Below are 72,089 nucleotides of genomic sequence, written 5' to 3'. Positions count from 1 at the left end.
AGATTTTCTAATAGTTGTCTGCTGATTATTCCAGGAGTCAAGTATAAAAAGTGGTGAGGACACCTTTGGCTGTTTTACATCAACGATCTGGAACACTTTGCAAATAGAGCAATGCCAGGATAACACTAGAACATTATTATTTATATTAAAAAAACTCCTACAATTTTGTAATTTAGAGTGTTTGTACCTACATTTTAGTTCTACCCTTAATAAAGTGGATATGCATAGAGTTAATACTCTTAAATGAATCTGCAGCCTTAATTGATCTTTTCTCTGTTTTCTTTTCCCAGTACCACTTGACCAACGTCCTGTGCAGCCGCCTCTAATGACTGAATGAAAGCAGATAACCCCAACCTCCCACGAGCTCCCCCCACACCCCCAACCCGCAATGAATCCTTGAAGATGAAGCCTAAAAACCAATAAGGAACAACTTGAGAAGATTTCTATTAAGTAGAATGGCTACTTAGAGCTAGGTGGTCATGTGCACCAACTTGAACCTCTGCACATTTTTTATTTCTTTCTTCCACCTTAACTTTATTCTTATTCTGAACTTTTTTTCTGTCCACCCTGGCTATTTGAACTTGTCATCGGGCCATTATTTAGAATCTTAAACAATTCTAAATTTAAGAACTCGTTTTCTGTTAAATGTCTATGTAAGTGTCCATCCATCCATTTTCCAACCTGCTTACAATATGAAGAGTCACTTACATTAACACATTTAAAATTTCAAAATTACAAAAGTGTACACAAATAACGTTAATGATATGTAAATTGCAGAAAACGTTGCTATTATAAATCCATCCATTTTCCAACCCGCTGAATCCGAACACAGGGTCACGGGGGTCTGCTGGAGCCAATCCCAGGGCACAAGGCAGGAACCAAACCTGGGCAGGGTGCCAACCCACCGCAGGACACACACACACACCAATCACACACTAGGGCCAATTTAGAATCGCCAATCCACCTAACCTGCATGTCTTTGGGAGGAAACCCACGCAGACACTGGGAGAACATGCAAACTCCACGGAGGGAGGACCCCGGGAAGCAAACCCAGGTGTCCTAACAGCGAGGCAGCAGTGCTACCACCGCGCCACCCTCTATGTAAGTGTGCATTATTAATTTGTTCTTTACTATTTATGCATATCTAATTTTAATATGTTTTTCTTTACTTCTTTTGACATCTTGTGGAGTAATTTAAATGCATTATTTGTATGAAAATGGGCGATAGAAATAAATGTTTTTTGCAAACTTCAAAGCTGTTGACTCATTTTTTTTTTTCTGGGATAAAAATAATGCTAAGAAGACTAAAACCCGGTGTGAGTTATGGGTTGTGTGTACTGTCTGTCCATTTCTCTGCAAGTGGTGAACCTCTTAAACCAGAACTTGTAACCTCCATCCACACCATCCAAGCTGCTGAACCTCATGAGAGCAGAGGGCAGACCAGGACTGTGGGAGGTCGTCCTGTTCTGGTGTCCCACTGTTGTGGTGGTCAGTATGGGTCTGTCTGAATCTTTCATGATTTTCAAATAAAGTTGTAGTGTTTACATAGTGTGCATAATTTGTACTGTTTTTAGCTTCTGTTTTTTGTTTAATTGTATCAGTGTGTTTGTCTTTGTTCATTGTGCTTTTTGTGTTTCCTGTGTCTTTATTCTCTTATTTTGAAGGTTTCTTTGCAGTTTTGTTTGTCTGTTCTTGTGCTCTGTTAATATGTGTAAGTTATGTCTGATGTTCTTAATCTGTGTTTTCTATTCGCTGTTGCTAGGTAGGTTTCCTGGGTGGGTGTGATGTTCTCGTGTTTTTATTCCAGTATGGGTGATGGTGGAGATTGCAGATGCCTTTTTCAGCATCTGTGCACTTGTTAGTGTTTTGAGTGTCCATGTTGTGGAAGTGAATTTTCGTGAATGAATCTTTTGTTAGCGAAAGTTTGTGTTCAATAGCTTTCAGTATAAGGGAACACTCACTGGGTTCCATTCCCTCGTATTGTATAAATGTCAATGTCCTCTGTCAGTTTGTGTAGTAGTATATAGTCCTCGATGGATGGTGTCATGGTGGGTTTGTTGCTGTGTCTGAGATGTCCGTGGTTCTGTGAGTCGCAAGACTCTGGGTTATTTTCTGTTTGTGTCTCTAAGTTAGCAACAATGTCCTTTTTATTTGTTTGATTCTTGTTTGTGGCTTGAGGTTATGTGTTAGCAGAATTTGTCTCTAAACTGTGATTTGTATGTTCTCTCTGTGTAATGAGTTGTTTCCAATTCTGGAATTGTATAATATGTATCCATGATGATCTTCTTAGATCTTTTTGTCTGTTTCTTGCGCTGCTTCATCTTACCTGCTTTGGTAGTTTGGGGTTTGGAGCGACCCCTGGATCAGCTATAGCAGCTTTGGTCTGGTGGTCCAAACTACCACTGCTTGGCCATTGCAGTTGCCATATTTGAGCTAGCTTTCCAAATTTGGAGCTCTATGTACGGGTCTATAAGTAGTTGATCCCCTTCTGAGTTTGTAAGTTTGCTCACTTACAAAGAAATAAACTCTATAATTTTTATGATAGTTTTATTTTAATGGAGGGAGACAGAATCTTCTTCTTCTTCTTCTTCCTCTTTTGGCTGCTCCCGTTAGGGGTCGCCACAGCGGATCATGTTCCACAAATTGATATCAACCAAAAATCCAGAAAAAACACATTACATAAGTTATAAATGGATTTGCATGTCATTGAGAGAAATAAGTATTTGATCCCCTACAACCCAGCCAGAAATCTGGCTCCTACAAATTGGCTGTATGCCCATGTGGCACACAGGTTACAATCAATCAATCAATCAATCAATTACAGATTCTCCTGATCTCAACTAGTTATGTGTAACTAATAAGTATACAAGTTTAATATGTCACTGTGCTCTGTACAAAGAATTATAAATCCACTCACATGTACAGCAAATGTACAACACAAGGCCAGATTTAGCACATAGGGGCTCATCGTTTAGAACTGCTAGGCAAGAATTAGAAGACAAGAAAGGGACAACTGCAAAAAGTACTATTTCTGTGTGTCAGAGTCAGCATGACATTGGTTCTTCTTTTCCTTGTTTGGAATGGCATGATTTACCTAAGTAGGGGTCTGCACATGGAGAAAGGGTATAAAACCTTGGAACATTGCCCAGCACACTTTTGAAGCCGACAGACGGATGGGAGATCATGAAAATCCTTCCAACGCAGCAACGAAAATGGCAGACTTTACACATCGGGCTCCCACTCCTGTGATAGTCTTATCACGGCTTCCTCATCTGTTATGCTGCATAAAACGTCATTAAAGAAAGCTAAGTTATTTCTCCTATGTGATTTCTTACCGTCGTATCACTAAGGGAGGGGTATCACCTTTTAATGTTATATCTATATAGTTTCGGATTATGTACCATGCCACAATTACAAAAGAACTTATTCCAACAAGGGAGCTAGCGCCCCCTGCTAGATTCAGTGTATAATCAGTTTCTTCCATTACAACCTCTCCATCACCATGGGCAAAACCAAAGAGCTACCAAAGGATGTCCGGCACAAAATTGTAGACCTGCAAAAAGCTGGAATGGGCTACAAGACCTTCAGCAAGAAGCTGGGTTAGAAGGTGACAAACGTTGGTACGATTATTTGGAAATGGGAGAAATATAAAATGACCATTAATCGCCCTCGGTCTGGAGCTCCATGCAAGATCCTGCCTTATGGGGTGAGGATGATCATGAGAACGGTTCCCCCCATTGGTAACACACTATGATGTAATGGATTGAAATCAAATGTTCATTGCCAAACTTATGTTGAGGGGCCTGTACATGTGCCTTCTTGAGCAAGGGAACCTTGTGGGCACGGCAAGATTCCAGTCTATTAAAAAGAAAAAAACACCTATATCTATACATATAAAGGAGAGTTGGGATCTGAGAGACTGTATTTGTGTGTTTGTGGAGGGATTGAGAGTTAAGGCTGGTGGGGGAGTCACGTGATCATCTCCCCTCCCATTCACCTCATTTCATTCACTTCATTTCGCTCCAAGCTGAGCCGAGCTGAGCTGACACGGTCTTACCGGTCTTTTTCCTTAGTGTTTAGTCCTCTCTCTCTCATTTACTGATTTACTGTTTACTAGACGCAGTACTTACTGAATAGTATTTTTTCCTTTAGTGTTTCTTAGCGTTTAGTAGACGCGGTGTGCCGGTGTTCCCAGAGGTGTTGCGGTTTACTGTTAGTTTCTACTTTGTTTTTGTACTTTAGTGTTTAGTACACTTTTACTTGATCCCATTTACTGTTGTTTTTTACTGTTGTTCCCGGCAGTGTTGCTGTTTTTCCTGTTTCTATTTTTTATGTACTGTAGCATGTTCACGAATTAGTCATAGAGAAAATTTATATATTTTGGCTCCAGGAGGACAAACCAAAAATGTTGTATATAAATAAGCTCTATAAGTCGCATGTAGATACATAATTATTCCAACTACAGCGACTACAGCAAAGCGCACGAGGTCTGCTAGTAAATATAGTAAACGTATGTTTTAACAGCAAAAAGCTGTAATGCAATTAATGATTTAAAATGATTAAAACCTATAGATGTACATATATTTATATTTAAGCAGCATTTAATTGCCAACATCATTATATTGTGTGAGAAACTATATCTATATATGTTAAAGGAATGGTGAAAACTCCTTTTTTAATTAAGCCTTGTTTTAGATAGGCACATTACAGAAAAAACTAAACAATATGACAGCCGTAAATTATGAGCTTTTATTTTCTTTTCTGCCATGTGTACTATGCATAAATATTTTTGTACATATTAAAAGTATATTGTGGCCTGTAGAGGATGCTCCTGCAACCCAAACCCTACACAGACAGATGCAGGACACAAGTCAGCACACAGTTTTATTTATTTTGCCAGCGGCATTCCTGCCATGCAGGACTCTACTGATCCCACAGCTTCCCCTGGTGGCATCCACGGAACCCAACAGGGCTGCAGCAAACTCCAATGCCCAGAGTGCCCTTCGGGAATCTGTGGAGCCACAACAACCCAAGGGGCCTGCCCTCTAGTGTTCCTGGAGAGATAATGGCCTGAGCTCACTCTCTTACCCATTCCTTTCAACACATAGGCAAGGGTTCCAGCTGTCCACCACAATGTACAGGGTGAGCCAAAATTAAGTACTGTACCACATTTCTCAAGGTCATTGCATGAGGTAGAGGCAGTCGAGCAGCAGAGATGCAAAGTGGCTGACGCATAGTGAAGCAAGCAGGGGGCGAAGCCCCTAATAACTATTAAAACATGTTATTGTGATATTTTAAAAATCCTCTCTTTCATATATATATACAATATATACTAGCAAAATACCCACCCTTCGCAGTGGCGAAGTACTGCCTTAAAATTTTTATTAAGAAGAAAATTAAACCTTTTGAAACTGAGGGAAAATATACCAATAATTATTTGTTAAGGATCTCTTTGTATACCACATTGTGAGTTCGGCCCTCCGGTTGTATATGACCAAGCTGTGCGCTGAGCTTACTCTTGAGCATGCAACGTATAGTTGGCCATGTGAACAGTAATCTTGTTTCAAATCTCACAGCTTGGATTGCTGCTGTCATAATCGGTTTGAGTTTCATTGTTTGTTTCAATTACGACATTATTTGTAGGACTTGTGTTGAAGTGACATTCGGCATCTGTCAATCGATGTAAGCATACAACCGGTTTCATCGATAACTTCACATCCAGCTTTTGAGAGTTTAAACATTCATAAACATTAAAGTGTCCACTACTGAAATCGTCACCTGTGAATCTAAGATGTTTAAGAGGCATTGGCGGTTGTCGAAAGGTGTAAAATATTTGGCCATTTCGGTACACTTGAAAGCGACAACCAAACAATTCAGCGGCAGCCATCAACTCACATGCAGAACCATAGGTGAAGGGCTTAAGGATTTCACTCTTCTAGTGCTCCTGTGTAGTATAATTATCTCCTGTACCGTCATCAGTCCACACCTTGAACCTGTCCCAGTCATTCAATACATAAGACACAGTTTTCCTCCAGATATCAAGAGTGAGCCTGATATGGCCGTGCAATATGTAACAAAGAGAATGGAAAAGGTAGGTGCCATCTCCGGGCATGGAAACTACTCGGTAAGTGACAGTTCTTGATCGATGGTGATCACCTCGATAGACATGTTAATAGGGGTATGGTTGGAACGATAAAGGAAATGGGTACCTGAACAATGTAAAGTAAGTCTAAAATACCTACACAATAACTATAATCGTAATAAACGAACAATAAAACAGCGGAGAAGCCGTGGATTAAATAAAAAGTCTGTAGTTATCAGCAGGGAGACGTAAATCCCGTGGCGAAGCAAGGAAGGGAATGTAGAGACCGGAGCGACGGACGGCCCTATATAGGGAGGCAGCCAACAACGAGGGAGGCAGCCAACAACGTGGGAGGCGTTGGGATGGGGGACCCAACGCCACCTCACATGGTGACTGAGCTGCTGGCTATGGACGTATATATGTACGTAAGTAGGATTCAGTTAGCGTTGGGAACCCGCGTACCAAATTCCTTGAAGATGGGCCCATAAGTAACAAAGACCGTTGGAAAGTTCAATGTGGCGACCGACAGTGGCATCATACCACCGAAATAAGTACGTACATTGGTTTCAGTTAGCGCAAGAAAGCTGCCTACCAAATTTCGTGAAGATGGGGCTATAAATAAGAAAGTTCAACATGGTGGACGTTGTCGACTGTTATGACCATTATGCGTGCAATGTCGAAATGAAACCTGCTTAACTTCTGTAAGTAAGCTGTAAGGAATGAGCCTGCCAAATTTCAGCCTTCTACCTACATGGGAAGTTGGAGAATTAGTAACACTGGAAAGTTTAATATGGCGGCCGACAGTGGCGTCATAACACCAAAATAAGTATGTACATCGGTTTCGGTTAGCGCAGGGAAGCCGCCTACCAAATTTTGTGAAGATGGGGCCATAAATAAGAAAGTTCAAAATGGTCGATGTTGTCGACCGTTATGACCGTTACGCGTAGAATTTCGAAAACAAAACCTCCTTAACTTTTGTAAGTATGCTGTAAGGAATGAGCCTGCCAAATTTCAGCCTTCTACCTACACAGGAAGTTGGAGAATTAGTGATGAGTGAGTGAGTGAGTGAGTGAGTGAGTGAGTGAGTGAGTGAGTGAGTGAGTGAGTCAGTCAGTCAGTCAGTCAGTCAGTCAGTCAGTCAGTGATGGCTTTGCCTTTTATTAGTATACTAGCAAAATACCCGCGCTTCGCAGCGGAGAATTAGTGTGTTAAAGAAGTAATGAAAAAGAAAAGGAAGCATTTTAATAATAACGTAACATCATTGACATTGTCATTGTCATGAGTGTTGGTGTCATATATATATATATACACACACATACATACACACACATATATACAGTATATATACATATACATATACATCCACATATATATGTATATATGAATACATATGTATATATATGTGTGTGTGTGTATATATATATATATATATATATATATATATATATATATATATATATATACAGTGGTGTGAAAAACTATTTGCCCCCTTCCTGATTTCTTATTCTTTTGCTTGTTTGTCACACAAAATGTTTCTGATCATCAAACACATTTAACCATTAGTCAAATATAACACAAGTAAACACAAAATGCAGTTTTTAAATGATGGTTTTATTATTTAGGGAGAAAAAATCCAAACCTACATGGTCCTGTGTGAAAAGTAATTGCCCCTTGTTAAAAAATAACCTAACTGTGGTGTATCACACCTGAGTTCAATTTCGTAGCCACCCCAGGCCTGATTACTGCCACACCTGTTTCAATCAAGAAATCACTTAAATAGGAGCTGCCTGACACAGAGAAGTAGACCAAAAGCACCTCAAAAGCTAGACATCATGCCAAGATCCAAAGAAATTCAGGAACAAATGAGAACAGAAGTAATTGAGATCTATCAGTCTGGTAAAGGTTATAAAGCCATTTCTAAAGCTTTGAGACTCCAGCGATCCACAGTGAGAGCCATTATCCACAAATGGCAAAAACATGGAACAGTGGTGAACCTTCCCAGGAGTGGCCGGCCGACCAAAATTACCCCAAGAGCGCAGAGACGACACATCCGAGAGGTCACAAAAGACCCCAGGATAACATCTAAAGAACTGCAGGCCTCACTTGCCTCAATTAAGGTCAGTGTTCACGACTCCACCATAAGAAAGAGACTGGGCAACAACGGCCTGCATGGCAGATTTCCAAGACGCAAACCACTGTTAAGCAAAAGAACATTAGGGCTCGTCTCAATTTTGCTAAGAAACATCTCAATGATTGCCAAGACTTTTGGGAAAATACCTTGTGGACTGATGAGACAAAAGTTGAACTTTTTGGAAGGCAAATGTCCCGTTACATCTGGCGTAAAAGGAACACAGCATTTCAGAAAAGAACATCATACCAACAGTAAAATATGGTGGTGGTAGTGTGATGGTCTGGGGTTGTTTTGCTGCTTCAGGACCTGGAAGGCTTGCTGTGATAGATGGAACCATAAATTCTACTGTCTACCAAAAAATCCTGAAGGAGAATGTCCGGCCATCTGTTCGTCAACTCAAGCTGAAGCGATCTTGGGTGCTGCAACAGGACAATGACCCAAAACACACCAGCAAATCCAACTCTGAATGGCTGAAGAAAAACAAAATGAAGACTTTGGAGTGGCCTAGTCAAAGTCCTGACCTGAATCCAATTGAGATGCTATGGCATGACCTTAAAAAGGCGGTTCATGCTAGAAAACCCTCAACTAAAGCTGAATTACAACAATTCTGCAAAGATGAGTGGGCCAGAATTCCTCCAGAGCGCTGTAAAAGACTCATTGCAAGTTATCGCAAACACTTGATTGCAGTTATTGTTGCTAAGGGTGGCCCAACCAGTTATTAGGTTCAGGGGGCAATTACTTTTTCACACAGGGCCATGTAGGTTTGGATTTTTTCTCCCTAAATAATAAAACCATCATTTAAAAACTGCATTTTGTGTTTACTTGTGTTATATTTGACTAATGGTTAAATGTGTTTGTTGATCAGAAACATTTTGTGTGACAAACATGCAAAAGAATAAGAAATCAGGAAGGGGGCAAATAGTTTTTCACACCACTGTATATAAGGAGTGAGACTCGATTAAAAGAATTAATCTAATTAATTGGAGGCTTTGTAATTAATTAATCTTGATTCATCGCATGTAATTGCACATGTAAATTTGCCCCAAAGCGCAAATGTTTTTTTTAATTTAAAAGGGTTTTAGTGGGCAACAGAATCAAATAATAGACATGGACATGAATATTGTAAACTCAAGCTCTTTTTAATTTCTGAAAAAAAAAATGCATTTAAACTCATTTCAATTCAAATCAGAATCATCATCCGTGGCTAAAATTGGGCAAACTTAAAAGTGAAGTGTTATTCTAAGTAATTTAAGTACATGTTCAGAATGGTATTGTCTTTAAATAATAATAAGAAAAATTTCAACATAAAGTGCAGTTTTTCATCTTAAAATAATAAGGCAGAAACATAAAAGTTAATTTGACCAGCTTCACCTTTAAACTCTGAGTAACCTTAGCCAACATTATTTTGTACATTAGCCTAAAACAGTGTGATCATTGAACATTTTGTAATTAGATGTAATTAGAAATACTAATGGTCACGGAAGTCCAATGATCCCCAGTAAGAGCCACAAAGTCCGCTTTCTGTAATGCATCTAATTTTGCTTGCTTTTCAGTGTCATAAAGCTGTTGAATTTTACTTGAAATAGTCTCTCGACACGGCAGTTGAAAAGTTGGATCACCTGACGCTAACTGTAGCACATTTTCTAACCCCCTATCTTCCACCACTGTTAGTGGTTTACAGTCCAAAGCAATCCATTTTGTGAAAGAATTTGTAAGTTTGACCGATGTCGACTTACTAATTTTGGTCCTGAAGCCAGTCATTTCATCAGTTTTGGGCTGCCGACACCTTTTGTTGGTACTCAAACTCGTACTGCTAGTGCTAACAGCATACACAGTTTCTGTGTTCGCTGTAACATGTTTTGCATTTAGATGGTACCATAGGGTTGAAGTGCCTCGGTGTTATGCAAACTCCTTTTTGCACAGTTTGCACAAAACCACGCTTTTATCAAGGCTTCCGTCAGGTAGTCTTTTGAAATGAAATTTTCCTCCAATCAATCCTAGCAACGTGCTTTCTTCCGACTCTTACATTTTTGTAGCTCTGATGTGTGCATCAATGTAATCGGTGTACCAGGAAATCATGCATTGAGAGAAGTTCCCCTTTGCTTGGAATGCAAACTGTGATTAAATGCATTATTTTTTAACGCGTTATGGAGCATATGCAGCGAAGCTTCTCAGCTGTTCTTGTGCTAAGAAAAGGAAATATTTTAAAAATAACGTAACACGATTGTCAATGTAACCTTTTGTAATTAGTGCCTGGAGGATTCAGAGTGTGGAGAAACTCTAGAGACAGCGTGTGTATTAACTTGTGGATTTTTCTGTGAGTATTTGGTGTCAGCGTGACAAAGTTGCTTCCGCAAGACCGCATTAGCTGCGGAGTTCAGCTAAATGAGGTGAATGGGAGGGGAGATGATGCCGTGACTCCACCACCTGCCTCAACTGTCAATCCCCCACAAACACAGTCTCTCAGAATTTGCATAAGCACAGCCCTTCACCAGCAATTTTAACTTAGTTACAAAGTGATCAAAACTCTCGTTTCTACCCTGTGTCCTCTCATTAAACTTGTATCCCGCATTAGCCGTGGGCATGACAAACGCCAGCGGCAGCCTGTCTATGAATTTAATTTAAACTTTAGGTTTACACCGTGCTTTGTTTCCGCAGTAGCTGTACTCATGAATATGCTTGTATGTGTCACTGTGCATGACAAACAGCAGTGGAAGCGTGTCTATAAGCTTAATTTAAACTTATGGTTTACACCGTGCTTTGTTTCCGCAGTAGCTGCACTTATGAATATTGTTGTATGTGTGACCTCGCTTCTTATTGTTTCGCTGCCTTCTCAATTGTATAATGTGTGTTTTCTTCAGCGCTTTTTGGAGCTCTTCCTTGTTTTCTATGTACTGCGCTCACAGTCAATTCACGTGATTACGTGTGAGGCGTGATGATGTCACACGAAACTCCGCCCCTACGGCCATCGAGCTCAACTCCATTACAGTATATGGAGAAAAATAGGTTCCAGTTATGACCATTACGTGTAGAATTTCGAAATGAAACCTGCCCAACTTTTGTAAGTAAGCTGTAAGGAATGAGCCTGCCAAATTTCAGCCTTCCACCTACACAGGAAGTTGGAGAATTAGTGATGAGTGAGTGAGTGAGTGAGTGAGGGGTGGCGCAGTGGTAGCGCTGCTGCCTCGCAGTTAGGAGACCCGGGTTCGCTTCCCGGTCCTCCCTCGTGGAGTTTGCATGTTCTCCCCGTGTCTGCGTGGGTTTCCTCCCACAATCCAAAGACATGCAGGTTAGGTGGATTGGTGATTCTAAATTGGCCCTAGTGTGTGCTTGGTGTGTGGGTGTGTTTGTGTGTGTCCTGCGGTGGGTTGGCACCCTGCCCAGGATTGGTTCCTGCCTTGTGCCCTGTGTTGGCTGGGATTGGCTCCAGCAGACCCCCGTGACCCTGTTCGGATTCAGCGGGTTAGACAATGGATGGATGGATGGATAGATATTATATATATATATATAAATAATCCTCTTTAATAAAACCCCTTTGTGCGTCCACGTGTCCGTGTGTGTCTTCTGGTGAAGTGCGCATGTGCGGGGCCACACAGCACGTGTTCAGTCTCTTCCTTTGCATTCCCTGTGCAGAGAGAGAGACAGACACACACAAAGAGACAGAAGACAGACACACACGCACACGCGAGACAAACAGACACACAGGCATGCGCACTCAACACACACACACACACAGACAATTTCTGTTAAAAAATGACAACTTCAGGGTGTGTCCAGACCATTGAACAGTAGATGTAAAATTGTAAATAAAATATATAAAAAATCAGATAAAAAAACTCCCACATACACATCCACTCAAAGGTTTTAGAACACCTGTTTTTTCAGCTTTTATGGAAATGCATACAGTTTAATGTCCTAATATAGGGTGTTCCTGATCTAATTACGCAATTTTCATTACACTGTAACTTAAGTTTATTACATAAAGAATTCACAAAAAAAATATTTTTGTTGCCGATAGATGGCAGCACCTGCCCTGCATTCCAAAATGGTGGGGAGACGATTGTCAGTTGAACAGTGGGTGCGATGTGTTCGCCTTTTCATAATTGCATAATTAGATATGGACCACCCTGTATTTAGTGAAATTAAGGCATAGAACAAATAAACAATAGAAAATAAAAAAATACAAAGAATCAATAAGTGTACAAAATTTTATTCAAAATTTGGATTCATCAAAGTCGTAGGCCACCTTTTGCTGATAGAGCAGCCAAACTGTGGTAACCCTTTTGATTCAGAATGCCAGTCACCAACTCCACCTCCGGCAAAAGAACCCCAGACCATGGCACTTCCTCCTCCTTCATGTTTGACAGTTGGCATCACACACTGAGGAACCATCCTTTCACCAACTCAATGGCATACAAACTCCCTGTGTGAAGAACTGAAGATTTCAAATTTTGATTCATTGGTCCATTAGATTTTCTCTTAGTCTGCAGTAGTCGACTTTTAGTATTTCAAGGCCCAATTTTCTCCTTTAAGGAATGGCTTTTTTACTGCCAGTCGCCTTGACAAACCTGCAGCACAAAGTCTCCTCTTCACGGTAGAGACTGAGACTTGCTCTTCTTGACCACTGTTGAGCTGTGCTTGAAGCCGGTATGCTGTGAGGTGTGTACCACACAAGCTGGTGCCCCTCAGAAACTTGTCTTCTGATTAGGTTTTAACTTTGGGTCTGCCAGATCTCTTCCTATCAAAGTTTCTTCCAGTTTCCAGTCCACTCACTGACACTTTTTTTTGGCTGTTTCTCTAAATGAAGGCCTACACTTCTAAGGGTACTAATGCTCCGTCTCATTTCATTTGTTAATTGCCATTTTCCTCCCATTACCACTGGAATTTACAATTCTCTACAGTGCATTATTGTCCAAGCAGCACTTCAGAGCAGGAGTGCCCAATACGTCAATTGCGATCTTTTAACATTTTTAAATGTTAGTCTATCATATATCCTCCCTGTGGCATTTGCCAATTGATTGACATACAGGGCGGCCAATTTTCTTCTAACACACTGGTCATCCCACACGCACAATCAAATGCACAAGCTACTTCACGATCAAAGTCCGTTTGTCTGATCTGTCGATCTATTATTGCTATTCCAAAAAAGGAAAATGTGGAAAGGCACTTTCGAACTGTTCATAAAAACTATGAAACGGACTTCCTTCTGAAAAGCGATCTGAGAAAGAGAACTAAAAATTGCAGTGAAATCGGACAGCCGTCATTTTTCACTCGGCTGAATTCAAAAGCAAAGGCAGACACACAGAAGCATCGTTCCGGGTGAGTCACTCGATCGTTAAGCATAAGAAGTCCTTCCAAGATGGAGAGATGATAAAAGAGGCCTTCGCTGAGACAGATGGCTATGGAGAAATTCCTGCTGAGATTTCAATACCCCTGCCGGAGAAAAGCGAATTTCTCCTTGTCATTAAACATGCAGAATACAAGCAACTTATTAACGATCAATGGCCGCTAGACTTGGCATCCGACCAATAAGTTGAATGAGCTTAATGTACAGCTACAAGGAAAAGAGAAAACCAATACGGTCAATATGATTAGCTCAGTTAATGCTTTCAAATGAAAAATGCAACATTTGTCCTCAAAGCTGCAACACCTTGATTTGGGGAACATCCAAAACCTCGCGTCAGAGCTGGAGACGCAATGGAAGGCGTGTGAGCAACTTGACAGCATTCGCTACACAGAGCAGATCGAAAATTGTCTGTCTTACTTAATCTAATGGAAAAAAAGTAACGAATCAAGTGTTGCCCAATGTAGCGGAGTAAGAGTAGCATTTCTTCTTCACAAATGTACTGAAGTAAAAGTATATATATATATATCATTTTTAATGTAGGTAGATCATTATCACCTGGCCATTTTAAAAAGTACCTCGCAAACCGAAATAGTGTGGAAAGCTTCGGAGGGTGAAGTAACACAAGCTTTCGGTCTTAAAAAAAAAAGAGTTGGAAGAGGCTAAGTATTCGTGTCATAAAACACGGTCTACGGTCCGTGTCCGCTAGTATTTCATAGCCGCACATCGCTCAAGGTACCCCAGAACCCAGATAAAGTACAAAGTCTCTTGAAATCAAAGTCACCAATGTTTATTGCAAAAAAATGATAAACTAGTATTTGTGGGTGAGATAAAGTACAAGATCAACAAAAAATAAAATGTAACAATCAAGCAGACCAAAATAGTCATATCCAAAAAACAGGATGAATTCAATAAATTGCTGAAAACATTCATATAGAAGTCCAATTGTAGGTAAGGGCTCATAAACAACTGCACATAGTCCAAAGCTGATACACAAAAAAAAATCAAAAATCATAAAAGGTAGAATAATTGGTCCAATGGTTATGTAGCAGCCAAAACCTCTATCTACCCAAGTGATGAAACTCTCCCCAAAATCTAGGAGACTTGCTGGCTTAAAAAGTTTGTAAAAATACCTTTTAACACAAGCTTGAGCATGGGGAAAAAATGAACCTTTGCAATACACGCAATAGCAACACCTATCCTCAACACTCCCCTCTTTACGAATGGCACCGAGACCTTTTAAGTATTTTCTTCCCAGTCGCTTAAACCCAATCGGGTCCTACCATTCAGATAGAGGGGGAGGAATATCCCCTTATCCTAGCTTTATTCCCACATATATCTCATACTTCCCTGGGGATTATATCTAAACTCTTAAACAAGACATAAAATACATGAACGAGTGGAGTAAAACGATTACCATCCCCATACTGTGATTGTTTTCGCCCTTTCCTGTTTCGTTCCTCCTGTTGCAAAATCAGCTGCTTGCTGGCTTTTAGCAGCATAAAGGGAATACTGCCCATCAACTGACCACCAACACGGTTAGTGCACATAAGAAGGCGGCTCCGCCAAGCCGATAAGCAAAGGCATTATCTACAATCAAAAATCTGATAGTTACCGGAATGATGTGCTAACATTAAGTGTCTTATGGGGAATCTTCACTTTACGAATCTTTCGGCACTGCACCGGTCAACTCTTTACTACTGTACTTAATATGACTAAATAGCGGCTGCTGGTTCTTCCGGCTCCCCACACCGACAAAAGACCCGGCGACGGTTCTACTGCTGTCACAAATCAATAGAAGTTGGGACATCAGGACAAATTGCTTCAACTTTCAAGGCTAAACTTATTCCCTGAAGAAGGCCTATTTGTAAAATTCTGGAATTTCCTTACCACCGACCCACCCCCTCAAGTTTTTGCGAACCTCAACATTAAATTTAAACCTATGGCAGTTTATGGCTTACCTTTTCACCATTTCAGGTCATTCATTGCATTTCAACGGATTAAACTGGAGAAAAACTGGAAACACTGAAGTGTTTAACATGTTTGACCGGAAGTGTGAATAAAATCCATAACAGATCATAGACCACCCCAAAGCTCTTCAGTTACTGTATGATTAGGTTCAGATAGACGGCCATAATGGCAAATACAAGGACAGCAGCCTTGTCAGATTACAGTCTGGCACACATTGATTATCTAGCAATATTTTCTCATACCTAGATACATTTGCAATTACACAGAAAACAACTTTCTTGTGCCTCAAGTGATATGAGCAATATTCACTGTAAAAGCTTTTAAGGTGCTAAGCTTGTCTTCTGATAAGTCACGATTGTTACTATTTATATGGAAAATAAAAAAAACAATACAAATTTGCATAGGGGAAAGTTTTATTCATCTATAAACTTAAGTCAAAGCCATCAGTGCAGAAAGTTTGGTTGAACTGAAATTAGACCAGGCGCTTCTCTTAGAATCACGCTCAACTTCATCACATTCCATACTAGTCTCTAAACCCAGAGGAGATACCAAATTTAGAAGAGGATCTTCAGAGGCACGGCCAAAAAGGGCTAACAGCAGTGCAACACCATAACCAGTGGCTCGCTCCCCCTGTGGACAAAGACCAACGTAATATCTTGTAATAAAGGAGGATATGTTCTCAGGTCAACAAACTGCTTTATACAACAATACTCACAGCATGAACTGGAGAAGCTATGTCCACATGAACCCAGACACCTGGCCAGTCAAAGCCAATGTGGGAGGCAATAAAGAGAGCGGCACAGGAGCTCTGTGCATTCTCACGGTCCTGTAAATGGCAGATAAAAGGCCTGATCACAACTAAGGAACCACAACCTACTATGTCACAAACATCTAAGTGCTGATCTCAAACACACGCTGAAGTCAAGATTACTTTTACTTTATTGTGGAGGTAGAAAACTAAACATAACAGAACAAAATGTATTGATTAATTTAAACAGAGCATTCAATTTATTTTTTATTTCATCCATACTCTAGGAGAGTAAAAGAGAAACTGACTATCTTTCCACTTCACCTGTTGTAATACTATGGATTTCATGTATCATAAATCAAGTTACAAAACACCCATCGATCTCATGTCTTCATCAAATTTGTTAAAAATGTGTTCTTTTTTTTAGCATATCACCGTGCAAGTGTCATTATGTGACTGATCAAGCATGTCCAAATAACCAGTCTCCAGTACAAAGACAAGATCAGTAAGAAAGAAAAACAAAACACCCAACAACAAATCACAATTTATGCTGACCTAATTCCTGCATTTCACATGACATTTGGACTAAAAACACTTAGAATTCCTTTGTAAACTTAGAAATAAAACACCCTTTCAGAGCACAGAATGGAAAGGAATTAACATTTGATGCATTATTTAAAAAAAACACACACCAACAACAACATCTTTAAGGCAGTGATCACCTAACACATGCACATTGTTGGTGGTTCTCTCTTCTGCAACAGCACATTAATCTTTTTCGTAAATTGACATTATGTCCCTGACAGGGACAGAAACAAATAACATTGTATTAGTTTTTGGTCTATACCAAGATCTGTACAAAATCATGACTGGAATTTGCATATCTAATATTTGTTGTTTTTAAAGAACCAATTCTGTGCCATACAAGCCATTTTAAAAAGGAAACCTACCGCAACAGAGTTTTTCATGTCTGCCACAGCAGAAGTAAACTCGCTAAAATGTAGCTCTGGACAGTAGACCAATGGATGTATAAGGTCCCCACTGCTTCGGCCAGCTTTGGCACATGCAGTTTCCCATGTTTCACTGTTGGTCACTACAGCTGCATGGTACTTCCCAGTTGAAATTCCCTTATTAGGCAAAAAGACAATTATTTTGAAACTACCAGATTCTCACTTAAACATTAAAACATCAGCAGAAGTATGAACAAGGAGAAGAAAAATGAATGCATAACCATTTCAGCACAGACACAAGTAGTTTCATTTTTTAAGAGTTCTGTAGAAGCACGATACCTGAGCTCCAGTGAGAGTAGCCATGTCCAAAATGATATCAGCACCAAGATCCTTGCTTGCATAAGCAACCCCATCTGACAGAACCAAGCGACCCTCTGCATCAGTGTTGTTAATCTCAACTGACCTAAGACATTAAGAAGAAATCATTATTAGCCACTGGCCAAGTATTCCATTGAATCAATAGCCTTTCCAAGGATGTCGCAAGAACCAATACTTTGGTATCGACTTGGTACAGAAATTACGTTTTCTTAACAGTACTAGGTTTTTTCCCCCCAAGCTATCAATAGTACCGAGTGAAAGTTGGTACTGCATTTATGCATGACTGCAAGTAGACAAATTAAATTTTGGAAGGCACAATACAAAGCAAAGAAAAACTGTGTAAATGCTACATGTAAAAATGGCTCAAAATAAGCATGAGACAACATAAAATTAGTGGTCATGTCTGAAAATGCCGAGTTCAAGGCTGGAGAATTTCAGCTCATGTTTGTGGGAATCACGCTTAGCCTCAGACCCACTATCCATTAGTGAGATCACCTTCATTTGAGTCCAGCTCTAAAGACATACAGTGTGTCAGTGAGAATCATGGAAAGTATTCAGACCCCCTTCAATTTTTCACTCTTTGTTATATTGCAGCCATTTGTTAAAATCATTTAAATTATTTTTTTTCCTCATTAATGTACACACAGCACCCCATATTGACAGACCAAAAAAATAAATTGTTGAATTGTTGTTTTTCAGCTGCAGGGACAGGATGAATGGTTGCAATCGAGGGAAAGATGAATGCGGCCAAGTACAGGGATATCCTGGACAAAAACCTTCTCCAGAGTGCTAAGGACCTCAGACTGGGCGAAGGTTTACCTTCCAACAAGACAATGACCCTAAGCACACAGCTAAAATAACGAAGGAGTGGCTTCACAACAACTCTGTGACTGTTCTTGAATGGCCCAGCCAGAGCCCTGACTTAAATCCAATTGAGCATCTCTGGAGAGACCTAAAAATGGCTGTCCACCAACGTTTACCATCCAATCTGACAGAACTGGAGAGGATCTGCAAGGAGGAATGGCAGAGGATCCCCAAATCCAGGTGTGAAAAACTTGTTGCATCTTTCCCAAGAAGACTCATGGCTATATTAGCTCAAAAGGGTGCTTCTACTAAATACTGAGCAAAGGGTCTGAATACTTAGGGCCATGTGATATTTCAGTTTCTTTTTTAATAAATCTGCAACAATTTCAAAAATTTTTTTGTCTGTCAATATGGGGTGCTGTGTGTACATTAATGAGGGAAAAAATTAATTTAAACGATTTTAGCAAATGGCTGCAATATAACAGAGTGAAAAATTGAAGGGGGTCTGAATACTTTCCGTACCCACTGTATGAGCAAAACAGCAAATATTTTTGCATAACAGTGAACAATTTCTCATTGTATGTAATCAGTCCCCAGTGCTAATAGACCGTTTTCAAAATTTGAGAGACACAGTGATCATTTGAGAGCACCAAAAATCATAAAATGGCAGCTGAAGCAAAGGCCTTTGCTCAACAAATGGACTCAAATTGACCTAGTCTTCAAGTCACGCTTGTTGCAAATCTGTCTCTAAACCAATCAGTATAAGCTACAACACATAAAAAAAGGAGGTAGGTGGTGTAGTTTGTTTCTTAATGTAAAATGGAACAAGATAGGCAACCACGACCCCTATAACAGAGAAAATGAGGAGGAGGAGTAGGAAGAAGAGTACCTACTGCAAGGGTTGACTTTGAGTGAGACAGAACAGTTGTCTTTGATAAAATCACGGCCTCTCATTGCATGAGGTTTGAGGGGGCAGCCAAATATTGCAAGCTTGTGTGTGGCATCAATTATTCAGACGCTACAGAGAGAGAATCAGTAAGGCACCCAAACATACATGTACCATATTTGCCAGCTACACTAGCTCTACAGGTGTGCCGTGTGTATATACTGTCTCAGGAAATACACTGCCCCCTGCTCGCTTCGCTCACCAACCCCTGGGTAGGGGCTACGAACAAGCCTCTTCACGGATCTGCCGCTCACATATGTGGAAGCGGATGTACAATTGAAACAGATTGTTATTTTCAAGGGAATGGTTACATATGCATAATAGAACTATTTTACGTTACAGCGATTAACCATAGTTAAAAAAAACACAGAAATAAAAAATAGAAAAACAATAAAATTGAAAGAAAATTGTTTCATGTTGCGCATATATATATATATATATATATATATATATAAAAATAAAATACACACACAAGTACATAAACTGTGTGTGTGTTTATGTACTGATACCTTCTGTACTAAATGGTAGTTGGTGCCATGTTCTAGGTTTGTATATTTTTTTTTTCTTTGGTTTTCTGATGCATATAGTTTCATGTGCAATGTGCATCATTTTACTTTTCTCTGTATCAGCAATTACGTAAAGTTCAAAATAAATCCTTCACATTTCATTTTTGTGTACGAACATTTTTTTTTTTACTCTGCAGTGATGTTTTCAAAGTAAGGTTTTGATAAAAGTATAAAAACATGGTGTCCAAATCTTAAAACAGTGGTGAAAAGGTTTTTATTCATTGGTCACAGTATTGAAGTGTTTGACTGACTTTCAATGTTTTGACACATGTGAAAAATAGTTTCGTTTTAGTGTCTTTTGCACAAGTGAGTCTGTGTTATGAGAAATCCCTTAACTGTTTAGAGAACGGCATTAACAGTGGCGAGAATGATGTTCTTGAGGTGAGAAATGCAAAGAAAGAGGAAAACCTTAATACAGAAGCTATTTCTTAGGCTAAACAGAAAACCGGACACCTTATGCCAACAAGTGGATATGCTTTAGTAGATAGCTCCTAGACGTGACTTATTGTTTATTTCATACATCAGTTTTCAACCATAGCTCAAACATTTTTAAACTACATGGATTAAATTAACTAGAAGCATCTCATTAGTAATTAGACTATCAGATATCCTTCTAAGACTCAAATTAATCATTCTTGTTTAAAACAAGAAAAACAACAAGCTTTAAGAAATGTTAAAATAAACTGGGCTGCAGTCTGCTGGATACTATCCATTGAGAGTTTGGTTACAAGTCTGTTTGCCTGTACCATATTTAAGTGAATTGAACTGGGCTGGATAAAGACATGTGCAAGCAACTATGCATGGCAGAAGATAGTTAAAGGCTTACTTTCCCGAGTACAGGATGTGGATGTCATCAGGACGGGTAGCATTTGGCCCAACAGCATTTTCCGCCAAGCAGAAAACAGCATGAAGATTGTCTTTGAAGCCCTGGAGTCAGAGGGTAAGCAAGGTTTTATGAATAAGAAAAGACAGGATTCTTGACATTCAAATTAAACTGAACTAATCAAAAATATGTTCCACCCTTATACTGTATTACAAAGCATCCAATACGAGATCCACATACAGTTAGGTTCATAAATATTTGGACAAAGACAACTTTTTTCTAATTTTGGTTCTGTACATTACCACAATGAATTTTAAATGAAACAACTCGGATGCAACTGAAGTGCAGATTTTCAGCTTTAATATCATTGGGGTGAACAAAATGATTGCATAAAAATGTGAGGCAACTAAAGCATTTATAAAAAAAAAAACAACACACACACACACAATCCCTTCATTTCAGGGGCTCAAAAGTAATTGGACAATTGACTCAAAGGCTATTTCATGGGCAGGTTATGTCTTGTCAATTAAGCAGATAAAAGGCCTGGTGTTGATTTGAGGCGTGGTGCTTGCATGTGGAAGATTTTACTGCGAACAGACAAACACTCTGTCAAAGAAGCGCTCAATGCAGGTGAAAGAAGCCATCCTTAAGCTGCGAAAACAGAAAAAACCCATCCAAGAAATTGCTACAATATTACGAGTGGCAAAATCTACAGTTTGGTACATCCTGAGAAAGAAAGCAAGCACTGGTGAACTCAGCAACACAAAAAGACCTGGACGTCCATGGAAGACAACAGTGGTGGATGATCACAGAATCATTTCCATGGTGAAGAGAAACCCCTTCACAACAGCCAACCAAGTAAACAACACTCTCCAGGGGGTCAGCGTATCGATATCCAAGTCTACCATAAAGAGAATACAGAGGGTGCAGTGCAAGGTGCAAGCCACTCAAACCTCAAGAATAGAAAGGCTAGATTGGACTTTGCTAAAGAACATCTAAAAAAACCACCACACAGCACAGTTCTGGAAAGCATTCGTTGGACAGATGAAACCAAGATCAACCTCTACCAGAATGATGGCAAGAAAAAAAAGTAATGACCCAAAACATACAGCCAAAGCAACCCAGGAGTTTATTAATGCAAAGAAGTTGAAAATTCTTGAATGGCCAAGTCAGTCAACTGATCTTAACCCAATTGAGCCTGCATTTCACTTATTGAAGACTAAACTTCAGACAGAAAGGCCCACTAACAAACAGCAACTGAAAGCCGCTGCAGTAAAGGCCTGGCACAGCTTTAAAAAGGAGGAAACCCAGCATCTGGTGACTTCCATGAGTTCAAGACTTCAGGCTGTCATTGCCAGCAAAGGGTTTTCAACCAAGTATTAGAAATGAACATTTCCATTTATTTCATTTGTCCAATTACGTTTGAGCCCCTGTCATAAAAAAAAATACTTTAGATCCCTCACATTTTTATGCAACCTTTATGTTCAACCCACTGAATTAAAGCTGAAAGTCTGCACTTCAACTGCATCTGAGTTGTTTCATTTAAAATTCATTATGGTAATGTACAGAACCAAAATTAGAAAAAAGTTCTCTGTCCAAATATTTATGGACCTAACTGTATAACCTACTCTTGCAAAACAACCCATCTTTAACTCAACTCCAAAACCCAACACTACTGTTCAGCTAATGACAAGGGAGAAATCCTACACACACCAACCAGTAGCCTTTTTATAACTTACCCGTTTAACAGCAGCTTTAAATGCTCCCAGGACAGCTGCGGCACCTCCACAGTCTCTTTTCATTCCAGGCATAGTGGTCTGCAATGACAGTAATCTTTAAATGCAGAAAGCTTCTACCCTAAATCTAAATATCCTTGGAATGAACAAATTAGCTCACTAGGAATCATTTTGCACTCCAATGTAACTATTCCTTCTAATGAGGAAGAAATTTAAATGACATAAAAAAGCAGATGCCAGCTGGGAATTAAAGATGTTCAGCTCCAACCGACATTACTCTCTGCTAATCTCAAACAAAGAATGTTTCCATTGCACACAGCTAGGTATTCCTTTTGATGTTGGTGGTCATGCAACACCAAGACACACCACCGTTTGCTTACCTTTCCTTTGATGCTCAGTCCTCCAGTATCATACACAATCCCTTTCCCCACCCATGCAATAGTCTGTGTAGCACCATCTGGGAGATGACTCAAGACTGCCAGAGCTGGTGGGTGTTCAGCAGCTTTACCAACACCATAGATTCCTATGTAACACACACAAAAACATTTTAATAAAAAGGTACTGAAAAAACTCTACGTATTCAGAGCAAGGCTGTAATGAAAAATGTCACAGAAAAATTACTTGACTGTGTCAACACTATGCTGGCCACACTGCACAACTCAAGACCACCATGGTGCAATTTTGACTACCAGATATAATCTACTACTTAACACTGCACTGTGTACACTGTAATGACAGCATGGTGCCAGAGTAGTTGGCTCCATTGCCACCCAGCTCTAGTAAAACTGGGTTTAAATCCTAGTCATAATGTATAGTTTACCCAATGTTCTCCTTGTACTCTGATTTCTTTCTACATCCCAAAGATTCACACATTGTCCAATATGGCAACTTTAAACAAGTTAGTGGGTGCTTTAAACTGTAGTATAGTATCATCAAGGTTGGTTCCTGCCTTGTGTCCAGTGCTGCAGGAACAGATTCCTCTCTCTTGTGATTGATTAGGTTCATTAAAGATGGGTGGATTCATTCCAAGGAATTTTGCTTACCTCCAAAACCTCTCTCTTTAAGCTCTTCTCCACGGATTATTGTTGGAACAATCCCAAGCTCACTTCCAACTACCTTGATCTCCTTTATAAATGAATAAAGGGGCACTTGAAATTAGAGCTAGCTTAGAGGATAAAGCAAATATAACATAAAACTTACCAAAGCTAACCAAGTGGAATTAAAGGCTACTCACTTGCAGAAAATGGTCTGTGTTCATCTCATTACATGGTGTGTCAACAATACGTGCTGCTAACCGAACTCCTTCAGCGGCATTTGACAAGCACTATTTTTAAAATAATGGGCTGGTATCAGCTTTAATGCAACTTACCAAAGCTCCTTAAATCAAAATAATAATATATGGGAAACAAATGTAAAATGCCTCCACCTTTGGGAGGACCAGACAGTGCCAGTTGAGAATGGCATCCACTTACCTCTACAACTGATACTTCCAAGGGTCCGTTATCCTGGCCTACTACAATAAACTCGACAACAACTACTCGTTTGTCTGCTCGTCGCGAGGCCGACGAACGACGGGTGAAGAGTGGAAAGGCCCTGGCGATGGCACAGGCAGAAGCAAACACTTCAGATCGCTCGCAGACCATCTGTGAAGCAATCGGATTAGTTACTCGATGGCAACGCCCACACCTCCCCTTGCCAAGGGTATCAGGATTAGAAGACAAACCCCATGCATCAATCACAACAATTTCACTAAATAAACCCACCCTCAAAAAAAAAAAAAAAATCTCGGCAGTGAAAGAAAGGACTCACCACAATACACCTGTTAGCTCCCACCGGCATACAGTTTCTAAGAAGCCGCGTCAAGAAATGGGTCGCAGCAGGACTGTTGTGCCGACTCACTCTGGATGGCAAGGCGGCTACAACTGCATAATTTAAATAAAGTGGACAACTGTCCGTTGGATTTGGATTCAGAGTTGCAAGGGCGGACTGCCATGTCTAAAAACAACACAAAAAATATAGAGCAAGAAATACGAAACAAATATTTTTAGTATAGTCATTGTGCGTATATGTACAAGCCACTTGAAACTCATTGAGGATGTTACAGAAGAACGGTATATATATATGTGGCGACTTCTAGAGGATATGGATGAGGAAGTGATCGGAGTTATCTGTTTTGAAGCGCTAAGCTGTTGGCCTGGCATACCTAAGCATGCCGAAGAGTCGCTCGATCGTCTAGACAATGGACAGTCAGCTTATAAGATAAAGTCTCTGAACAATACGCGCACGTGAAAGGACGCTGCGCCGACCTCACCGACCAGCAAAGGCCCACGCGAGCGTTCTTACCTCCTGGTTAACGGAGGGCTGTAGCTTTCCCTGCAGTTGACTCCAAGACACTCGCTGCAGGTTTGACAGCTGCCCAAGTATAAGCACTGGGCGAGTCAGCGGGTCGGAGTCTCCAATACTCTCCCGAAACTCTAACGTTACATTCGCCATGTTCAACCCAATTACAACTGCAGCCTCCCCACTGACAGCTTCGCGCGGGCTCGACTCCGCGACATAGCAGTCCCGCAGATGCAGCTCACGCGACATCCAAACAGTAGCCTGATAGGCTCAGCACTCGAGACCGCGTGACATCCTTACAGGCTTCTTATAGGGCGAAGAACTTTCCCGACGTCCCTAGCGCTACACTCTAAGCGAGCAAAGTTCGTCATGATATCAGTTTCAGAAGGAGCGATAACATTATAAGATAAAAGTCATAAAAGAGTGTTGTGGAAAGTGTACTTTCAGAATTGTTCAACGCATTTATAAACGTGAAAGGTAACAACTTCTCAAGTTGGCAGAACCGTGGAAGACCGCAGAATTACATTGCAACATGTCCATGTTATGTTTTCAGTATGAGTGCTTAGTAAAAAAGGGAATTTGACATTTAAAAGAGAACGAAAGACACGCCCATTTTTCTTAAACCGCTAGTATTATGGCTGATATAGCGTTCTGCTGACTAATCGCATTCTGTGGCCAACTGTGTTAAACGCAAACTGTGATATTTAAAAGTCGAGAATCAGTTCTTTTTTTTATTATTATTGGCCCTTCGCAGACATTAATTGGAAAATGAGTAGGACAAGGAAACAAAATAGAAATGAAATGAAAAGAGACCAGATGGGGTAGAGATGGTGGTCATGGGGAGTAAGGGAGAAGGGACAGAGAGTAAATTATGTATATGTGCTAGCTTAGTAATGGCAACACCTGGCAATAAACATTTCAAATTACCTCACAAAATGACCCCTCTGAGCAATCTGTGAATTTTCTAATTGGGAATGGCTCAATGACGACCTAAAGAGAAAAAAAAGTATCCTCCTATCTCACAGGCTTAAAGGCCAAGATATCGTTTTAACATTAGCCTTACAGGCAAACACCATTTTAGACTATAAAAGAGACTGGATAGGCCAAGTGTTTCGTAACAGTTAAAAAAAGAACAGGTGTCGGAATTTTAATACGTAAAATAATCCTGCGTGTAATAACAGGAAGTATCTCATCCTGAAGGGCGCTAGGTCATGGTGGTGGGGAAATTATGAAGCTCCAAAGTAATTCTGATAAACGTATATGCACCCAATATAGACCCCAGAGAATATATCTGTAAAATGTATTTGCACGGGTATCAGATATAGACACTCAAAATTATAATAGCTGGAGATTTCAATTGCATTTTAAATTCAGACAACTACAAAATCTAAAACAACAATTTCACGATTCATTGCATAACACATTGTATCGGATTCATGGAAATTTCTATACCCAAATTCACAACAATGGTCCTTATTCTTGTCTATATCACATATTTATTCAAGAATTGGCAGATTTCTTCATTGAAAAAAAAAAATATCTGAAGGGATGTATGTAATGAATAATGATAAAAAAAAGAATTTTAAAATGTATTCAGGAACTGTAATTTAATGTTTTCCTCATTGAAGTATTGGAAGAGTAATACATTATACCGAGGACTAATTTTTCCCATGGCTTTTTCTAACCAGGTTTTCAACTCTGTTAAGTGACCAGTGTATACAATGACAAAATAGTCAGAATCATCTGAAAAAATATTTCATATATATATATATATATATATATATATATATTTTTTTTTTATATATATATGAAGAGAGAGAGAGAGAGGATATATATATGTATAGCATCTTTCCCATACAGTAAGATAACGTGACAAGATTTTGTTCTCTTTTTCTGCTATAAAAGAGACACAAACATGAGCTATACTCACCTTCTTAATTCTTATCTAACAAATTACCCAAGAAAAAATTATCAATTTAGAACCGACTTGTTAATACTTGTATAAGAATTTTGTTCTGATAAAAGAATAGCATTTTATGTTTCACAATGCTTGCCTGTTGTTCAGCAAACTTGCCTTTTCCACATCTCCTCTGTGAGGATGTGTGTATGGGTCACACACACACTGTTTCAGGCTGTGTCAACAGCTAATAGTTTACAGTTATCCTCCCTATTAAAGTTGGAAGGGGAAAGTTAGAAATGTTAATAATGCACCTGTTGCACAGATTATAACTTTCCACTCAAGTAGCAATTGAGAGTCTATTATGTACAGTATATGCTTTTCTGGATTTACCTTAGCTGCAAGAATACAAGGAAAATTAGCCTCTGGCCAAAAACATGAGCATTGATGTCTTTGGGGTTTTATTGGTTCCTGTGATCTCGGTGGATGGAGGCGATGCTTTATTCTGAAGTATTCTTTCATTAGGGCACAGGGACCATAAAATCAGTGCACCATAATGATACACTAATATGGAATTTATAGTGAAATAGGAGTTTATTGACAGCAATTGTATGTTTCGTTTTTGGGTCTTTTTTTATTCTATTTATTTTTTGGTCCGTATAGTGATTTACGTTGCAAGTTTACTGTTTATTATTGGTTTGGGGTACACGCCTTTGTTCTGGAGGATAAAATTGGAACTGCCTACACTATATAAAAAAAAAAAGCAACAAGCTTCAATCTCCCTCTATTATATGTTTTAATGTTACCAAAACAAACTAATGAATCATTATTTTATTCTATTTATGCATCTTAGGAAATCTGAATCTACAATTGTTAACTATACTTAGCTCAATATTATTAAAGGATTAATGAATGGAGGACGAAGCAGATCTTTTCTTGTAGCATTTAAAAAGACACTTCCTTTTTGTACTGAAACAGTCTGTTATGTTAAAACAGCAGCTATATTACTTGTTTACGTGTGAACCTTGCCTGTTAATGCCTTTGTGTTTGCCTTGGATTTATCTGAATGGTTGGATAATTCGTTTATAGCTAAGAGGTTCTGCAGTATTGTAAATGTAAGGAATTGCTTGGATGTACATGTTTTGCTGCCATCTGTAACACAGAACTGATGCTATAATGCACATGGTCTCATAACATGTCGAAGTTACACAAGCACACTGTGCTGTTGGCCCCCATTTATGATATAAGAAGAGTGAGCTAAAGCAGCTGACTTTGGAAACACAGTTTCAGTTTTATGAACTTTGGATGTTGGCAAAGAGCTTACAAAAGGAGAGAAAGAGATACATTCATCCGGATACATTGAAATGTAGAGTGCACTTATATAGATAAACTTCAAAGAACCAAGGGTTGGAGGAGGCTTGGAGGTCAGGCTGCAATGTGCCTGGTCTGAAAAGCGGGGCTGAGAGTCGACTTTTTGGGTTTGGTTGGCACTGTGGAGGAAGAAGGAGATAACAGTTAGCAACACCTCCTCCTGTAGCTCTGGAGCCATATTAATGGGTTTAGCTGAGCTTTCCAAAGCACACATGACAATATGTACACACACACTGTGAAAAAGTAGGGGAGCAAGGTAAAGTGATGAGACACAACCCTGTTTTAAAATTAAATCTACAACACAATAAAGTGTGCAGAAAGTAAAGGGGTCTGAATACTTTCAGGATTTACTGTATATATACACACACATTAACGTACAAAAGTCTTGGGCCTATGTGCAGAATTCTGTAAAGCAAAGATGCTTTAAAAATAATTAAGTTTCTCAATATCAAATATTTATTGTAACATGCAGGAAAAAGGAAAAAACTACCACATATCCAATCAATATTTGGTGTGACCACCATTTGCCTTTAGACGTGGGTTGATTCCTTGAGGTCCATTGTCATGCTGTTTTATCAGAAAATATCTTAGTAGTTTATTCTAAGCATCTTGTAGAAATTGCACCATTTCTTTTACAGACGTTCTCTGTCTCTCTGGGTAATCTCAGACAGTCTCAAAGATGTGGGGGACATCACCTGTTCCAGAACTCCATCTTTTTAGCCAAGACAATTCTTACCACCACTGTATGTCTTGGGTCATTTTTCTGTAACAAAATAAAGTTGGTACTGATCAGACCCCTCCTTTATGGTATTGTGTGATGAATATAGTACAGTTAGGTCCATAAATATTTGGACAGAGGCAACTTTTTTCTAATTTTGGTTCTGTATATTACCACAATGATTTTTAAATGAAACAACTCAGATGCAGTTGAAGTGCAGACTTTCAGCTTTAATTCAATGGGATGAACAAAAAGATTAGATAAACATGTGAGGCAACTAAAGTATTTTTTTTAACACAATCCCTTCATTTCAGGGGCTCAAAAGTAATTGGGTAATTGACTCAAAGGCTATTTCATGGGCAGGTCCGTTGTTATGTCCTTATCAATTACGCAGATAAAAGGCCTGGAGTTGATTTGAGGTCTGGTGCTTGCATGTGGAAGATTTTGCTGTGAACAGACAACATGTGGTCAAAGGAGCTCTCCATGCAGGTGAATGAAGCTATCCTTAAGCTGCGAAAACAGAAAAAACCCATCCGAGAAATTGCTACAATATTACGAGTGGCAAAATCTACAGTTTGGTACATCCTGAGAAAGAAAGCAAGCACTGGTGAACTCAGCAACGCAAAAAGACCTGGACGTCCATTGAAGACAACAGTGGTGGATGATCGCAGAATCATTTCCATGGTGAAGAGAAACCCCTTCACAACAGCCAACCAAGTAAACAACACTCTCCAGGGGGTCAGCGTATCGATATCCAAGTCTACCATAAAGAGAAGACTGCATGAAAGTAAAATACAGAGGGTGCAGTGCAAGGTCCAAGCCACTCATAAGCCTCAAGAATAGAAAGGCTTGACTGGACTTTGCTAAAAAGCATCTAAAAAAGCCAGCACAGTTCTGGAAAAACATTCTTTGGACAGATGAAACCAAGATCAACCTCTACCAGAATGATGGCAATAAAAAAGTATGGAGAAGGCGTGGAACAGCTCATTATCCAAAGCATACCACATCATCTGTAAAACACGGTGGAGGCAGTGTGATGGCTTGGGCGTGCATGGCTGCCAGTGGCACTGGGACAGTAGTGTTTATTGATGATGTGACACAGGACAGGAGCAGCCGAATGAATTCTGAGGTGTTCAGAGACATACTGTCGGCTCAAATCCAGCTAAATGACGTCAAATTGATTGGGCGTTTCATGATACAGATGGACAATGACCCAAAACATACAGCCAAAGCAACCCAGGAGTTTATTAAAGCAAAGAAGTGGAAAATTCTTGAATGGCCAAGTCAGTCACCTGATCTTAACCCAATTGAGCATGCATTTCACTTGTTGAAGACTAAACTTCAGACAGAAAGGCCCACAAACAAACAGCAACTGAAAGCCGCAGCAGTAAAGGCCTAGCAGAGCATTAAAAAGGAGGAAACCCAGCATCTGGTGATGTCCAGGAGTTCAAGACTTCAGGCTGTCATTGCCAGCAAAGGGTTTTCAACCAAGTATTAGAAATGAACATTTTATTTCCAGTTATTTAATTTGTCCAATTACTTTTGAGCCCCTGAAATAAGGGGATTGTGTTCAAAAAATGCTTTAGTTGCCTCACATGTTTATGTAATCTTTTTGTTCAACCCACTGAATTAAAGCTGAAAGTCTGCACTTCAACTGCATCTGAGTTGTTTCAATTAAAATTCATTGTGGTAATGTACAGAACCAAAATTAGAAAAACGTTGTCTCTGTCCAAATATTTATGGGCCTAACTGTATATCATGAACATACTACTACTGAGGATTCAATTATTTATGATCAGATCACCCACACCATTTGCTGACAAAGCATCTTCAGACTTACAGGGTACCTCTGCTATTCTTTTTGTTGGCTGCAAACACTCATTCATGTCATGCTCACCAGCTCTTCAAGGGTCAAACTGGCTCTTGTTCAACCCACATTTTATGACAAAACTACCAATAAAACTGAGCAGGAAAGGAGCTTTAAAAGGCAAAGTGAGGTCACACCAAACTACTGATCGGATTTTTTTTTTTTTTTTATTACACTTTATAGTAAATATTTGATATTCAGATGCCTTTCATAACTTTTAAAGCATCGTTGCTTTACAGAACTTAACAGTGGTTCTGTGTGTTACTGTGTCATTTGCCAACCATCTATTTTTAGAAACTGCTTTCATCATTATTGGGTTACTGGGAGCCATGGCCTGTCCCAGCATATGAAACCCCATGTTTAACATAAGAGCGTACAGACTGTTCGCCAGTGGCATCTATGCTGTTGCTTTGGCAATTTTTTTTACCCCCAAATGTTTGCTTTTCTGTGGGTCAGTTTTACCCCAAATACACATTATACTAAAAAAAATCAAAAATCTTCCCACTATAATAGTTTATTAAAAGGGCAACATGACACACAAACAAATATAACTAACATGATTAGAATCAAATATATTAATTCATTTGAAACAGAGGCTCAACAATTTTTTACATTTCATGAAAAGACACCAGGAACTTGTTTCATACAAGAACGTACAGGAATGGATAACTGCCAATAATATGATGCAGAAGGCAGCAGTCTCTGGTGCCCAAATGTGGACAATGGCTCTTGGAAGTGGTACTAAAACCACCATCCATAGACCCACCACAACACCTCTCAGAGGGTCCTCCACATAAAGCTAAAGTAATGGTCAAAGTAGCAGCTGCTCATATCCTTCAGATTAATCACACTGACATGGAAGGAGCTTAGACTAGCAGATTCCAATTCCAGAGGGCTGGCTCCAAGAAATACCCTCGCTAGGCTTCCTCAATATTTCTTGTCCTTTGTCTGTAGTGCTAACAATTAACAATCTGTCCAGGTCATTGGCTGTCTTAACTGTGCAATGGAGAGGAGTACTGCTTCTGTCTTAAAGAGATGCCTCACAAAAGAAGAATCCCTTTCATGGTCCCCAAAAAACTGCCATTCGTATACACAATACAGCCACAACAGCAGGATTGTTCTGCTTACATTCTCATACCTCTGGAATTAAAATGCATTACAATAAACCACCAAAGTGGATTTAGCATCCCATACATAAAGAATGGGAGCCAAGTATGTGAGACTTGAGTCCTCACTTACTTGTTTCGTTCTTTCCTCCAGTTCATTTCAAGATGCCAACATTATGACATTTTGGGAAAGTGAAGACCAAATGGTACTTGAAATGCAGTCCAAGATGAATCACAAACACGTTATTTTTTGTAATCTTTTAGAATGTAGGCTGGTAAAAATCAAGGGCAGTATTCTCCACCATGGGGCAACAATTATTCAGGATTTTTTGTAGTCTTCCCCATATTCAGAGCTGTTAACCAGCAAGGCCACAGAAAGCAGCTACATAAGGGGCAGTGGCCATTTTATTGTGACTAGTGTAAACCAGTCCTCTGCTGAATGCAAGCTTTCTGAGGGGAAAGGCAGTGTGTCAGGGCCTCTCTCCTTCTTACAGCCATGTGTAGAAGCCTGGCCCTGCAGACTGTGAAGGCCTGTCTTCACACATTACAAGCCCCAGTTTCATTGCCCAGTCCAGAGTTTCATTGCACATGAGTGGCGTCCCAAAAGAACAAAGGCTGGGCACACAGAACTCAAGGTGCACAACGGTGGTATTAGGACTTGACTGCAATAAGCACAAGTATGAGGACGATGACCAAAACAAATAGGATAAGGATGGCAAGCATCTTGCGGTTCTTCTTTTGATACTGTTCTGCCTGAAATGGATAAAAATAAAATAAAAGAATTTTAAATGTACAGCTATTTCAAATCCACAATCAATTTCCCCCAAAACAGAATCCAAAAAAATTTATTTTCTTTCTTCCAGTTTATGATGCTTGGACAGAATTGAAAGCAATCCTTGGTCAATGACAGACAGAACACCAAAGGCTATAATCAGTACATTTACATGCACTTCAATAACCCCGTTATTCACAGAAACCTGACTTCTCAAATGCCAAGTAAACCCTTATTCTAGTTTGAGAAATAGGGTTATTGGCCTCTGAGAAACCTGATTAACAGAGGTAGTCTGCACATGTCTGTTGTGCTATCAGCCTGCGCATGTATTTGCTTTACACTCGTTTTCAGTAGCCATGGGTAGAAATGTCCACAAAATAAATTTCTATTAAACAAATGTTCAGGCAATTACATTATTCCTTGTCCTGGCTGAAATAATCTATCTCAATATTTCACAAAATCATTAAATTTATGTTGATGAGTTGAACATACAGTGCTAAACTCAGCAAAATAATCTTAACACCAGTAGGGTAGCACTGTAAAAAGTATGTGTGTTACATAGCCCAATTCATTTCTAAAGTAACAAGTAACCTAACGCATACCCTATTTAAGTTAACATACTAGTGTTATTATTTCAGTTGCACTGGGTGTAATGCAAGAAGCACACATACTGGGTACTTTACGGGGTTCATTTGCACTGCCAAGCAGAAAAAAGTGTGCTAACTGCAATCTGGTAACAGAAACCTATAAATTAAGCATCAACTTTACTAAACATACTTACTGTATAAAACATAAGAAAATCATCACAGGCATATTTTCCAATTTATGGTGGCCGTTGATGGTGGTTAACATTTTTTGTGCAGTTTAATAATATTGAAGTGTTTCGAAAAGGGAGAACTGCAGGAAGATTATTCACCTATTTAAATGCGCACTTTTTAAAAAATGGGGTTTCTGCCTTAACTGGGTTTTTCACCTTAATCTGATTATGTACGTTTGTGTAAACACACTCAATGAATATTTGGGTGTTGACTCACCTTCTGGAGCTGCTTTAAACCATCGTCAGTTTTCACACAAGCCTGCTCAACATTGTAGTCAATTCTGTCCAGAACAGTACCCTGAGGAAGGAAACACAAATTATGAATGTAATTTTTACACCTTCAGGCAACACAGAGGAGCAGTTTAACAAACAGTGCTAAAATCGATACTTATCTAAGGCTGGCTGAAAGCAGTGAAGGTGCCTGTTACATTTTTACCTGCGCTCTTTTCAGCTGAATTGCTAAATGTTATGCACCGGGAATGGCTGAACTCTTGTCTTACCACCGCATACAAAACAAGGGTAGGGGGGCTGACCTTGAGACACCACTCACCTGCTCAACCACCATTCCAGCTAGGTCTCTAAAGATTTCATTGAGGTCAGAGATAGACTGTACAATTTGTCGAATCTCTCTCTCCCTCTCTTCCACTAACATTGTATTCTGTTCCACCAGCAGCAACTGATCATCTGTAAAACCCTGTGAAATAAAATAAGAAAAAAGCTCATTTCAATGTTATACAGATATATTCACAAGCTGCATATTGGGGCTCTGAGCAGCTCTTCTGTGCTTGACTGAATTACATTCTTTTTTAAAGTTTAGTCCTAGACAAATTTCAGAGGAGGTCAGTAATACACAGGAATTCAGTTGTGAATCCATACTGACCCCAACTCTCTCTTCCGTTTCTTTTTCCAGTTTCTTTGTGGTGGCGGCCTGCGCCACCACCACCTACTCAAAGCATCATGATGCACCAACATTGATGGACTGAAAGCCAGAAGTCTACGTGACCATCATCATCAGGTCCTTCCATGAAAACCCTAAATACAAAGAGGACTGTTTGACTTATGTTAGGTAGATTGCCCTGAGGGGACTGGGCGGTCTCGTGGTCTGGAACCACTACAGATTTTATTTTTTTCTCCAGCTTTTGGAGTTTTTTTTTTTTTTCTGTCCACCCTGGCCATCGGACCTTACTTATTCTATGTTAATTAATGCTGACTTATATTTATTTTTTATTGTGTCTTCTATTTTTCTATTCATTTTGTAAAGCACTTTGAGCTACATTTTTTTTGTATGAATAGGTGCTATATAAATAAATGTTGATTGATTGATTGAATAAGGAGTTTTGGCCAAAAAGTGCACTTCTCATGACAGAAGCCATGGGACTACAACAGAGAAGGAGGCCTCCTATACAATGTTAAAGAGGAAGTTCTCCAGATTTGAATGAGACATCCTGGCAGGCCAAAAAGGATGCAGTTCTGGTAGGATTTTAAAGTAAAGACTTGTAGTATGTGGAGGAGGGATATAACAAGGTCACAGAGCAAGGCTTAAAACATGACAACATTCAAAGACTTAGGAGGAGCAGTGTATTTCCCAGCGTCTTCTCTGTAAAGATGGGGAAACGGTAACCTCACTTTGGGACACTGTCAGGAGGCAGAGGAAACATTTCGAACAACACCAAAATCTAACAGATACATCCTCAATAGAGATGACAATGTCAGCAGTATCTGACAGGATTTAGTCCTGATTTGTTGAAGATACCATTGTGTTGCTTAAAAAAATAACTGGGCAAATGCTATTGGAAACCAGTAAAGGCTTCATAGTTAACAGTATTCTTCACTACTGCGTGGAAGTTGGGACATTACCTTGACAATGGAATGTTTGATCCAATTTTCTTAAAAAAAAAAAGGGTTCATAGATTAGTTTTACAACTACAGAATTATGACATTACTTAGCCTCCTTGAGATGGTCTACGAAAGGACCTAAGAAAAGGGGAGAAGCAATCTGACTTGCACCCAGAACCTGTAAGAGTAAGCAAGCTCTTTGCATGTATTGACAACAGAGAGATTATATCAGTTTGCCAGTCCCGTCTATACATTTTCTGGATTTGGAAAATGTGTCTGACTACATGTCTTATGGTGTCTTGTAGGTGTGCTTATCAAAGTTTGGAGTCTCAAAGCCATTTTGTTTCTAGCCCTGTATTTCCAGAACAAGAGATATGACTAAACACCTAGCATTAAGTCATATGCATTTAAATTGGACACTATTAAAAGTGTCTCCTCTCTCCTATTTTTTGTGATATTAATTCATAGGTTAACAAAGCCCACAGAGTATCTAAGGAGGATGTTGTCTCCTTAGCCATTTGTGACAACAATGAAACTGCTCTGCTTCAAGTAACCAATGATTTGTTTATGGCAACAGACTCTGGACAATCCAGCATATTAATTCTGTTAGATCTTAGTGCAGCATTCAACACTGTGAGACATGACATTTTACTGTCCAGAATGGGGAACATGCTGGGTATCTCTGGCACTACCCTCCAGTGCTTTAAGTCCTATCTGTCTGACAGGCAAGGGTTTGTTAGTACTGGCAACAGCAGATCCAGCTCAGTGCCAGTCACACAAGGGGTTCCTCAGGGCTTTGTCCTCTGCTCTTCTGTATCTATATGCTTCCCCTTGGCCATTTCATTCGTAGCTATGTACTGGGTTAACATTTTTATGCAGATGATGCTCAACTCTATTTCAATGTTAAAAGTGAAACTTCATTAGGGCTTTCTCAGCTCACAATTTGCCTTAGTGAAATTAAAACCCGGATGGAGCAGAACTCTTTAAAATTAAATTGCAACAAAACTAAACTCTTGGAAATTGGCACTAAAGTGCAACTTAAGTAAATGAGCTCCTTATCAGTTACTCCTGATGATGATCTCATCAGACCTTCTTCTGATGCAAAGAATCTTAGTGTCATTTTTGATTCCTCCCTTTCTTATTCTACCTACATAAACCACACTTTCTTACTTTCACCTCCGTAACATATCCCGTGTTCGTTCATTCCTCTGCTTTTCTTATACTAAGAAACTTGTCCATGTTTTTATCACATCCCACATCAATTATTGTAACTCCCTACTGGCAGGCACTTCTAATCTTATATCACAGCTCCAGATTATTCAAAACTCGGCTGCAAGAGTCCTAACACGGACCGGCAACAGCAAGCATGTAACACCAATCCTGCGTCACCTACATTGGCTCCCTGTGTCTTACAGGATTGAATATAAAATTCTATTAATACCCCACAAAGATTTAAATGGCCTTGCACTGGACTACATCAGTGACCTCTAAGGTCCTTCGATTCTGGTAATCTTCTTGTGCCCCACACTAACCTGCACTTTATGGGTGACAGGGCCTTTAGCTGTATAGCACCCAGACATTGGAATGATCTCCCAAAACTAATTAGATCACCAGACTCAATTCATTCTTTAAAAAAAAAATTAAAAGTCATCTGTTCAAGAAGGCATTTAACTTAACCTTACATTCTGCCTCCTCTCTCAGTCTTCCTCTCTGTCCAGATGCTCAGTATAATTTGTGTGTGTGTTATCAAATTATGTTATCTGCTAGGCTTTTCTTTTAGTATTGAATTTAGTATTTTACTCTGGTTTATTGTCTTTTATTCTATTTATACTTTGCAGAAAATATCTGTTGCATAAACACTGTTACATAAACCTGCTGTTTCTTTCTGAGACTCTTTGAAGCGCCTTGAGCATGAGAAAGGCACTATATAAATAAAATGTATTATTATTATTAAAATGTATTATTATTTTTATTACAAAGAAAACCAAAACCCCATTTCAAGCTATAAACTATAAAGTGCACCAATAAGCTAACAGTGTAACTATGGGTCCTGAATTTTGTTCCAGTACACCAAAATATTTTCCTATCATTACATAAAAAAAGAGTGCATATGGTTATTTCCCAAAATTTACAGATTTTCAGGGTAATTTGTGTTCAACATTACCCAGGTGTCATATACAGTACTTTGCATCATTTCTGTATAAAAGGCCCCTTGAAATGATCACTGTTGTTTTCTCCCTAGTAGTAAGGAATGAGCAAGTGCAATATTTAATTTAACTGCATACCTTATTTTTTCTAAAAAGCTTAAGGATGATATACAGTACATTAATTAATTTTTTAAAACAAGCTGTAGCAGACAGCGAAACATTCCTGCTAGACATGCAAAAATACTGTTTGTTTTACTTGTATGTTTATTTTATCATTATATTTGTTTGCAGTGTACAACCTTGAGTATATGTTCATTCTTGTTTCAGCATTCTGGACATCTGGTCAGGTTGAACCATATTCACTAAGACAGGATATTAAGAGCCTTAATTCACGGGAATTCCAATGCTACTATTATTGTCCAATAACAAAGCTGGACCTTCTGTGTTGCTTTATGCTGCATTACTATAATCTTGGATATCTGCCTGCACAGATGTGTTCCACGTAAGGTTGAATGACAATCAGGCGTTAATTTACTGCAAATTATACATAAGTAATGGATCTGCAATAGTTTTTTTTTTTTATTTTTCCTTGCCAGATGCCAGATGCATGTAATGCTGGAGCAGTTTTCCTTTTCGGTTGTCTCCACAGATTTAACAATGCCCATTTTATGTAAATTGCAGGATATGTTTTAACATTTATTTTAAAACGTCTGTGTCATTTATTGATAAAAGGAAAAAACCTGTTGTATGTGCCCTCCATAATCATTTAAAAAATGTTTACTCATTCAACATTTATCAGTTGATGTATGTGCACGGTATCACAGCTTACAGTTATTTTCACTCTTTTTATGGAAGTGAGGCTTACTAGCAACTGCAACAGAATGATAGGAGGAGCGGTTTAGGAATTCTCATTCTAGTGTACAAATATTTACAACACAATCTGTATTCTTTTATTGAATCATATCTTGCTAATTTAGATTTGCACAAGACTTGAAATTTTTCTCTCTCTTTTATTCATAGTTTTTTTTTACCTGATGGCAAGTACAGTAACTCTACTATAATCAATACAGTGTTTGTATGTTACAACCAAGCAATTAAAGAAAATGTGTGGCACTGTTTTTAAACATATATTTATTTTCTGTAACTTATGTACCCCCACCTGAGTTTTAAATGCAATGCTAGATATTATTAACTGCCAAAGACGCATGCTGTATTGTGTGTGCAATTCCATTGTTTTAGACTTTTCAAAAATGCTCATCTGTTTGCCATTTTAACATGAGAAATATATTTTTATGCTATTACGAAAAAAGAGATATCTACAACTGCACTAGCACAAGAGTCATTAAATGCAACATCAAAAATAAATCTTCAGCTCCACAGAAATCTTTAACATGTCAAAAAGGAAATACAGCTTTAAATGAATTGAACACTAGTCGAAACCTGGTCTCTGAGCGAGACATTACAGCACAGATGTATCACAATTTCCCAAGGCAACAATGCAAAGCAACATGGTCATCATTTTGAGTTTATTTTTTCAACTTGCCTACCCTGTCATATAGAGTAGAATCTTCTTCCTCATCCATTAATGGAACTGGAGTATCAAAGAAATGCTTTGACCTTTCCTCTCGATTCTTCATTCCTTAAAAAGGAAAAGAGGAAGATAAGACAGGGAAGCAGTAACCCTCAACATCCCACCCAGTTGCTCTCAAGCCGCAGCAAGAACAATTAAATTTCTTTGTACAGATCATTTTCATACATGAAAATTGCTAAAAGTGTTTTAAGAACCAATGGCCAGACCCAACTTATTTAACTTTTCAGACTGCCACATGCAGATTAATCAAAGCATTAATTAGTGATGTTCTGAACTGGGACTTTAATGATGTCCTAATCGCCCTTCTGTTGTCAGTTCATATATCTCAGATAATTATAGCTATACATAGGTTAACGTTCTCATATCATCATACATCTCCCACAGTTTGACTGGCTGGATAAAATCGTGAAATATGAGTTTACATCTCTCTGTTCTTTGTATTGCAAATGCCACAAAGTAGCCTGCTGGTCTGACTCTATGTGCATTTCAGTGTTCTATCCCTCAGACAAAAGAAATCCTGCTCATTGGTTTCATCTGAAAATAGATGCCACCTTGCTTCAATCTCCCACTGATTTCTGAACTGTATAGGCTGTGCTGTATACTCAAAAACAGGCATGACCATTTGAATCAGTCCCATTTACAACCCCAGAAGCAAAATTAAATGTTTATACTTGCCCAGGGGGGCGCTGACGCTCTTTCTGAACTGCTCAGTACTCTGTTGTGTAAACAACTGTAACTAGTACAAAGAAAACACACGAGTGGCTTGCAGATGCCCGAGGGTACCATCTTCACTAACTCATATGTCTTGGACATTTGAATCAGTCCCTTTTCTCGTTACGCCAGCGACGCATTTGCCCAAGGGCTTCCATTTATATACTCGTCCTCGTGGATTATGCAACCCGATTCCCTGAAGCCGTTCCATTGCGCCGGCTACCACTAAAAATATTGCACGGGAACTAGTAGGAGTCTTTTCACGCGTGGGCATTCCTAGAGAAGTCCTGACGGACCAAGGAACGCCTTTCACAACCCAGAAACAGCTATCTCCCAGACAGAGACAGGAGCTCAAGCAGCTATCCGCTCGGTCCCAGAGGTGGTAAGTGAACAACCAGGTCGGACCTCTCTGATTGCGCATCTACATAGCTTACAACAATTTTCCGAAATCCCATGTTAGACTGGGACCAGCCAAATTCTTGACTACACTTGACATGACAAAGGGGTACTGGCACCGCTAAGGAAAAACCGCGCTTAGAAAAAATGATGGGAAAGGAGCACATACAGCAGGTCACAGCAGTATTACGGACATTGGGAGAGGCGGGCTCGCATCAACCCCAAGAAATGTTACTTGGGTTGAGAGAAGGCTCAGTTTCATTAACAATCAATGAAAATGTTTAAAGTGGATGGCCCTTCACAGGGAGTCCTAGTACAAATATACGCCGTTCCCCTTCATGCCAACGCCGATTAGAACATGGCAAGCCAGTGAATTTAAAAGAAACAATAAACCATGTGTAGAAAATTAAACAAATAATAAAAGTAAATTAACATATATTTAGAATAAAACTTTTGTAGCACACTCTATTTTAGCCCCTGTGATACAAACAATATGTACAACTCAAGGACATTTTACTATGAAGTTGTACATAATTTCTCAACTGTGAAACTTGACTCAAGTTTGTTCTCACTAACAATCATATTAATTCCAACACAGAGTACATATTAAAAAAACGACTGGATAGTTAGTATCTGTTTAAACGTCTGTGATGATTAAAAATATATTTCACTGTCTGGCCTACCAAGGTCCTTCTGGAATCTGTTAATGGTTCTTAATTTATATATCTTAGCCAACTCTTGTTTTAGGTCCTCTTAGTCACCATACTCACGCTTCAAATAGCTAGACTGTGTGTGTCTGAAGGCTGTAGACAAGTCTTGAAGAGATTGGGCAAGTGAGGACACCACATTGCGCAGAACCCTCTCCTCCTGCTCAGTGCAGTGCCTGGAGCGACTCTGAATGCCAGCTACTGCCCGCTGACACCGATGGAACATCTAGAAATACAGGAAAAGAGACAGTGATAAGAGTCACATTTCTGATTTCTAAAAGTGAATCAAATATCCCAATAGTTCCTGGTTAAAGTTTGATAAGGGCAAGGCTGTGGTAGTTTTTTATTTTTTTTCTTTTCCTATGACTTTCTAGGAACAGGCTAATCTGTCAAAATTACACAAATTTATGTCACATTTAAACTTAGTCCATGATTCCGTGGTTAGTAAAATGGCAGGACTTCCAGTTAATTACTTGTTTAACCTACAACTATCAATCAAACTAATTTGGCCCATTCATCTTCCCATGAAACTACAAAGACAATGGAAATTTATTAGTACAACAACATAAAATGAAAGCAGGCCGAATTATATGGGCCAAAATTATAGCCAAAAATAAAGTGATTAAATTTTGTTCAAATGTAATTACAACTAAAAACCATACAGCTACAGTATCACCTTTTCAGCATGTTAAGAAACCTAGAACATATGGAGTGAGTGTAAGTACATTAGTTTTTAGATTTACACTATCACCATATAGAAAAATATTTGCAAGCGAGAGTTTTGTTTTTTTTGGAAAAGATAAATAGAATTTATCTAATCTAATCTGTTTAGTTTTGGTCTGTGGGGGTCACATAGAATTTTGCAGGACCTGTTGCACCTGTAAAAAGCTTCTGAAAGTCATGACACACTACGATGATTTAAAATCATATTGAGAACTGAAAATTCTGGAGAAGGTTAACCCTAGGGGTATATTCCACTACATTTATCAGGATGCATAAATATTATATTTAAATGACAGCTGCACATAATTGATCAGGAGAAAGCCAGCAGAGCAGGAGGACACAAGTGAGTGTAGGAGCTGTTTTACGATTTTAAATATTTTAAAGTGCATGTTCAGGATTAGCAAGCCCCACCCCAAAAAAACACATTAAAAAAAATCATAAATTGGAATTTAATAGCAAAAAAAAGCTAAAGTATAACAGTTTCTAATATTAAGTCAACCAAACTGTAGTTTTTTAACTGCTGTGAGGGATTGACAAGGCATTCAATAATGTCTCACATTTTGTTGGATGTGTATTTTTTCCAACCTAAGATCGATTGTAATGGGGCTGTGTCAACACAATTGCATTTCTGTACTGTACTCATCATCATAAATAGCTCCACAAGAAATAAAGAAAGAGTAGTTTAAGTAAGAAGATGATGATGATGATGATGATAAAGAGAAAATTTAGGGAAAACACATGCATTTGAATCTTTTTTTTTTTTTTAAAGTACTTAAGAACAGACTAAAAACACTAAATGACACAGATGTGACATGATCTAATCACTTCAGCAAAACAAAAAAGTACTCTTGTGACTCCATCCCAGTCCTGCTACCCATTCCTCACAGCTGTCCTTGCAACAGCAAGAAACATCACAATGCACGTAGCAAAGCGCACCAGCCGAGTGCTACAAACAGGACCCACTGAACATTGTCATAAACACTTCATGTTTTGCAGTAGCACCTTGAATAAAAAAAAATAATAAAAATAATAATGCAGCAAAGCATGATACCATAAGGGTTTTAACTCCTTTTCGTAGTTACTCTTATGGATGCTGTGCTGACAAGGATGAAGATGAATACAGAGGAATGTTAGTAATACTATGACAGGGTGAGAATGTCGAACGAAGTAAAAATAGGGACTTATTTTGTTATTTTGGATATGTCCAATGGGCAGCACCAGGGTATCATTTAGAATAAATAGCCATTTGGATCTGTGAACTCAACTGGAAAATTGGGATTATATGTCAGACAGACACTAATTCTGGGACATCACACCAGAAAATTGTTTGGAAAAACTGCTCTAAACCTGTAGAACAAGGTGCAGAGAAGAGGGACAGAGAAAAAAAGAATTTGAAGGGGTTTGGCTGCAAATTTTACTAAAGAAGATAGGAAGCTAACCATTCATAGTGTGTTTGGAGTAACTTGATGCCAAAATTACTGTGGACAAAACAAACAGCTGCTCTTGTAGATTCGAATGTCAGCTTTTGCTTTTGATTAACACCTTTTTCAAGTAAATTTGAGTTATATTCACAATGTTACTATTATCACAAAACTGAACATGTGTGCTAGGGAAAAATCGGTGGAAAATAATGGTAAATTATTATCTGGTTTAGCCTTCTTAGAAACAACTGAATAAAACAGTGAGTGTTTTGCTACCCTTTTTTAGATGAAAGGAAAATGGCAAATATGAGTAAGTGAATTCATAATACCTTAAGCAGTGAATGGTGAGTGATAAAAGGAAATAATTTCAAGACGATGAAGAATTTGAGAATACTGTTTAGAAGTTAAGTTTAATTAAATTTTTAAATAGATAAAACTGCTTATTAACACCTTAAGCCAGTAAGACCCATCACTTGAATTGAATTAAATATGATCACATGGTACCTGCAACCACAGAAATAAAACAGCTGACAACCACTAAGTTTCATTGGCAAAAATTGCACATGGTTTCCTTAAAACCATGTTGCTTAGGCAGTACTAAATGTTCACACTGATTCACATCCCACTTCTCAGCCACTTCCCCTTTCTCCAAGATCTGCTGCCTCTGGTACAAATCTTGATCACTCAGCACAATTTGTGTAGAGAAAAAATACATTCCTGGAGTTCTGAACCCAAAATTGCTTATTTTCACAGATTTACATTCATTTAAGTTTCCTTTTATTGTAGAAAATTTGATTTGTGAAGTATTTGGTGTTCACTTCCTTCACCCCTTAAGTCAAGATCCAAGTGTAGACTCTGTGTGGTGCCGCTTTGTAAGCATTTGGCACGTGTGTTACAAGTTATATACTGACAGATACTCAAAAGTTGTTTAGTGAGGTTGACAGAGAGGTGCAAGTAGTGAAATTGCAAACTGTTGACTAATAAGATAGTTCAAATTTTTGTCAGCTTCTCTATAGTTACAAATGTTGCATGCATGCACACGCTGACCAAGCATGTTACCCATAAAAGGTACCATGCATTTCTCACACAAAATCTCAACATGTCAAGCCATGAGAATTTCTCAGCAACTTTCATGAGAAATGCTTTCAGTTTATCAGTGGCACCTCTGCAAGAGAACCACCTCTATCAACCTTCACAAACATATGCAGTTTTTAATATTTGGAAAAAATTTGGGATTAACTTGCTTAGAGATCTTTATATAGACAACGTCTTTGCATCCTATGAACAATTACATTCCAAATTTAACATTCCAGCTACACATTTCTTCCACTATCTTCAAATTAGGAACTTTGTTAAACAGAACCTGCCCGATTTTCCTCATCTTGCACCCTCGTCCACGCTGGAAAAAATATTGCTCAGTTTCAAGAACTCAGACACCATCTCTGCAATATATAAAATTATTTTACAGTCCCTCCCTTTCAAAGATCCAACACTGGGAAAAAGATCTCTCAATTAATATATCAGAAAAGGAGTGGAAAATAGCGATGCAGAGAATTCACTCAAGCTCCATATGCAATGCATATAATTATTCAACTCAAAATTATATATAAAGCACATCTGTCTTGCCTAAAACTCTCCAAAATGTTTCCAGGGCAAGATCCAACCTGCGAATGCTGCAATCAAGTCCCAGCCTCACTGGGTCACATGTTTTGGGTCTGCACCAAATTAACGTCGTTCTGGACCAAAATTTTTAATTACCTTTCAGACAGCCTTGGTGTCACAATCACTCCTAATCCATTAACAGCTGTGTTTGGTGTTCTTCCAGATGGGTTTAAAGTGGAAAAGGACAAACTGTGATTGCTTTCACTACACTTTTGGCACGCAGACTTATTTTGCTAAACTGGAAGAATCCTAACTCTCCTCTTTTAATTCAGTGGGAAACAGATGTTTTATACTATTTGAAATTGGAAAAAATCAAATACTCAGTTAGAGGATCTGTACAGATTTTTTTTCAAAACATGGCAGGATCTAATCAGTAATATTTTAGAATAAGCTCTTAAAGCACAGAGGAAGCAATCATTTCTGTATTTCTTTTTCTTCTCCATTGATTCTATTGGCTTATCAAACTCGGCAATTTAGGTATGTTTACAAGCCTTAAGTTTTACTCTGTTGGCCTTGCTCGCTCTCTCAGGGGTGAGGGTTGATTTGCTCTCAATCCTACTTTTTGTAAAAATTGATTGATTTGTATGGAAAGATTGCAATAAAATTAATAGAATTTCCAAAAAAAAAAAAATTCTTTCAGTTGCGTTGCTATACAATCAACAGTTTGTGATCAGCTAGCTAGAAAAATTCAATACTTTAATTAGGACTTGAAACACTGGGGCCATTTCCTAGCAATTTGTCCCAAGTGACACAAGGTATCTCTGCAGACCAAAATTTCCTTAAAAGACGAGGCAATCAAAAAGCCGGTTACCCATTACAATAGGCAGCAGTCACATATTTAGGTGTGCAGGCAGCCAAAAATATATAATTAGTTATTTTTTATCTGTCTAGCAAAGGTTATATATTTCTAATTTAAGGACTTGGTGAAGGTAATGGTTGGTTATTAACTCATAACTGAAGAAGATTCAATTTCTTTCTTACATGACAGTATCTTAATATACACCAACATACTGCATTTACTGGCACTGTGGTGATATTAAATATATCTGAACAGTAAAATAAACTGCTGGGATGTTTTCTTTTTTGGTTTCACCCAAGTTATATTAAAAAAGCACACAAAGAAATGTTTAACATATTCTCTTCTTAGTACATGAATCACTTATGGATACGTTGTTGCTTACTAAAAATGACACAAAAAGCAACAGCATGAACAGTTCAGAAATTCCAGGGGAATAAACAACAACATACAATCAATGTTGACACCAGTTGTTTTATTACACAAACAATAGGAAAGAGGCAAGGCTTTGGCACGTGTGTTAAAAGTTATGGTATAACAGCTCTGTTGAGTGTACCGAATACGCATGTGTACAATGCGAGTGCAATGGCCGCTTGCCACAAGCACTAAAAGCAGAACTTTAGAAAGAATTGTTAAGAACTGGATATTCATGTAAAACGTATAGTACACAAGAGAGATTGCCAAGTTTCAGATATAATTAAACAGAATCAGATATGTTATTGAACTGTTTATAGTCTGACTAATGCTGGTGAAACTGACGTCGGCCCTCTTCCAAAATGGGTCTAGTACTAATTAGAATAAACACCCCATTCCTACTATAATAAAACAAATTCATAGTCCATTGGTAACTCAGAAAAGTAGAACAGTGTTACATAAAAATTACAATATTTAGTCTAAATAAAGATTGTGTTGAGGATGTGTTTTCTACAAAACTCTTCGCATAGAGACATATATGGATTTTTTCCCATAGCTCGTCTATCTGCCATGTAGATAGAAAACTTCTTCTCTGCCTTAAATGGGATACAAAAAAATTTGTGTGGCACATATTCTGTAATTTTAGAAACTGTAGAGAGGTAGTCACAGGCTTGCTGTAAAAGAGTACTAATGGTAATAGCACAGATGCAATATACGAGTTCTCAATGCAGAAGCAGGTTGCCCCAAAATCCTTTCCTTTCACTCTGCATAGTTCTTGGTATCCTTTAGGATGAGATCCACTCTTTTCAAATCATCCAACACCACCTTCATCTAAGTTTTCTTTGGCTTCCCTGTGGGGTCTCACTCATAATCCTTTCACTTTTGCTCCACCTGCTCATACATTTTAGTTTAGCTCATCTCAGCATAACACCCCTTGCCTCAACATCAAGTCTTTCTCTTAACTTAGCATTCCTCCATCTCTCACTCTGTAACACCCAACATTTACCCAATGACTCTCTTCCCTGTTCTTTCAAGCTTTGCCTTCAGTGGCCACATCTCATTTTCATAACATACATTACTACTCCTCCTCCTCCTCCACACACAACTTTCATTAACTTTTCCCATCAACACTAGAGAGGCTTCATTAGAAATACACAACATGTTGATAATTTCCATCAGGCAATTTTTACCTAATGTGCATTAAAATTAAAGGTACCAAATGTTACAATTGTACAACGCAGGTGTTTTTTTGGAATATTATGCCACACACATCTTTGCTTACACAACTCTGTTGCTGAAATAAGGCTTTTGGTGGTATCAACATATTAAGGATTTGAATTATATCATTTAGAATAAATATAGACTGTTTCACCACTTTTGACAAGTACTTCTTTTTTAAGCCTGAGAAAACTAAAATGCAGTATATGGACAAATTTAACTCTAAACTAAACACATACAGGATTGAATTGAGTATAGAAGTAATTTCTGGATAAAGATGAAATTCAATTTTGACAGGCTTTTATTTCTGGGAATATGAAGTATAAGAGGAAAACATACAGCTTAATATTTACATAACATTTATGATAATTTAATAAAATACATGTAATCCATAAATTACATATTTAATGTATTTTCATTATAGTTTCACTTTTAATCCATTTTTTGCTATGATTTAAATCTAGTAATGGATTAAAGGTAAACCAAATATAACTTGTAAATTCAATTTAAAGTAATCCATATCCTGTAGAAACATAAGGTCTTCATGGGCCCTTAAGTAGAAAATCATAAAATGTCTCACCTGGGTAATTTCCTGAGTTGTGATTTCAATGGCATGTTCTTCTTCACTGCTGTCATCTAGGGTAGGCCTGTTCATGTGCTTATCATGAAGACTGACCAGTTCTTTCATTTTCTGTTTTATCCTTGTAATGTCATATTGAATCTGAAAAACATTTCAGAAAGCCAGTGAGTCCAGTGAAAATTTTAATTTATGTAATGCTATATGTGTATCATAGGTAAACTGGCACCTTATCCAATGCATCAGCAGCAAGACAAATTAAAAAAGGACATTATTATAATTCCAGCAAAATTATTTAACTAGCAATTGCAAACTACAGCTGTACCAAGTTAAACAGCAAAACTGCGCAGAATAGTTTTTGTTGCTGCCTTATAGCTTCAAAGTCCAAAAACTTAATTTTAGAGAGGTTGGGGTTTCCTCCCTTTTAGTCCATTTTCCTCTTATATCCCAATTACAGGCAAGTAGGTTAAGTGACAACTCCAAATTGGCCAAGTAATGCTGAGAGTGAGTGAGTGCATAATTGCGCCATTTAATAGAACTAATTCTTGTCTGAGTTTGGTACTAGTGTTGCAAACTTTAGTGCCAGTTTAGAGCTACTTACTTGGTCGAGTGGATAAGAGAAGGGATGAAAAAATTATTACAATTATTAGTTATGTACAGTATCTGTCTAGAGAGTCAGCCTATTCATTTAGTATTCACAATCTGTAAAAGCCAAGGAGACTATGATTCTTATGTGTGAGAAGGATTTCCTTTTTCCACCAGTACTACTACATACTGTAGAAGGTTTTTCCACAAGATACAGAAGTAGTACTGCAGCAGGCAGAATCTTTCTCAGAAGCGCTGTTTTGGACTTCTCTACTCTTTTCCTGACTACACATGTTGCATAGCATGGAAGAGTGTGCTTGAAAAGTATTAGGAAAACAAATAAATTACACACTTTGATATAAACAAGCCCCTAAGGTTCACGTAGCATTTATGTGCCTTTTACATCATGTTAAGAGTGTTACATTTTGCTTGATTATTAAATTCTGATGCAATAACTTCTTTTCTGGTGCATAGCAGGTCTATTTCTTTACATATTTGCTTGTACTGTTTTTGTTGGACATAACATTGCTTTATTAGCGGGTGAAGGTGGTCTGAGAAATCTTGCATACAGCAAAAAGGAGCTGATTACACAGCTTGTTTATTGATCAGATAGTCATGTCATACTCCATGAAATCAGTGAAAATGTAGGGAAAATACTGCAGATGGGAAATAATTGATCTTCCATCTGGTTTACTTTAAGCTATCAACCCCTTTTTTCTTAAATACTTAGTTTTTTTCCCTAAATGACAGTCATATTTCCACCATGCCCACTGTATACATTGTTCACTGAGCAATTGTACTGGTCAAATCCAGTACAAAAATGAGCTTCATCTTTAATTCCATATTGTCCCAATCGCTGAGTTTGAACCAGCTGCCTTTTACACATATTTATAGTATAATGTCCCTTTCACAAAAAGCATTACTACAAAGAAATAACGCAAAGTGGGATGAACCATCAAGAGCCTTACAAAAACCTTACCATTTCATCACTTACTAACTGAACAGAGCACCTGCCTAATGCAGTGGAAGGGATGTTCTTTGACTTTTTAGAGCAAAACAAACATAACTGTGATGTTTTTGAACTACAGTACTTTGCTACAAATTTCAGTCTCTTTTGCAGGAATGCAAAGTGCACTGATTTCTACAATAGCAATTTCACATTCCTACTGATGTCTTGAATTAGGTAGCCAATTATCACTTTTACTGAAGCATACTCAATCACAGGGTCACCGGTGCCCATTCTTTATTAAAAGAATAATAGATGTTCCTGAAGTAATAAATAACCTTTAGATCTATAAACTAACTGATGACATTCAAGGTAATTTTAAACCCTGCAACCTCTCTGTTAACCATTCTTTACAAGATGAGGAGTTTTTCACTTGCCCACCAAAGACGTATCAAACCCTCTTGTCATACATCTGAAATCTCTCTTTCAAATTTATTTTTCTCTGAATCTATCCTCTTCTTCCTACCATAACTACCATTTTGCCACTTTCCTTTCAAATTCAAACTCAAAAGGCACCCTGGATGTGAAGTGGGTTTATAGGCTCTGTTAGGGTCATGTCGAGGTTTAAAAGCTGCCACAGTTTTACTAAAAGATGCCAGGATAGAGCTCATTTTAGCAGCCTATGAAGTCTCTGTCCAGGAATTCATTTACACTTCAAGGTTCAGTTCTGTAAGGAAACATGGTGTTTGCTTTTTCAAAACAAGCCAACAGTTCTTTGCATTTTTCATTTGCTCTACAGTAGCCATGACATCTTTCAGTTTCTTGATAGGCCTGCTTGGGATGGGTAAACATCCATTGTTTTTCCTTGGCTATAGAGCAACTCCAGCCATCTGCTTATCCAGATCATTATGTGGGTTACTGACCCTTGTACTCATGCACAGGACATTTTCGGTCATGCTTTGGTTTTCACCCTAATTTGGAAATCCCATTCTGACTTGCATCTGTTCTGATTCTTTTCTGTAGACTTGGAAAAAGCTTATGACTGTGCACCTAATAGTAAAATGTGAAAGGTGCTAAAATATTATGGAGTTCTAGGGCTGGTGCTACATGTTTTTGGTTTCTAGTTACAGGGTTAGCATGTTTACATACTTGCATTGAAGTTGCATTGGACTCTACCAATTGTGTATTTTCACAGCTGGGACAACAAAGTGCATCTGAGGTTTGGAGAAAATTCCATTTTGGAAACCTAATGGTTGCAATTCTGCTGTTGCTAGATGGAGATAGTGTCTCTGCCTCTTCAGACTATGACAAGATTACTGCAATGCTCTCTATCAGGACTAACTAAAAAGGGCGTAAATTGGCTACAGCAGGGGGTGTCTAACTCTGGGCCTGGAGGGCCGCAGTGACTGCAGGTTTTCATCCTAACCCTTTCCCTAATCAGCGAGCAGTTTTCACTGCTAATTACCTCCTTTTCCCTTCATTTTAATAGCCCTGTTTTTTAAGGACTCAGCCCTCTCAATTGATTCTTTTCTTCATTAAATGACAGCCAAAAAGAAATGAGATGTGAAACAAACCAACAGATGACCAGCTAAATTGGGGCTTCAATCTCCGACCAATTTCATTCTAATCACTTTCTTAATGAGAAGCTTATTCTTGCTGCTAATTAAACTCATTATTTAATTCCATGGCTTGTTGCTGCTCTCATTCTGCCACAGCAGACATTTCCAAAACTGTTGATTTTCTGTTTTTACTAAGAACACCGTCAACCTTACCGAAACCTCCTCCTTTCTTTATTTTCAGATATTGTGTGGTGGCTTGTTTTGTCTCATTATTATTTGGCTGCTAATTAAGGACAAAAAACCAACAAAGGGGCCGAGCCAAGTTAATTAAAATTAAGATAAAAGTTAATTAGTAGCAAAAACAGGTCACTAATGAAGAAGATGGTTAGAATGAAAACCTGCAGCCACTGAGGCCTTCCAGGACTGGAGTTTGACACCCATAGGCTACAGCATGTTCAGAATGCAGCAGCAAGAATTTTAACCAAAAAGAAAAATAAGTATATATCCCCCAATACTGATATCTTTACATTGGCTGCCAGCGTCCTTTAGAACCGATATTAAAATATTTGTACTTGTATATAAGGCTTTAAACAATCTTGCTCCTGCCTACTTCTCAGAATGCTTTTTTCCTTACTTACCAAATCACAGTCTTAGATCTGCAAATTCTGGTGTGATCAATATTCCTAGATCTAAGCATAAAAGAACTGGTGAAGCAGCTTTCTGTCCTTATGCACCTAAAATTTAGAATAATTTACCAAAAGAAATATGCCAAGCTAAAGCTGTGGAACATTTCAAAAAAACTTTGAAAAAGCCTTTTTTGAATCTAGTTTTCCAGTAATCATAATAAAGTAATCCAATTATAAGTTTAACTCCTTGATGTGTTAATAAGTACCCAGCATTAATCTATTGCTTTTTTTATGTTTTTTGTCTCCCATCCTGCATGGTGTACTTTGGCCTGATGCATCTCTGTCCACACAAGAGCTTTCCTCAGCAACTCACTTATTCGATTACCTCTGACTCCCTGCCTTGTTACAAGCTTGTTCACCTCCTATTATATATACATGTATCATTCACATATGCCAGCAGAGACAGTGACACAAAATATGCGTTATGTGTAGTCATTTAGAATCATAAGTTCTTGTATAAGTATGCCACTTTCTACACAGGGTAGTTCCCTCCATTTAAGTACTCCCATTTCATATTCACTGTAGCTGTTCTTTTTAAAGCCAGTCTTCCTGAGAAATGCTGAGTGATTTCACTCTGAAGTGCTTCAACAACAAAGGCCAGTTTATTCCAATAAACAGTCCTGCTCTACCCCACTCACAATTAACCTCTCTAAGCTACAGTGAATTCTGCATTTTAACCTATCCCTGCTAAGAACATGAATAACTTTCACTCAGCAGCTCTTCTGTCACAAAGTCTCAACATATGATTGATTTAACGTATGGTAAGGGGTTAGTTAACTTGAATTGTATTTTTCTTCTTTTCCCAATTTCTAACATGAACTTAAGAAGCTACAGGCAAGTATACAGTCTTCTATTAAAATACTCATGCTATATTTGTCAAAAATCAAGATACATTCAGGGTTTAAATGCAGCCTTCCTGAACTGCAGGACACCTTTTGCTTTGGAAGATATTTTTTATTAAGGTAGTTCTTACCATTATGTCTCTTTTCCACATGCTCCTTTCTAACATCCAGTTCCTACTACATTTAAACAGTTATTTGGGCCACTTAGCCACCTTTAATTTTGGAGTGCCTGTTTTACATTGGGTAGCACTCTATAGCATAGCTCTGTCTTTCTAGCACTCCTATCTAATTTGTGTAGAGATTCCCTACACTGATACATAGTCTTCTTGAATTACAGGGTGCCTTTCATTTTAGAGTAATTCTTTGACAATGGGATCCCCTATATGTTACATAAGAAACTGTACGTGTTATTCTTCAAAATGCATAAAATTGGACAGCTGTTTAAAGTATAAACTAATAAAAAATTCCATGTACATTCAGATGAGATGGACTTTATTATTATTTCTGTAGATTGACAACAATGGCTGGCAAAATAGACAGGAAAGTCTCAAAATAAGAATAATTCAATGGAAATGAGGATGATTCAATGTAAAAAGTGCTACTTAAAATTAATTTTAGACCTTTGCTTTTTCCTAATCATACCATTAATTTAAAAATGTATAGAAAAATGAGTACACTACAACTTTTATCATACTATCAAAGTCTGTACTAAGCTATCTTCAAGATCTGACTGAATGTCAGTTGTATAAAGAGTTAATAGTTAGATTTGTTTCAATAAAAACTAAACAGCACTCTACAAGTCAATGGTAATATATGCAAAAAATACAAATGAGTGGTAATGGTGAAACAGAGATTAATCTTAACATTTAAAAGAAAAGCAAAGCACCATTCCTAAACACAAATAATTTTACCTCATCAACTCCGTCCACCCACTTTGGAGGAAGGCGTTTTGTAACTCCAATGGCAGCTTCAGGATCCAAACTGATACCAGAAACAAGGGCCATCCTGTCATCTGCCATCTGCCAAGAAATGCATAATAAGGATTTGAAAAAAAAAAAAAAAACAGTGATTCAACTACTTACTGAGTGCACCTACTTCCCAAGAATGCATTTTATTACAAAAGCTACCATTTCTATAATACTTTTCATTATTACATAAAAATGTTGGCATGTCTTAGTAAACTGATGAACAAATGTGACCCCAACAATTCCAATGTATGGGAACTGTATTTTAGCATACTCCTTGATCAGGTGTACAAGCCTTACCTTCTAACTCCATTTGCTTTCATTTTGTCTCATTTAGTATGCTTCTTTCACAAGTTATGGCTTACCTATTTTAGCTTTAGCTTACTAGGTTTTGAAGATGAGAGTATGCAGAGAAATCTATTACATCATCAGGACTAAAAAGCACCAGTTTTTAATACATTTTCTTGAAAGATCTACCATCAAAATATTGCTTTGTTCAAAACATTAAGATTTCATTAGCCTGTACAAATTTGCCAGGGCATGTCTTATTAAAGGGATAATTATTTGATCAACACATTTTCCAATAATGTGTATTATTTAAACCAGAAACGCTATTGTAGTTAGACTTATTGTGATTTAACTTAGCTGATGACATTAATTGATTAATCGTACTCTGCCATTCCTTCTAATGGAGGTGGAAAAAAAACAATCTATAAACTGTCATTGCAGCAGACCAATCTCTCCTGACTATAACTCAGAAAACTAAAATAAGAAAATACAAATAATAATTCAGCCATTGGCAGGAGGAAAAAAAGTTTTGAAGTGAAGCAGACAGCAGTAAAAGAGAACAGACAGTACCTCATCAAGCTCCTAAGGTGGAGGGAGGATCCCACAGGCCCCATCCAAAGAAAACGAAAAAGAAAAAAATGAGAGTGAAATCAGGTGAATATAATGCAGCACAAGGCAATTCTACTAAAAGAACACTAAACTAAAAACTGGACAAGAGGAAAAAAAAAAACAGTTTCACGAATAATACTAAGCATTTCAGTGGTGAAATTTAGCAATTTGCTTCTTATTTCCCTTAACCCATCAATAAGGGAACACTTCAGACCATATTTTTTTCACATTAATTATTTCCAGCTATTGGAAATATGGCTCCAGTGCAACAAGTGATATAAAAGGGTAAACAGACAAAGCCATGGGTTGTCTACATTATTTTACAAGGAAAAGACATACCGCAAACACAAAATATAAATAAGATCGACTTTTGTTCTCTCTCAACCGCCTTGGTTATTGAAGAAAGCAGTACAATACAGTCTCAGACAACCTACCAACAAATAAACATGCAGAAAGAAACACGCAGAACATGGAGTGCCTTGAAACAGTGTTCAACCTAAACTACTTTTTCACATAAGTGATTGTCACAACCTGAAATTCTGACTGGGGATCCTTATTTGTAAATAAAATACTCTTTTTAAATTACTGCACACAAAATAAATTATAAACCATTAAAAAAATTTAATTTTAAAACCAAAAATATCAACAATTTCTAAGTATTCATTACCCTCATTCAGGACTTGAATAGACCACACATCTTTCAGCTATTACAGCAAGAACTGTTTTTTGGATAAATCTCAATCAGTTTTGCACGATGTGATTGTTGATCAAGCTATATTAGTTAAGTTGCTGAGTGGAGGTGGACAGAAATTTTTAGATCTCACCACAGATATTAAATGAAGTTAAGACCAGGACTGAGAAAGTCTTGGATACCAATGTTCTTCCTTTTAGGCCACTCCATTGCTGCTCTGACAGGGTTCTTTGTGCCATTTTCCTGTTAAAAGACTAATTTCCTTTCCAGTCTCCACTTATCTGGCAATGAGGAGCAGGTTTCGCTACAGGGTCTGTCTGTACTAGGGCTGCAACGATTAGATGACGTAATAGTCAACGTGGATTTTTTATTGTCTCATAAACAGAACCTTCAGTAGAGGCTCCTGTCACAAAGAACCACATTGGTTTTTGTAACGGCAATGCACTACATGAACATCTGGGGGCAGTATCGTTTGTTACTGTTTGTCAAGACTGCACACAGTCCTACCAACGCAAGCATTCTGGAGCTGTGGTGCCACCGCCGCCGTCTCTCGAGAGGTAAGTTTTAGCGAGTAAAGTTAGTGTCACGTGTTAATGTTGATGTTTCTACTATAATGTGTATATCAAGGTTTCGACAATGATAGTTAACCCTTAAACCGACACATACTTGGGAATTAATGCACCCCTGGATGCCAAATACTTTTTAGCTGCACTTTTTAAGTAAACGTCATAATTCACAAAGAAAATGTGAAATTTTAATGGAACACGTTTTTTTTTTTCCATGCATACAGCATCACAATTACTGCAACACTGATCATTTTACACACTGCAAATGAACTGCAAAAACTATAAAAAAAACTACTGCAACAATCTATTATTATATTTTCAAGGTGCAACTGACGCCATTGAAAATTCAGTAAATCTCCGAGCCAACTGCGCTTGAACTCTGCATGCAAACACACAGAGGTAAACGCCGATGATTGCAGGCTCATCTAGTGCAGCGGCTGACAGGAGTTCTGCCGGGGTCCGCAGTGGTCGTGAGCTGGCTGCTCAACAAATATACAGCACTGACTGATCAGCTCCGGCGTGCTGGCAAATTGCTCTGTGAAGCAAACATAGCTGGTTGTGGGGTTCAATGAATGTACGTCGCCGAATATACTCGGCTCCGGCGTGCAGGCAAATTGCACAGAAAAGCAACTTTAGCTGGCTGCGGAGTTCAACAAATGTACCTTTCTGAATATACTCGACTCCGGCATGCTGGCAGTAATTAGCGTGTTACATATTTTAGTCCGTTATTTTTTTATTTTGGCATAATATAGTACATGATGTGATAAACTACAACACTTTTCCTTCAGAGTTTGATGATTAAAACATCTTTCTCCATCTGCAAAATCATGCTTGTGTATTCCTGCTACCTCTACTGAGCGTCTCTTCTCAGCAGCTGGGAACATTGTCTCATACAATAGAGCCAGCCTCATACCAGAGCATGTCGAAATGCTCACGTTCCTGCACTGCAATCAGGAATATGCACTGAACCTTTTATAAACTGTACATTATTGTTTTATTTTATTTGAAGTGAAGCTTTATTTAAACTTTTGGACTTTAAGACACACCAGTGGCCATTTTTGGGTAACTTAAAATGCACTTTTTTTGTTTAAAGACTATGTGTAGTTAAGTTTGTATTGTTTAATGTATTTCTTTTTTATTGTGATGGTCACACTAATATGAAACATCTGATTATTTACAAATTCATATGTTTCACTGGTTGTTATTTTAATTTATTATTAATTTTAATTGTGTTAATGCAGAGACATCAGGGTGACATTCACAGGTTGGACAGACGTGAGCAGATGAGGTAAGACATGCACTGGAGTCCAGAAACAAGATGTGCAACCACAGGTCGCAGGCATCAAAATAGTCAGGGATGAAATAATCGTGACTAATCGGAAAAAAAAAAAATGAATGATTAGTCGACTACCAAAATAATCATTAGTTGCAGCCCTAGTCTGTACTGTGAAGGATTCATCTTCCCATCAATCATGAACAGACTGCCAGCCTCTAAGCTGTAAAGCACCCCTACAACACGATGATGCCACCGCCAAAACATTTTACAATAGAGATGAAGTTACCTGGCTGATGTGCAGTGTTAGATTTACACCACACATACTGTTTGCTGTTCATGCTAGAGTTCCACTTCAGTCACTGTCACAACTTTGCAGTACCTTCTAAGCGATGTGCTGCATCTTCCTCACTCATAAAGGACAATTTTTTGCAACACTTTCGGAATTGTTGAACCATGAAAATCCTCTCCAATCGCAGTCAATGACTTCTGCAACTTGGTCAGTGTGCCAATTAGTGTCTTGACAAATGCCTTTCTTGTTCAGCGACTAAGTTTAAATGGGTGACCTGGCCTAGGCAGTATGGCTATATTTTATTATTTTTTTTCCACTTCTGTATGAAGGACTGCACTGAGCTCTGAGGTATAGTCAGTGCCTTTAAGATGGTCTTGTATCCTTCCACTAATTTGTGATTCTCCACAATTCTAGCCCTGGCTTGTTTTACAAGCTCTTTTGCCTTCATTTTGGTTTACTTTCTGGAAAAAACTCCACCATATCGATGGACCTTACAGAGAGACAGGGGGTATTGAAACTGAAATAAGGGCAGGTGATCCTTCTATTTCTTACATAGGTGGAGACCATCAGAAAATTGGGTGAGATGGCAATGTAATACAGTGCATTATATTTACAAAGGGGATGACCACTTTGTAAATATTACAAATTAAACTTTTGAAAGGTCTTCAGGTCGTTTCTTTTTGATTTGGCACAATGTACACGATTTGCAGATTACCTTGAAAAAAACTTACTTTAACATGTACATTTAGAATCTAAGACAACAAAACGTGAAAACAGTTTCAGGGGGCAAATACTTTTTCAAGTTGCTGACACACACACTGAATACACTGTTAGTTGCATGCATTTCTGTATATGAAAAGGAACCACAACACTCACATGCGTAAACATTGACTCGAAAAAACAAAATCAAAGCACTGACTGCACAAATAAACAATAAAAAGCATGGACAGTCAAATTTGTGCAGTAAGCACACATGCACGAACACTGGGGAGAAATTGGAAGGGGTAAATACAAGCACAAATACAATGCAAGGCAAGGGCTGGAAAGCGCTGAATGACAGCTGCATACACGAGAAAAAGATAACTTGCTACGTACCCACACACACCACACACAAACATAAACAATTAAATACATGAGAGACAAGCATAAAAGCGGATGCATGGGCAGGCACGAGAGATGCTGTACATATGACATAAACGGTGTCCATTTAACATTATTCAAACTATTCGGATAAATAACGACGTGTTTCATTTTAAAAAGGGCGCATTTGAGTACGTGAAACTCGAGACTACTGTATTAAAAATTAACTAGATATGGCAAGGTGAGAATGGCAAGGAAAGGACCGCTCCCGGATGCCAGGCAGTCACCAGCAACGTATCCTTCCTCATGTGACAAACCTCGGGCCTGCTCCTGCTCTCCGTCACTGGGTACCCCGTTTTCCCAATCCATACGCCAACCCCAAAACCCCACCCTTCCTCCCGAACCCCCACTCCCGGCCATACTCTTCTCCCTTTCCGAGACGGTGGCACTCACCGCGGCCGCGCTATGCGCATTCACAGGACTGCCGGAGGAACTACTCACTTGCTCAGCCAGCATTTGCCTGTTTTGGACGGCATTGTTCCGCATTAATAAGAAGGCATCAGTAAGACGCCTGGTTGCCATGTTTGCCCCCCAAAACCCCAGCACCGCTCCGCCAGAGTCCAACGGGTCAGAGCTGGCAGGGCGCAGGCGCTAGCTACAGTCACTTCCGGGTTCCGGTGGTAACCAGGCTGTTGTTCTCAAGGTTCCGCCGCTGCGGGTGGATTCCTTCCGAGCTGTCAGTGCCCGGACTCTCGTGAAGGTGGCGCCAATTCTTGACACTTTCAAAACTCAGTCTCTTCTTTGAACGTTTTAATGCGATAAACGAGTCCACGCGGTTAAGAGGCTGACTGTTCTGCTCAAGCGGCGTATCATTTTCGACCTTTTCATAAGAATTATGAGCGCCTTGAAATCACTTCAGTCTTTTTATCCGGTGCCTCCAGATTCACAGCTACGAGAAACACCTCCACATAACGACATCCCGTTCTCCCCGTCTTGACGTATATTTATGCAAGACGTCGAGCTTTTTGGGGTTGCTCCCCTTATCTGTAGCCCTTTAGACCCGAAAAACACTAATTTCAAGGTCCCTGGTTGCGAATAAGAGGTTGAATTTATTTTTTGATCTTTACAGGAGATCTGCCCTATATGGACCGCTATCAGAGGATGAAACATGACACATTTGTTATTACAATAAGGAATATCTAGACTTTAAACATTTATCTTAAAATAGTCCATGTAATATTTCAAATATCTGACGCAACTATTCTTGTTTATTATGTACCTCTACTTCTTAAAGTAAATATTTGTTTTTCTTATGAAAACCATGAAATAGGGCGGCTTACACTAATTCTGACTTTTCTGTTTTTACAATTAAAAACTATTAAAGGGTTTACACAATGCAGTAATAGTGATCAATAATAATAATACTGTATTTTAATTTAATGATAATTTTTCATGGCTGGTGTTTGACATTTAGGTTTGTGTGGGACAAACCATAAAAAATAATTGCATGTCAAATATAGTAAATTGTTTGTAATATAAACTTACAATATGAAGAGTCACTTACATTAACACATTTAAAATTTCAAAATTACAAAAGTGTACACAAATAACGTTAATGATATGTAAATTGCAGAAAACGTTGCTATTATAAATCCATCCATTTTCCAACCCGCTGAATCCGAACACAGGGTCACAGGGGTCTGCTGGAGCCAATCCCAGCCGACACAGGGCACAAGGCAGGAACCAATCCTGGGCAGGATGCCAACCCACCGCAGGACACACACAAACACACCAAGCACACACTAGGGCCAATTTAGAATCACCAATCCACCTAACCTGCATGTCTTTGGACTGTGGGAGGAAACCAGAGCACCCGGAGGAAACCCACGCAGACACGGGGAGAACATGCAAGCTCCACGTAGGGAGGACTCCTAACTGCTGCGAGGCAGCAGCGCTACCACTGCACCACCGTGCCGCCCACGCTATTATAAATTTGTTTACGTGTTGTATTTGTGACAAATATAAGGACTTTCTTATTTAACAAGTCAGAAAAGCACTGTATGTTGTAACATTTGGGTGTTTCCAGGGACATAATTAACTGATTTAAAATTTGAGAGCTTTTTCTGTTATTTACTTAATTCATCTGGGAGACAGATGTCACTTTTTTGTATTTTCACTATTTTGTCCGAGTGGTATGCCTGACGTGTGATAGAGGTTCGCTCAGACTGCCACACTGCTGTTTGTACAGGCAGACATAAGCGCCTTGCATGCACACACTACTGTTTTTTAGTCACTAGTGCTGACTACTGAGGATCAGTTTGCCAACAGGCGCAGCTATCGGATGTGTCAAGTAGGAAACCACTGCATACAAAACTATGAGATGAAATAAGACCTCTAAAGCTAAATCCGAAACAGTAAGCTAATATGTTATTAAAATTTTACAGAATATTTTTCTGTCTGTTTTAAGGATAGGTGACATGCAAGAGAGAGCTGCTTTGGGCAGGACAAATTGTAATATGTGTTGATCCATCCATCCCCTAAATCCACCTATCTGTGGCAGGGGGCAACTGGAGCCTATCCTAGCAAGCAACAGACGCAGGCAGGAACAACACTCTGGACAAGCTGCCATCACTTGGTGAACATTCACACACCAGGGGACAATTCGGCATAATAAATTCACCTAACCTACCTGCATGTCTTTAGACTGTCGGAGGAAACAGAACAAACCCACAAGGACACACATGTAAAGTCCATGCAGGGAGCACCCATTGTGCAAACCCTAGACTCCTTACTATGAGACTGCAGTGCTGTCACTGCATCACCTTATTTACATTAACTGTGACCTTAAATAACTGAGGAAAAAAATTGAATTTATTTGAGACTTCTTTTTAGCAAAATAGTGCATCTGTTGGAGAGGTCAAGCCTTTCTGCCCACCCTCTTAAACTCTGCCCATGTAATTTATTTGAATTTATCAATCAATCAATCAACATTTATTTATATAGCACCTATTCATACAAAAAAATGTAGCTCAAAGTGCTTAAGTGCAAATAATTTACTATTTCTTAATATTCAGATCTGTGTTTAAAACAAAACAGTTATTTAATTTGGTAATAAGGTAGTGCAGAAACTTTGCAGAGATTACAATGCTGAAGAATGGAGACTATTTATAGACTCATCTAAAAGAAGCCTAAATGGAGTACTACTTAACAGTAATAAATGTGCATCTATTCCTGATGCTCTTTCTTTGCATTTGAAAATAACCCATGACACTCCAGTGAGCACCATTGGTTCATATGTTGGCACCTGAACCTTTGCGTATCTTAATAAGTGAGCAGTCAGGGCATTCAAAATCACCATGTGAGTGGGCAGCAGAGCCAAGAATCAACATTGGGTTTAGAAGAAATGGCCAACTAGAAAAAAAGATACAGTTTGGTGCTAAAAACATCATCGGACCACGCTTGGTGGGTCCAGATAAAGTGCTGCTACCACCACTTCATGGTTTAATGAACCAGTTTGTCAAAGCTCTATCAAAAGATGGAGCCTGGTTTATGTATTTGTGCTGAAAGTTTCCAGGCTTGCCAAAAGCTAAAAGAAAGAGGGCATATTTTCTGGACCTGATATTAGCAGAATATTATGATGCAATTAACAACCTGGAACAACATTCTTGGGTGTCAGTCAAAGAAATAACTTCTAAGTTTTCTGGTAACAATAAAGATCTAGATTATAAAGAAACTGTGAAAAATGTATTAGTAAAGTGTAAAGAATTGGGTAGCAATATGAGTGTTAAAGTTCACTTTTTGGATTTGCTTTTAGAATGTGTCCCTGAGTGAGTGAAGAGCAGGGTAAAGATTCTATCAGGAGATCAAGGACATGAAAGAAGGTACCAGAGGCGTTGTCAGTATGACAGTGGACTACAGCTGAATGACTAATAGGGACATGCCAGAGAAAGTGTGCAAATGACAGTCCACCAAATGAAGATCCGAATCAGAAAAACCAAGAAGTGAAAAAACAGGGAAATCATATGTAAGTCATTAACAGGTATAGTTGTTTTCTTTACATACATATTTAAAAATATATAGAATAAATATTTTCATGTTGAATTGAAACAATACTGTGTACATTAATAAACTGTATAATTTGCTAAATTTCCATTACATTTCTTTTCAGTTTTGTAGTTAAATGTGACATGATGAATACATTCTAATTATTTTTATTGCATTCTTGAATGCAAAAAAAAAAGAAAACTATTCACAATAAAAAAAAAATATATATGAGTTTGGTTTTGCAGACCTGTGAATATTATGAGGATAGTTCAAACCACGACAGAATTCCAGGTTGATTATGACGTATGTTGCAGAATGAAATGATATATTTATGGAGTACAGCGAAAATTGTCTTTATTAAGTCATAATACATTTTATGCACCAGGTATACTGTATTTATGTACAGATATGTACTTCACACTGGTTAGAGGATTTTATAAAAACAAATTAATTGCAAATCATTTTTGAAAATGTATTGCGGTGTCAGCTTTTTTGAGATCAGATACTGCCCAGTTCATTTCCTTTGTGGAATTTGCATGTCCATCTCATTTTTTCTGCAGGTTTTCCTCTGGCATCCATATATGTGTTTTTGGTTACTTGTTGATTCTGAATTGGTGAAATGTGTGGGTGTGGATGTGTGCCTGTATGTGCCCTGTGATGGACTGTTGCTTGTACCCAGTAAAACTGGGATAACCTTAGGCCTTTGGGACCTTGGATTGGTTAATTTGGCTTTGAAAACAGGTGTATTTGGCATACAAACATTGTTCATGAAGGTTTGATATTTACACAGCACACAAAGAAATCTTACCTTTGCCATTCAGTACAATGTATCTTTGAAGGATGCTAAACAAAGACAATATTGTTTAACTGTTAGACATATACAGTCCAATCCATATCAGGGAGTCCTTATCAGTAAGCTACATAATTATGATTAAGGCTGCAAAAACAGTTCCCTCCTACTACTTTGCCTCAAGCTGACTGTGGGAGAAACAGCTTGAGCGTAGGTGTAGACATGTTGTTCTTCAAGTCTGGCCCGTTACCTTATTAATAATCATGACAAAGCAGGAGCTGACAGAGAAATGGGGAAGTCTTAACTGCAATGGGTGGTGTCAGGGCATGAGGTGTTTATGGTTTTTTCTTTTTACCATTCCCCATTAGTTACATTTTGGTGTGTTTTTTTTTTTTAACTTGAAGCTGTGTCCCAATGCACAATTTGAAGGGCTTAAGTTAAATAACTGTATTACTGTTATTCCAGTTTACCTAGCCCATCAAATGGGCCTCTGTTTATTTCCCATCACCTGTTTAATTCAGTTCGGTATTTGGGAGTGAAGGGCGAACCTAATATATCGGATATCTTTTGCAGGTTGTACGTTAATTCTGAAAAAGCCCCAACCTACTAATAGTTGCTTTTGCGTGTGCAGTGATATATTTTCATATTGGAGGGCAAAACATTTTAGAAGCATTTATTAGTTTGGAGTGGCTATTTGTCAAATGTCTCCCCCAAATTTTTTCTAATGTTCATCCAGTTAAAGACAAACGTCTACACATACAGTAAGTAACTAATTCATATAGATGTATTTTTGAATGTCTGATTTTAGACATTGTGTCTAAAAAGTGATTTGTTCATTATCAAAACTTGATGGTTTCATTGTAGAGTTTTGGGAAGACAAGACTCTAAGGATGCCAGCCCGTATCATGGAATACTCCCAGACATACACACTTACACATATTCATACTAAGCAAATGTAAGGCACCACATAAACTTTCATACGTGTCTTTGGGAAATGTTAGATTAAGCACACAGGTACACAGACAGTGACCAGGCCATTTAAATCCACACTCCAGAGGTCATGAGACACCTGGCTTTCTTTACCCAGGTCACTCAATGGAATGCCTCAAAAAAACTTCCAGTGAAACTTGTGAGGCTTTTGCTATAGTTTATAATCTCAAAATTAATTAATTAATTAGTACATCCCCCCAATACTGATCCCATTAAACCTCAGTATTCCATTTTAAGCTAATTAAAATCTTTCCCCAGAATAGATTTACCCTATTTATAAAGAATAATTTCTCAACTGAGGTCTTCCACTTGTGTCCTTGACCCAATACCAAAAAGTTTTTTCAAAGAAATATTCAGCATGCTAATTGATAGTGTTCTTGATATAGTAAATTCGTCATTAGATTTGGGGTTTTCCCAGACTGTCTTAAGACTACAGTTGTTAAACCCCTGTTCAAGAAAAATAATCTCGACTCCTCTGTTTTTGAAAATTTTAGACCTATTTCTAATCTGCCTTTCTTATGTAAAATCCTAGAAAAAGAAGTCATTATGTAGTTAACGATCACTTAAATAAATAAATTTCAGTCAGGTTTTAGAACAAATCACAGTACAGAAACTGCACTCGTTAAAGTAGTAAATGACTTGGCAGGTAAATGCAGACAGAGGCCATTTATCTGTTCTCATCCTCTTAGATGTGAGTGCCGCATTGGATACCATTGATCACAATCTTATAAATCGCCTTAGTCAATGGGTGGGCCTCTCAGGCATTGTCTTAAATTGGTTTGATTCTTACATAAAAGATAGAAAATTCTTTGTTAGCTGTGATAATTATACTTTGAAGACACATGATATTCTATATAGTATTCCACAAGGATCTATCCTGGGTCCGCTGCTGTTTTCGATCTTCATGCTTCCATTAGGTCAGATTATCTTAAGGCATAACGTGAGCTACCATTGCTATGCTAATGACACACAATTGTATTTATCAATAGTGCCTGATGACCCAGACTCTCACAGTTCAATGACCCAATGTCTTACTTGGGTTTCTGAGTGAATGAGTAATAATTTTCTCAGACTAAATAAGAACAAAACAGAAATCTTAGTGATTGGCAAAAATGGATATAATGAGGGTATTAAAAATAAACTTGATCCGTTAGGCTTAAAAGTCAAGACAGAGGTAAAGAGTTTAGGGGTAATCATTGACTCTGACCTAAATTTTAAATCACATATTAATCAGATTAGTAGAACAGCATTTTTCACTTAAGAAATATAGAAAAGATTAGATCCCTTATAACTTTTCAAGATGCTGAAGTATTAGTCCACGCTTTTGTTTTTTAGTCGGCTAGACTACTGTAATGCACTCCACTCAGGACTACCCAAAAAATACATCAATCGGTTGCAAAGATTGCAGAATGCAGCTGCTAGAATCTTAACTAGGAAAAGAAAATCCAAACACATTACTCCAGTTTTGATGTCACTACATTGGTTACCTGTGCCATTTAGAACTGACTTTAAAATACTTCTTATGGTTTACAAATCCTTAAATAATCTGCTCCATCCTATATTTTAAAATACCTTTCACCTTACACTCCAAATCATAACCTTAGATCTTCAAATGAATGTGTGCTTAGAATTCCAAGAGCTAAACTTAAAAGAAGTGGTGAGGCGGCCTTCTGCTGTTATACACCTAAAATCGGGAAGAGCTTACCGATAGAAATTCACCAGACTAATTCATTGATGGATTGAAGGCCAGACGTCCACATGACCATTATCATCTAATTCTTACACGTGAAGCCTGACAACCATGAGGACTGACTGAAATCATTTATGTTAGGTAGAATTCCCAGTGGAGGCTGGGTGGTCATGTGGCCTCAGAACCCCTGCAGCTTTTGTTTTTTTTCTCCAATCCTCTGGAGTGTTTTTTTTTTTTTGTTTTATTCTGTCCTCCCTGGCCATCGGACTTTACTTTATTCTTTGTTACTTAGTATTGCCTAATCTTATTTTTATATTTTTTTTTTTCTTTCTTTATCTTGTAAAGCACTTTGAGCCTCATCATTTGTATGAAAACGTGCTATATTAATAAATGTTGTTGTTGTTATTAAATTCTAGAATATAAATTGTTACTTGGCAGTTGTCTTATACAGTATCACTTGCTTATATGAATTAAACATTTAACCTTCAATAAAGCACAGTCCTGCCTGTCAGGGCTTAGTCTAAGGTATATCCAAAATTTCACTGCTTTGTCCAACACTTCTATAACTCTATTAATAACAACACTGGTCAATAATGATTTTGTCACAGACCAATTCAGTGCTAAAAAAATACTTTTTCAAGCTAATTTAAAATATATACTAAGATTGTTTCTTTTACCTATACTTTTTTTTTAGGCTGCATATTTAGTATATAAACACTTATTAAGGTGTATAGGTTTTAAAAAGTTAAATTCAGGATAAAAATGTTTTAATTGCTCTTTGTGAACATTCTATAATTTTTCCCTGGAAATCATAGAGCAGTCAGCGATGAGCATGGCAAGCAGTTTGATCTTGACATTTCTGAAATGGAAAAGTGATTCCAAGGTAAGTGGAGTCCAGGTATGCTTGCTGATGACTCCTGAATCCTAAAGAGGGATATTCCTGAGGCCAAGTACAGCGGAAAACTGTGCACTTCAACCTTTTAGGTTTTAAGCATGCATATAAAGTGTAAATATATGTTTCTCTCTATTATAAAAAAAACCCTGGCAGGGAGACGAGACGTCATCTTCTCGGAAGACAATTTGATGTCCCGCGAGACAAGACAGTGAGATAGAAGGACAGCTGCCTACAGGCTTTGAAATGATCGACGCGCAGCTCGACAAGCAGAACATGCACCTTGGCAGCAGCAGTTGATCCGTCCGCATCTCCTTAGCTTGCGTTCCCCCTTCACAACGCGAGCGGGAGAGATGCGAAGTGGCAGGAGCATAGCACGCCTCTGGGGGGGTTGAGCAAAGCGAACAAGACCTGATCATCTCGGAGAGACACTTTGATGATAAGCGAGATTAGACATTACAATCTTAGGAAGCAAAACCCGTGAGACAATGACTTTTGTATGTCACGCCCTACTTACAAACAATTTAAAACAAGTTCATGGACATCTAACCTAGCAGTTGTTCGAAATCTTTTGGCAGACACACTTTATGTGCTCCCAGTTCTTAAGCAGAAGACATAGTTCATCAGCAGCAGTTGCAGCAAGCCAGCAGATGATCTGTGCCCTTAGCTCATCTCCTTAGCATGCGTCCACCTTAAGATTCACAAGCTCATCCCTCAGATTCTTTTTCCTCATTGCACAAGTCATTGCCTCAATTCATGTTCTTTCTTTTAACTCTAAACTCTTCTTAGGATCCCTAGACATTGTGCTGAAGGACAGATCAGGATAACTTGCTATTATCATTACACAATCCATTGAATTTACTCTGTGGATATTAGTTCTGCATGAATTGTGTTCTGTTTTTGTGCCTTATGCGTCTGTATTGTTTCAGAACATAAATATTAAGATCATCAAATATATTTATTCAATTAAATTATACATTTTGAGAGTTACTTCCACATTAGTTATATTATTTTACACTTATGCTGTTGTTTTCAGCTAAATGTTCAGTGATTAAATTAATCTTACACAATTGTAACTTTGCTTCATTTTATTCATTGAGTTTTAATGGTTAGCGGTAATGAAAATATTGCAATTTTTTTCATTGAAAAACAGAAATAGTTATGATTCAACAACTTTATTCCAGATTTCAATAAATTAACAACACTCTGTGCTGCTTGAAAAGGTACAGGCCAGTCCCTGGGACTCAATGCCCTGTGCAGTTTTAAATGTTTCTTGCCCAAACACAATTAATGCAGCTCATCATTTTACTATCAATGTTGGATCAGGTGCATTGAGTCAGACAATACTGGCATTTTCATCTAAGCACCTTCTGGTTCTTGTTTAATACCAAATTTAATTGCAATGTGACCCTGGCTAGGTTGTGTGTCATTATGACTTGATGGAATACAGTATAGTCACATTTTAAGTTCAAACATTAAAATATTAATTTAAATTCATGGGAGCTGCCTTATTATATTGAGCAGAATCTCAGTCTGTTTTCAGTGTTAGTAATAGAACTTTCATTCATTCTACATAACATCTCCATCCCCAAAGATTATTAATTATCTATAATTAATGCCAAATAATTATACAAGTGGAGATTATTCCAACTTTGTTTGAGGATATGTTGTCTTTTTTTTCTCTCTGTGTTTATGAGGTGGCATAGCTCACAACAATTTTTCTTCTGCTGCTAACCACAATTTAAAGTCACACACCTGTGGTTTCTTTTAAATTGCCTTTAACACCTAAAATTATGAGGAAACACTGAAGCAATTGCACAATTCAAGACCACCTTCTATGGAACACTCTTTTTCAGTTAGATTATTGTCAGTTGTCACCACTGCCCAGGTTTCAGTCAAGGAGCCAACAGAACATCTCCATCCAGGTTATGCCGTATACCCCATTTGCAATGTAATAAGGTACAATTCCATCCAGATGGTACAGACGATTCAGTAAGAAGCCATGCCCATCCTGTTTTACATCAGACCTGCTAATGAATCAATATGAAAGTGGCCCTGTAAAAATTCTTGAAGGAACGACTGCTACCCCAAGCTTGTTTCTTGAAGGTTGCTTTGCTACAGCTCATCTTTGTGCATCTTCTGAATGTAATGCAATTCCATGGCTAATGATGACACAGGTGTCTGTATAACAGCTCATCAGTGTACTTGTGTTAGGAATTTTCTAGCAATCCCAAGTGTTAAAAAAAACAAGGTAATAAATTAGACAAGACTAGACTGACATCCATTCCTAAGTTGGCCCCTTTGCCTTGTACATAATCCTTTTGAAAAGAGCTCTGGCTCCCTAAGAAAAAGTACAGGAATATGTGGGTTTAGAAAAATGACAAGGATCAATGAAAGTATAAAAAGCTTTCCATGCACACCAAAATAATATTTCACCTGCAATGTATTGCCTTATCAATCTACTGTAGATTAAATAATGATCAATACAGTACATGAAAAGAGAAAAGGTGGAAGAGCATAATCAGTGTTCATACAGTAGGAGTAGGAATTACTGGTTTGCAATGTGAAAACAAATTGTGAGCTGTCTTTTGAACATGGGTCACACAACAAATTCAAAAGGACCGTATTAATTTTACTGTGTAGCCTTTTACACATATCAGGAAATAATCACACAAGCAGAAAATCTAACAAGCAAGTTGGTATTCTTTCTACCAGGTGTCATTGCACAGCTTAGCTATTGCATCATCACACTTTTCTTCAGTCCATTTCACATCCAAAGCACTCTTTTCCATACACAGTTATTTAATTTCCAGGCCTTAACCTCAACAACCTTAAATACATTAACCTGGGTTTGAGGTGGCTTCTTTTATCACCCTTTGGTGGCGCATACTGCTCAGCGTATGACAGCACTAAATCCTGCATACTGTCTAGACCACTAAAATACCAGTATGAACTTTGCACAATCCATTCAAGTGCCTCTGCCGCACATTATAGGGAAACCCAAAGGATAGAGAAAAGGGTAACAGAGTAGCATTCCCTTGTGAGTATGATTCCTAAATCCCAGCCATTACTATCTGGACTGCCGACCCTTAGCAGTTTATTCACAGCTATACCGTTTACTGGAGTTTTCTTTTCCTCAGTGCAGCACTCACTCAGACACAGCTCCATTTGCTGCTTTCTTGATGACATCCCGTAACCCCTAGGATATCCTTCATCCACCATGTCAGACCACACTGATGCCTTTCAAAGTGGAGTCACCAGATTCTTTAAAGTTTACATCACTGGCAGAGTTTAGAAGATGGTGTGCCCAGGAGTGCACATCACACTACCACCCACATAATGTTCCTGAACATAAGGATATCATTAGTAAAGTGCTGGAAAAACATATTATTCTTACCATACAGATTTATTAAATGACGTGCAGTAAACATGTTCATTAAAAATGGAAAACTGCCATACAGCCATTTCTGGTGCGAGAAATTCAAATTGGGAAAAACAAATTCCTGCCCAATTCAAACTTGTGACAAGCTGTGCAAAATTGGTTTCCTGTAGCCTAGCGGAGCATGAAGATGTTTTAGCTAACTTGACTTGACGAGTTCTGTGCTTTGAGAAGGGTGCTACTTTCTGTAAGAGTAAACTGAACTGAATTTCTCCCTGGGTGGCGCATTCATTAGCACCCCCACCTCAAAGTGGCCCCTAAATTGGGACGAACAGAGACTGTTTGGGAGATTCGCTTTATGGGCCTCTCTTGAACAATGCCAATTAGCACTTCAACAATTAATTTTTATTTTATAAGTTTGAGTTTTTCGTAGAGCGCACTATTGGTGCTTTATAAAGCACATAAGAATGCAATTCAAAGCAAATGCCATAATAAAGTGCAATAGAAAATAAAATAAATTTCTAATGGAACTAAATGACATTAAGCTTTAAACAAAATGGCATAGCTTCATTGGATATCCTTTAAACTTTTTACAGTGTTGTTTTACACTTTATGGTAAAAGCTGCATCATCTATCAGAAGTTGCCTTTTTGGACAGTTTGTCATATGGTGGTGCCAACGTGCTGGCAGTTTGCATTGTGATAGCCCAATTTCTAAAACTGTTGTTGTCCAGTGTCATTTATGCTTTCAGTGCAACACTGTTTAGTAGATGATACCAGTCTTATTTTATCTCATATTGTCTCCACCTCATCTTTTTTAGGCTGGTGCTGTTGTTCATTATGGTACAAGCTGGCATCACTTTGATTTTTAAAATGTTCTCATTACCTCATCTGTTTCAAATGTGTCTCCTTTCATTAATTTACAAAGTGGCATCACAATAATTTGTTTCTTGTCGTCACTGTTTGGTATTCTTTATGCTGATATACCACTGTTCACAAATTTACAAGGTTCCCTTACTCTTTTCATATAATTACTTCCTAAAGTTCCTTACAATATATAAAATATTGTGGCACTTCCTGACAGTTTACAAAGAAGTCACAGCAGATTATTGTTTTGGAATTGGTGCCATACCCAGAGAACAGAGTTAAAGATCATACTGTAAAGATTTTTTGATGAATATATTACTTCTGCAGTTTACACTTGTGAACTTCCCATCAGAGTTCAGTAAAGTTCTATCTATCTATCTATCTATCTATCTATCTATCTATCTATCTATCTATCTATCTATCTATCTATGTATCTATCCTATAGTGTCTTTCTTATCTATCTATCTATCTATCTATCTATCTATCTATCTATCTATCTATCTATCTATCCTATAGTGCCTTTCTTATCTATCTATCTATCTATCTATCTATCTATCTATCTATCTATCTATCTATCTATCTATCTATCTATCTATCTATCATATAGTGCCTTTCTTATCTATCTATCTATCTATCTATCTATCTATCTATCTATCTATCTATCTATCTATCTATCTATCTATCTAAAATACTCACAAGTGAGGTTGTTTTGTCAGCAGTTCCTGAAGCAGCATAACCCATAAAGTGGATATTCAGGTTTTGAGAGAAGTGTTTGAGTACAGAGAACACTTGGTATTGTTGCTCCAGAAGTGTATTCAAAATTATTGAGAAATAGTGAACAGGTAGTACATTACAAGAATGACGAGAGAGACACTGCCTGAATTCTGACTTTGTTGCCACAAAACAGCAAAAGAAAGTGATATGGGGAGCTATCAGAGAGGGGTTCAGAACACAGTAAGAAATCTCTTTCTTCCACTCCAGAAAGTCAGAGCCATCAAGAATAAGAAGACAAAGGGTACCAGGCTGATTCGGGACACCACCTCTGCCACTCTCTCTGTCTCTGTCTCTCTCTCTCTGATCTCATCCTTCAGCAGATAATGTATTGAGCGCTACCATGGCGTGGCAGCAATTGAAATCTGATGCAGCTTCCTCCCTTAATCTCACTGGGAGGTATCCGTCGTTTACATTCCACTGGCAGCCCGATCACTTTTCAGGGCCACATCAAAGGAGTTCTCTTTTGGCAGCCTGACATCAAAGAGGTAAGGCGTGCTCCCCACCCCCTGTCCTGCCACCCAATCCCCTTGCAGTTTACAGCTTCTGCTTGCCAAGTTTGTTCATGGCTGCTGTCCTTCTAGCCTTTTCTACAGTAAAAGTGATAAGTGCAAAATGTAGAGGTGGGTATCCAAAGTCGAAGCCGAAAGCCAGAGGCCAAAATCTGCTGGTGACAAGTCCTATGACTTCTACATTTCTTCCTCACAGTTTGACACTGGT

At 38.3% G+C, this 72,089-nt stretch overlaps 2 protein-coding genes across 6 annotated transcripts in view; both read right to left on the bottom strand.

The window, feature by feature from the left end:
• The window catches only part of npepl1 (aminopeptidase like 1), a 60,013-nt gene extending 34,902 nt beyond the window's left edge, over positions 1 to 25,111 (bottom strand). Inside the window, exons 1-12 of one of the 2 annotated variants that reach the window (XM_039734925.1) lie at positions 24,823 to 25,111; positions 24,289 to 24,474; positions 23,952 to 24,122; positions 23,714 to 23,803; positions 23,523 to 23,604; positions 22,860 to 23,002; positions 22,483 to 22,560; positions 20,747 to 20,847; positions 17,566 to 17,689; positions 17,227 to 17,403; positions 16,244 to 16,354; positions 15,924 to 16,158 (exon numbers count right to left, since the gene is read on the bottom strand). In XM_039734925.1, coding sequence (XP_039590859.1) covers positions 15,958 to 16,158; positions 16,244 to 16,354; positions 17,227 to 17,403; positions 17,566 to 17,689; positions 20,747 to 20,847; positions 22,483 to 22,560; positions 22,860 to 23,002; positions 23,523 to 23,604; positions 23,714 to 23,803; positions 23,952 to 24,122; positions 24,289 to 24,474; positions 24,823 to 25,068 — 1,710 coding nt within the window. In that variant the 5' untranslated portion in view covers positions 25,069 to 25,111 and the 3' untranslated portion in view covers positions 15,924 to 15,957. Of the gene's footprint in view, positions 1 to 15,923; positions 16,159 to 16,243; positions 16,355 to 17,226; positions 17,404 to 17,565; positions 17,690 to 20,746; positions 20,848 to 22,482; positions 22,561 to 22,859; positions 23,003 to 23,522; positions 23,605 to 23,713; positions 23,804 to 23,951; positions 24,123 to 24,288; positions 24,475 to 24,822 lie in introns of those variants that run through there. The other variant, XM_039734926.1, reaches the window with a different exon arrangement.
• Positions 25,112 to 31,175: 6,064 nt separating this feature from the next.
• stx16 (syntaxin 16) lies at positions 31,176 to 58,697 on the bottom strand. Of its 4 annotated transcripts, none has more exons than XM_039734705.1 (9): positions 58,402 to 58,697; positions 54,008 to 54,019; positions 53,096 to 53,203; positions 47,570 to 47,710; positions 40,819 to 40,981; positions 38,898 to 38,989; positions 33,918 to 34,061; positions 33,585 to 33,665; positions 31,176 to 32,531 (listed from the first exon to the last, which is right to left on the bottom strand). In XM_039734705.1, the coding sequence occupies exons 1-9, from the start codon at positions 58,528 to 58,530 to the stop codon at positions 32,430 to 32,432; spliced, it is 972 nt and encodes a 323-aa protein (XP_039590639.1). In that variant the 5' UTR covers positions 58,531 to 58,697; the 3' UTR covers positions 31,176 to 32,429. The 4 variants fall into 4 exon arrangements, with proteins under 4 accessions (XP_039590639.1, XP_039590641.1, XP_039590640.1 ...); XM_039734707.1 differs by having other exon boundaries at positions 58,450 to 58,695; XM_039734706.1 differs by lacking the exon at positions 54,008 to 54,019.
• Between the last annotated feature and the right edge of the window lie 13,392 nt (positions 58,698 to 72,089).

This window comes from Polypterus senegalus, chromosome 14 (assembly GCF_016835505.1).
Source record: "Polypterus senegalus isolate Bchr_013 chromosome 14, ASM1683550v1, whole genome shotgun sequence".
Classification (NCBI taxonomy): domain Eukaryota; kingdom Metazoa; phylum Chordata; class Cladistia; order Polypteriformes; family Polypteridae; genus Polypterus; species Polypterus senegalus.
This window is presented reverse-complemented; position numbering and strand designations above follow the sequence as displayed.

Coding starts and splice junctions, on each gene's coding strand:
- stx16 (XM_039734705.1), bottom strand. CDS start 58,530: ATGGCAACCAGGCGTCTTACTGATGCCTTCTTATTAATGCGGAACAAT. Junction 40,982..47,569: donor CAACTCAGGAAATTACCCAG/GTGAGACATTTT, acceptor CTGTATTTCTAG/ATGTTCCATCGGTGTCAGCG. Junction 34,062..38,897: donor ATTCTACTCTATATGACAGG/GTAGGCAAGTTG, acceptor TTTATTTCACAG/GGTTTTACAGATGATCAGTT.